This window comes from Lactuca virosa, chromosome 5, assembly GCF_052849685.1.
Source record: "Lactuca virosa cultivar CGN04683 chromosome 5, Lactuca_virosa_CGN04683_v6, whole genome shotgun sequence".
In the NCBI taxonomy this organism is placed as follows: Eukaryota; Viridiplantae; Streptophyta; class Magnoliopsida; order Asterales; family Asteraceae; genus Lactuca; species Lactuca virosa.
Genome location: NC_136430.1, coordinates 25,747,022 through 25,819,110, shown reverse-complemented (window position 1 = coordinate 25,819,110; position 72,089 = coordinate 25,747,022). Strand labels below are relative to the sequence as shown.

Below are 72,089 nucleotides of genomic sequence, written 5' to 3'. Positions count from 1 at the left end.
AGTTTTGAAAGAGTGTCAACAATTAAGTTGGTGAGTTCATAAGCTTTTGGATGTAGAGTTTGAAAACCTTTATTTGTAAATGTAATGTATACTTCAAGAAAAATCCAATGTTTTCCTTATGAAAAGTCGTGTAGTCTTAAATCCCAAGACCGAGTGTATGTGCGTATTTTGTACTTATAACGTATTTGTAATTGTAATGTGTACCCAAGAAAAATCCAATATTTTCCTTATAAAAAGTCGTGTAGTCTTAAATCCCAAGACCGAGTGTATGCATTTTTAGATAGATAAAATCCCTTTTTAAAGTAGAATTTTCCCGTAAACTTGAAATGTTGTTAACTCCCTATGTGAGTCGTTATAACCATACTATAACTAGAATGAACCTGCTACAACGTTTTTCAGACGTCAAGATCCTATGACTTTTGTCACCCGTAGACCTGCAGGTCCCGCTGTAGCTAGCAGCAAGGTGTGGGGTGTCAATCCCAATATAGATCTATATACAATTATCACGCTCTCCCTACAAGAGATTGTGGTTATAACTTACAGGAATTTTTAACCCGTACTCTAAGAGTACAATTGAAGAATTGTCTCACAACTTACGTTAACGAGTTTACGTATAGTTTGAATGTAAAATCTTTTCCGTGGTGGAAGTGAAATCTCCCTTTGTGTAATAAATTCGTGATGTGAAATCCATAAACTATTCCTATTATAGTTTATCATGTAGTATATGAGAAACCCGTTTGTATTGAGTGTAAAACCTTTTTCTGTATGTTTAGCAAAGCATAACTATAATTCTTATGTTTCACCTTGTATATTTGTAATGATAAAGGACTCTTACAATTCAGTGAGTAATTTCTGTTATTTAAATGTAACTTAACTGAAAACACATGTAAAATATGAAATCATCAAAGATAAACACTTTGCTCAACATGTTACAAAGTGTTATGAAAGTTGTAAGCTGTTAACAAGTTCTTAACCTTTCTGCACTGTTTTAGAAAAATCATACGAAGTCGAAAACTAAATCCGTAAACCCTGAGAGTTTAGTAAATGTGTCTAGTTTATTCATAATTTTTATTATGATTTCTAGAAGTCTCTAACTTGTGTGAAATTGTTCATATTCTCAGACTGATCCGAATTCATTTCCGAAATGATAGGGAGTTTTGTGAAAATCACCATAAATTGTAGAAAAATCGTATTGAAAGATATTCAGTCTAAGATGGTCAAAACAGTCCGTGAATAGGACTCAACTTTTTCTGATGAAAGTTGTTGTTTGAATTTAGTTAAGTTTTTGGTGTATTAACTTGTATTCCCCCCCCCCCCCCCTAAAACTTGAAGAAAACATGAAAATGTAGGGGTATGAACTCACCTTGAGTGGTTTTTCTGAGATGGATGATGAAGAAAAGAGGTTTCAAAGTCAAGAACACTTGGTACAAGCTTGGAGAGTTGAAAAATATAAGAACAAATATGACGACATTTGTTATGAGAGATTCATAATTTGAGTGAAGGAGTGAAGAATGTTAAATGTAGGATGAAAATACTTACTGAATGTGGGTGGAAAACTCAAAATCAGCCTTGGAGTCTCGAGTTCTTAGAGAGGAAAAGTGAGAGAGAAGTGTTTGTTTTTTGGTGAGAGAATGAGTAAAGTCGAAGGGGAGATAGGGGTTTCCAGCTTTTGATCAAGTTACCAGCTGGAGGAGGGGTGGGAGAGGACAAATAGTTTACTAGGTATGGTTGAATAGTGACTGAGGGTTGTCCTATGTGGGTATGGGGGTTAGCTTGTGTCACACTTTATGGAAAGTCAACACTCTAACACAATATCTTACCCAATAGATTTTATTCTTAGTTTAATATTTCCCCCAAAATGTGATTAAAATATGAAAATATAGGGTCTTATATGTCAAAATACGAGTTTGGGTGAAAATCCCATGTTAAAATCATGAAAAACGAGCTTAAAACGCGAAACTACTCGAAAACCGGGATGTGCGGAGCGAACCTGCGAGGGTTCGGTTCATGTTATTGAGGACCGAAAGTGGTTTCGGTCCAAGAAGCTTACAGACGAACTCATCAGAAGGGAACCGAAAGCGAAATGAACCGAGAGTAGAGTGAGCTTCGGTCCGAAGGGTCTGATACGAACCGAAGGGTGAGTTCGGTCCTTAAGGGCTGTTTCGGTTCTTGGCAGGTTCGGTTCCTAAGAGGTTTCGGTGCTTGAGAGGTTTCAGTTCCTAAGAGGGGTTTTGGTTCTTAAGAGGTTTCGGTTCCTAAGAGGGGTTTCGGTTCTTAAGAGGGTTCAGTTCTTAAGGGGTTTCGGTCCTTTAAGGCGGTTTTTCCAATAATCTTCCCGTTTCGAGTGGTTTTCGACTAAATTAACGGTCGGGATGCGCCGAGTGATTATAAAAAGTTGAAAGAGATTTTGAGAGAGATTTAGGAGAGATTTGGGAGATATTTGGGAGAGAGAGAGATATAGCGAGAGAGATTGAGAGAGACTTTGTTTGTGACCTTTGCGAGTGTTTAACTTCGAAACGCAAGGTTTGTAAACCCCATTTTGCCTTGTTATGAGTGTTATACGCTCCCGTAAGGTATGTATTAATGTTTTATCGAGTAGTTACATCATTTTACTCTGATTAGGGTCTAGATTTTCCAAACACGTGATATCCCTAAATGATAATTTTCATTAAAATAGTGAGTTGCACAATAGTAAATTAGTAAGCATGATGTAGACCCTAATATACGAATGTTAATTGAGTTGACCGGTTTGACTTGTTGACTTTATTTGACTTTGACTTGACCAGAAATTGACGGTTGTCACATAAAAGATCGTACAAATTTGAGAACGACTGAAAGCCTCTAGAGATAGACAAAAGATCTACGCATACAAGAGACAAAAACCTTTGGAATTCCAGGTTGGTGACCGCGTTCTGTTGAAGGTCTCACCCTGGAAGGGCATGATACGCTTCAGAAAGCGTGGGAAGCTAAATCCAAGGTACATTGGGCCTTTCGAGATCCTCGCTAGAATCGGCCCCGTGGCTTACAAACTCCATCTACCACGAGAACTTAACAACGTACATTCTGTCTTCCACGTGTCAAACTTAAAGAAGTGTCTATCCGACGAGACTCTTGTGATTCCACTCGATTAAATCGAGATAAACGAGAGCCTTAACTTCGTGGAAGAACCGGTAGAAATCATGGATAGGGAGGTCAAACGAACGAAAAAAAGTCGCATACCAATAGTGAAGGTTCGTTGGAATGCCAAGCGAGGACCTGAAATCACTTGGGAACGAGAGGATCAAATGAAACTAAAATATCCACATCTTTTTCCCTAGTCCATAGTCTACTCTCTATAGAAAGAATTTCGGGACGAAATTCCCTCTAACGGGGGGATAATGTAACAACCTGTTACTTTCCGAGTCAACAAAAGTCAAATCCGATAAATAAAATTCGAGTCTTTATTTATTTTGTTAAGCTCGTAAAGATTAGAAAATAATTTAAATTATATAAATAAAGTTTATATAAGTTTATATAAGTTTTCAGAATAAAAAACACTCGAAAAACCAAGATTTTTCCCTCGAAACCGCAAACCTCGTGATAGCAAACTGTTTCCGGCCGAAAACCTTCGGACCGAAAACAGATTTCGGCCGAAAACCCTCTTTCCGGCCGAAAAGCCAACCGGATATATATATGTTTCATCCGAAAACTTAGTCATTTTCTCACTTTTTCGCTCGAAAACACTCCCAATTCTGTCTCAAGTATCATCCAAGAACATTCATATCTTCAAGAACAATCCTTTGAATCTTCATATTTTTCACCAAGAACACCGAGAACACCAAGAACAACCTTCATATCTTCAAGTGACCGAAAACAGCTCAGGAGCGCAATCCGTTTTCGGCCGAGAACCCCCTTGAACCGAAAACTCCTTGGAACCGAAAACCCTTCAACACTTGTGCAATTTTCGGTAATTACTCTCAACACAAAACAAGTTTTTTCTAACACTTTAATTAATGGTTTCACTAATTTAAATACAATTTTGTGTTTAACTATTATTAGGATACCGTTAATTCCGCGTACGTCAACTCGAGGGTCATCTTTCCAGTCTCGCTGTCCAGCACATACACATAAACAACTGTGAGTTCATACCCCCCTACATTTTCATTGTTTTCAATGTTTTTAGGGGAAGGGGGGGGGGGGGAATACAAGTAAAACACAAGGATTTCTGTTTTTTATACAAACGATTTCAAAACCTTTGCAACTGCTTCAAACAGAGATTTCACTACATTTTACAAATATATTTATATATTTTAACCCTTTTGTACCATGTCGAGCATAAAGGTGTTTTCCTTCATACAACTAAATCGCAAAGCTTTCAGTACAATTCAGATCATACATTAAACTATAATTGATATAGTTTGGGAACACTACACTACTTTTACCAAGTACAATACTCGAAACAAGAACATACATACAAACTATAATAGGTATAGTTTGGGATACATTACATGGTTTTACTAATTCAAGAGCTTTATACAGAAACAAAAATATAAACTATGATAGATATAGTTTTTGGTATACAATACTATTTTCCGAATACAATAGTACAATACTAAATAATTATTTAAGTATAATTATTTTTACTCTACAAGTTATACATACAGTTTCAAGTACAAGAGAACACTACAACATTACACGTAAACTAGTTAATACATGGTTGTGAGGCACTACTTCAATTGTACCCATCAGGGTATGGAACTAAATCCTATACAATATAACCAGAGTCTCCTGGAGGGAGAGCGTGAGATTTGTGTATAGATCTATACGGGACTGACAATCCCACACCTGAACTGCTAGCTACACTTAGGCCGGCAGGCCTGGGGTGACAAATGTCATAACGTTTCCGACGCCTGAAGAACGTCATAGAGGTCACTAGGTCATATCAAATATGGTTATACGAAACTCGCAACAGTATAAACTAAAACATTTGTTTACGGGATTTCATTTCTTCGAACGATTTTATTTTAAATAATAAAGCTACATTACATTACAACCGGAGGATTCCAGGGATTTCAAACAAACGGTTTTATTTTAATTAATGAAACTACAGTACACTATTATACATTACAACTGGTAGTAACCAGGCATACATAAAAAGATTTTCATACAAGGGTTTCATGACCAACACTACTATGTTATACTATTACAGATTGCAGAACAAACGTATATTTTGGTCTTAAGGCCTAAGACTACTTTTTACTACTAAAGAAAATATTGGATTTTCTTGAGGAACACATACGAACATTTTCAAAGATCAAAGACAAGTTTCCATTACAAAAACATACTTATGAACTCACCAACTTAAGTGTTAATACACTTTCAAAACCACTTGTATTCTTAGGGAACCGGTAGACAGGTGCACCTGCAGGTTTTGAGAAGACAGAGTTTTTAGAGTCGCGTCTTTTATACTTTTGTTACACATTTTTTATGCCATACAAACTATGTATTGAACAGATGTAAATAATATATTCAATCAATGTAATGGTTGTGTTTATTTTGATTACTATTATACAATTGTTGTAATACTGTACATGACGTCCTCCGTCCCTGAATGTTTCCGCCGTTCCGGTTTGGGGGTGTGACAGTACCATACTTAACAAATGTTGTACCGGTCTACCGTCCAAAAACCGGAAAACGGGTACTGGCACCGGCACCGGTATGTCTGAATAGGTCCAGTCCACGGTCCACATAATCCTCTCAACCCGGTTCGGTTATGAAACTGATTCCAATACGGTCCACATAACCAATACGACCGGATTGGTTTTAGTGGTTTGTTTCAGTTTCTGGTTAACATCCTAATTTGTTGTTGCACTATTAATTTATTATCGTTTGAAGTTGAATTTTAGTCGCTTCCCTCCATAAATGACTCAACTCCACATCAATGTGGTATTTATTTCTAGAAGTATATTATCTCGGAATATTTTGTTTGGATTTAATAATCCCCAAAAACTACAAAAAGACGAAAAATATCAAACCGACTGTGAAACTACGTGGAATGACTAGGCACATCGTATGGGTATCATGTGTGGCAGTTAGGCGAGACGGGCCTACAACTTTCGGTTTTCGTTTGCTTTTCTCCTTATGACATCTCTCTAATTAACATTTTAAAATAGTTATGGCCTCATACTAAAAGTATAATAGTCAATTAATTTATATAAACATATGTTTAATAAAATAATATAACAAACGCACCACTCCATATGAGATCTATTGAGAATGACAATTTCCTAATAAGAATGCTCTAATAAATAGTTAAGATAATTCATTGTATAAATTGATAGGATGATGAAAATACATTATCTTTTCTACAGTTAGCTTTATTAAATGATGAAAATATATTATATGTTTAGGCTTAGTGTGTGGCCGACTGACCATATGATTAATCCTGAAAATACAGCCTACTTCGCTACAGGTCTTAATTTGGCCATCATATTCAAAAATCATCAATAAAATGTTTGAAAGCTGTAAAAAGTTATATTCATGATAATATGGCTAAACTTGATTGTCATTATTCATAAAATTTCGGTTATGATCAAATACAAAATAACAAAAATAACATTCAACGAGACCATAATTAACTCAAATAAAACATAAATAACATCTTAAATTTTTTTAGTGGTTTTCAAAACTTTGATAAACATAAAAGTTATATAAAAATTTATAAATATCAGCCATTGAAACATGTATTTCCTCCAACAATAGACACCTCTTAATTCTAAAAAAGAAAAGGGATTTTTTTTTTTGGTTTTTGGTCACATAAAAAGTAGAAGATTGCATAAATGGAAGAATGATCTCTTAGAAATAAAAATTTGAAATATGGGTATGAACTGTAAATTCGCATTTCAAGAAGGTATCTTTTTTACTTTTAGCATCTTTTTTCGCATCAAAAAACTTTTAAATTTTGAAAAGCCATTGAATAAGTTTTCTTTGAAAAACTTCTAAGTTTATAAACTCTTACCATTATTTTAGTTACGATTGTGGTGGGTCTTATTTATTTTCAACCAATTATAAATAGAGAATCTATACAAAGCATAGTAATGTTTATATTAATTGTCCCCTTATCTTTTATAATTGGGTCCATATATGAAATGTTGGATCTATATATTATAGTTTTATCCAATGCAGACCCCTCAGAACTTAAAATTAGATTAACCTTAATCCATTGACATGCAAAATATGTCTCATTACAATTTTTCACCAACCTTAAATGAAAAGTATACGTCAAAATAAGGTAATTAGCTACAGCAAGTTAATTCAAGTTAGAAAGAATAAACAATTAGTAAATTTACATTCCTCTTAAAAGTAAATTCTCTTACAACTCTATCTACTTTAGAAAATTATATTATTTTAGCATTATCAAGTCAAGTTTGTACCAAAGTTTTAACTTGATGTAAGTAATATTGGGAGCGCTTTGAATTTGCTCAATCTTACATCAAATTGTAGAGTTACCATTTATGCATAGGGGGTAGTTTTGACATGAAATACAAAGTTGAAGGTTTTTCTGAAATAAACCCATGATGTAGGGGAAGTAGTTGTAAATCTGAGTCCTAATATTACGCGTTGAATAACAACCAAACCCTATCAATCAAATTGAAGTGCATGCACAGACACCCCAAAAAGTGATGGATTCTGGTCACATAAATTCATCATCGTCGACGTCGTCAAGGCGGACATGCCTCTGTTCTCCGACGAACCATCCGGGCTCATTCCGGTGCGCACGCCACCGCAGCTCGTCTCCTAAAGTAGGGAGAAAATTGATCGCGGAGCAATTAAATCGATTGGATATTAAGAAGACGAATCTGGTGAAAGAGTTTCTGTTGAAGATAATCAAACCGTCGAGTCATGATATCCAAAGGAGGAAGAATTTTGAGCCGAAGCCTTCCAGGTTCTCTGTTTTGGATCATTGCACCCACGGCGGCAAGGAATTGGTTGTTTCTTAACTCATCCCAAATTTCATCAATCGTTCGTTCTTCATCTCGATCTCATCTCTAATCCTGTAAATTAACTGATGCATGTTTGATGTAAACTTCTATCGTCTTTTTTTCTTTTATGTGAATTAACTGATGCATCTGGAATGATCCATCGACTATTAATCGTGCTGGTATCATTTCCTGGATTTTTTTTTCTCCTAATAGAAATATTCAATACCTCCTAGAATATTGAAGATATTTATTTCCTTTGGAAATCAGAGGTAGTTTGATATATATGAATTATCTTGAATGATTTCACTTATAAAAAGCTGCATCAACCTATTAAAATTTCAATTAATCGTTAGAGATGATTGTAGATTTTCCGTCTGTGTTCTAATTACGCATCAATTATGATTTAATGTGGGTTCATAAACTATTATGAATTATATCCTGTGATTACATTCATCTCGTGAATCGATGGATGTTAGTATCTTGATATAAATGGGTATATAATATCAGAGATGAGATGATCAGATGATTGTAGATTCCGTCTGTTTTTTCGTTTCTTACACAGTTACAGACTTACAGTAGTAGTGAAGGCATGATTACGTGTCATGATTAGTGATGATTCATCACCTTCAACCCCCACCACATGCCTCCTTGTAAGGTGTAGCGTGCTACAGTGTGGTGCGTTCTACTCTATCTTCTCTTCTGTATTATCCCCTAAATTGAAAATATACCCAACTTTTGTAATATACAAAAGTTTGTTATTAGAAATTTCATGCTTTTCGTATTTTATCACTTTATAATTATATTGATAATTTTAGTTTATTTATTTATTTATTATTATTAGTAGTAGTAGTAGTATCATCTACAATAAATATAAATTATTCTACAATAAAAACCAAATGTAACAATTGTGTGACATAAAACGTGGAGGTGTATAATTAAAGTGATACGGGTTCAAAATGTTTGTTCTTCTTTTTGTTTTTGATTTGTTTATTCTGTTGCAACTGGGTCGGTCGTGTGGAAATCGAACTGTTCCTTACTTTTCTTTTAAAATTAAAAGTGATTTGGTTGCTTTCCAACTTATATTCACGCGTAATTCATCATATGGAGTTGCTAAATTTAGAATGTTTGATTGGGAATGCTATAAAAAAGAAGGAATAAGAAAAGACTAATCGTAATTATATAGACCTTTGTACCTTTTTACTTTTTGGTTTAATCTAATCTATTCGAGCACTGAAGAAAAGAGAGTAAGAACTGTCTAATAAAACTTATATTATTTGTTAAACATTTTAAAATATTTAGGTTAATAATTCTCTATTTTTCTTTATCATCTTGACAAACCACGTTTGACAGATCTTATCAAAGAAAAACATCAACTGATATATGAAGAAATAAGTCGTTCTGTTCTTAGACAAAATCTATAAAATTTGGAATTCTACAAGAGTCGATATTCAAATGAGATTACTAAATTTACAAAGTAAGTTAGCATGTATAGGTGACATTTCGTCCAATCGTCCGCTCCATACAGCTTACAACCACATTCATATATATTATTGAAAGAAGATTACTTAGATCTGGTGGGACACTAGAACACCTTGTAGCACTTAGAGGTATCTGATGATATGATATGATTACTCTCACATTGAGTTTTTTTTCCTTCTTTTTTTTTTTTTTTTTTTTACTAACACATGAATTATTTACGACAAATTTATCAACACCCATACTAGAAAACATGCATTAATTACGAAAAATTTATCAGCACCCATACTGGTACTAGAAATTTTGACAATGACAACAATAAAGATGAAGACGTCGAAGTGGAATACGACACTTTATGAGAATCTAAGATGAATATGATAAAAGAAAACCAAAGGGTTTGTAGTCTTGTGGTACCAAGTGTATTAAAGAGGTGTGTTGCAGGGTCAAGTCCTGTATTAGACAAAAGATAAAGATTTAAAAATAAGATTAATAGTTATGTGAGTTATCCGTTCTAAAAAATAGGGTGAACGCAGTGTGGTTCGGTGCAGTTATTGACCAAAATCTCACCACTAACCGCAAATGCGGTTAATTAATTTTCAAAACCGCTTGATGCGGTTATTTTTGCGGTGCGGTTTTGTTTTTTTGTGTTTCGGTTATCAACCGCATGAATTTGGTGCGGTTATTTTGTGTTGTTTTAACCGCACTTTACAATTCAAACAATTTTAAGAGTTTAAATATTACTTGTAATAATAAAAAACCATAAGGTATAAGACAATTAACTTAAATTACAAACAACTAATATCTTAAAAACATTAAATCACCAGTAATTAACGATATCTTAAAATTGTCAAATTTCACCATTTTTTAAAGTTAAACATAAAAAAACCAACACTTTTGTCTTCTAGAATTTTATTTTCTTTCATCTATGAAATTTGTCTTATTTTTAATATTTAATATATTAATAATTAATAAAAAAATTGTATATAATATATGCGGTGCGGTGCGGTTTTTAAAAACTAATAACTGCACCACACCGCAAATTTGCGGTTTTTGAAAAACAGAAAACCTCACCATCGGTTTTTATTACGGTTGCGGTTAATCTGTTGCGGTTTATGTAGTTTTTGCGGTTAATTTTAGTTGCGGTACGGTTTTTGCTCACCCCAATAAAAACAATATATACGATGAAGAAGAAATGATGGCCACGACACCAGGCCAACACACGAAGAATATTGCATTTTATGGGAAAAATAATTTAAACGGCGTACTTCTTTCTTTAATATATATTCTAATAAAATAAAACAAAAATTCTATTTAATCTGGATAAAAAGTTGTTAAAAGTTATAACTTTTACATTTTTTTTGGTAAAAGATTTAAAAAGTTTTTTAGGATGATGCTTATTTTGTAAGAGACAAAATGTTTGTAATTTTGTTTTTCATGTCTAAAAAAATATGGACTATAAGCTTGCAATCTGCATAAAAAAAAGTCTGTTTTTTTACCGTCACCATCGCTCCGTCACCAACATTACTTAATTGAACACCATCATGTTCCAAAAATCAACAAGAACAATGTTCAAATTCAAAACAAAATCAATCAAGAACAAAAAATAATCCAAAATGAACCATGGTGCCGAGTTTTGTGGATCGACATAATAACATTGGATCGCTGTCTAACTAGTGGTAGGCTCGTTGAATTGGGCTGGCGAGGAAGCTGACAAGCTCCTTTTAGGCTTTACATGGCGGTAAGATTGATCGACCTTGGGCCCAGAACTAGGCCGCATGGCATGCCACCGTTCTACATAAATGAGTTTGATTAATTCAGGGCTCCAGTCCTCTTGTCTGAAGACTTGGTTTGTGGGCCTATACATAAGCCCATGTCAAAAAAAAAAAAAAAAAAAAAAAAAAAAACAAAAAGGAAACATAACAAGTAACAAGTTTATAACCACAAAAAACAAGTAAGGTGACCAAAATAGAATATTTTTCTAAGAATCGTATACAAATTTATAACTACAAAATTTGTTGTTCAGGTAGTACACATGTCAAACATATTTTCAGAAATTGATGTTTCATGATCAAACCTATTATATATTAATCAATTATGATCACATATCTGTGGTGTGGGGTAACATGGTTATGCCGTATGTGTTTCGGTGAATGGTTCCAATAATATCGTAGTCAGATTAAATATTTTCTAATCCATATGAATTAAATATAGAGATAATGTATCAAATCTTTTGTCTATATCCCAGGTCTTTGTATCTATCATATTTGATAAATTATATACATTTTTGGTAAATTCTACTTTTTCTATAGTCATTTTGGCGAAATTAAACTTCTCTACAAGATAGGGTAAACTTTTTCTATACCCTTTTGTCGCAAACACAATATATTTGACATTTTTTTGCTTAATTTAACAAATTATATATTGAAGATTTCTTGCCCCATTTGTATTTCCAACAGTTTGTCAAACAATAATATTTGACAACTGGTATTTATTTTAACTTTTTATAGTATATTAAATATAGAAATAGTCATAAAAAATGGACAACAAAAAACGTTTGAGTAATATATTAGAAAATGTGGGTAACATGTATGGATTCAATATAAAACGTTTGAACAAAAGATTTGACAACTGTTGGACAAGTATTCAAAATTTTGAAGTAGACATCGGGACAAAAGATTTGAACGAATTGTCGATCAAATAAGTGAAGTTAAATGATTATAATATTAATGTTTGCAAGTTGTTTGTGGGTCACATGATAAAAAAAGTGAATTTAGACGGTTAAAATATAGAAAGGTTAAAGTTATATTAGTATATGAATTTTTTTTTAGTGTTTTTGGATTATATGATATTGGTAAGGTTCTAAAAAGGCCTTATGCACCATGACTCTAAAGATTGTATTTGACGTCATGCTTTAACAAAATTTCGTTTTAAGTTACGCCTTACAAACGACGTGACTCATCATTACTCGTAAAAGGTTGAGACTTGACATTGCCGTAAAGGCACGCCTACGTTATTTAGAACCTTAGATATTGGTGTCAAATCTTTTCATCTTTTCTACGGTTTTTCTATTTTGTTAGGGAAAATCTTAAATTTATAAAACATATTAAATTTTAATCGTATAGATATACCCTACAAAAATTACAATAGTGATCTAAAAACATGAAATGATATTTAAAACTATTATAACTTTGCTAAGGAGATATCTATATATACGAGAATGAATATTTTCAAATGAAAAAGAACGATAAAGTTATACAAATAAAAAGGGAATCTGACATATTTGTCTGACTTACAAGCTTGACAGAAAAATATTAGTGTTGTTTGATTTATCGCTGAATGTGTCCAGTCAGTCGTTCTCGATCAATGATGTTTGATTCGCGTAACGGGCACATATGACTCGGATATTTTCCTCTGATTTAGCCAAATTCCAAATGTGCCCTAATCCCTTCGACAATCGTGTTCCTTCACATATTAATCAGTCACACATCCCCTTATTCCAGTCGATACCAATGTCACTTCCAACTTCTACCACCAACGACACTACGTACCACCATGTCTTCAACAACACCCAACGCCAACTACAACACATGCGCCTCCAACCCTTCGTCATTTTCCCATAGCTGTTGCATCCCACGTTCGCCAACAACATTGAATCTATAACAACTTCCTTTCCCAACCAATACAACAATACACCAAGTCCAAGTGTACCCCTACAACCATCGAATTTTAACTATTTTATTCTTGATTTTGACAGTCAAGTACATCTCTTACTATAATACCTCGACTCCCAGGTACAAGTTTTAAAGAATTATATACGTATTTATGGACCTACTCGATGAGTTGGTTTCTCCCAACTCGTCGTGTAGAGGCGGGATAACCCGCATGGATTACTGGATCTACTCGACGAGTCGGAGGACCTGGACTCGACGAGTAGGAGCTGGGAAATGAAACCCTAATATTTAGGGTTTGCACCCTTTTTAAAGGACCTTAAGTCCTTTCCTCCAGTCCCTTATCACCCCCTTAACGGCTAGAAGAAACCCTAATCGCTATTAACCTTGTTCTTGAGTGTTGTGAGGCTTAAAGAGTGATTTGTGGTGTATTTTGTGAAGAACGTGTGAAGTATAAGGAGCGTGGAGCAGAGAGGAGCCCGTAGATCTGATTTTACTGCATCTTGACATCATTTTGAAGGTAACAAGTCGTTACCTTGGCTTATCTTTAGCTAGATCTCTTCATGTTTGGGTTTAGGGCCATATTTAGCACATTTGGAAGTCATTTCGGGTATTGGGGCAAGATCTGAAGTTGCAACTTCAGATCTGGACTTCCCTTGGTCCATTTAGCCATAAAGTTATGAGATTTGGCAAGCTTGGGTCCTTCCCTTTGACTTAACCTTTCCATTAGTCTAGTTTTAGCATTTAGGACCATGCATGCACATAAAGTTTGCAACTTTACGTGGAAAACATGCCCTAGGAGGTTGGATCTGCAATATGGAGCTTTGGGGTGGCTTAAAAACATTTGTATAAGAAATGGACTGCATGAACTCGACGAATCGCATAGACGACTCGGCGAGTCCGATGAAGATTTACTGTGGGTGGGTTCTGCATGGACTCGGCGAGTCAGTAAGGGGACTCGACGAGTCGGTAAGGTTTTTCCTCGACTTCCGGACATGCATGGACTCGACGAGTTGGTTGGAAACTCGGTGAGTCAGTGAGGGTTTTATGACTTTCTGAGTTCTTAAGGAACTCGACGAGTTGCTAGCTGCACTCGACGAGTTAGGTCAACATGGACTGTTGACTTTGACCGTTGACTTTGACTTTGACCAAGGGTTGACGAGTTTGACTTCTGGGGGTATTTTGGGAATTTGGGAATTTATGGAAGTGGGTCATCGGTGGATGTATGTGTTGGATTTGGAGCTGCATTTGGTGGAGTTTGACTTTATCACTTCGAGCTACTTGTGAGGTGAGTTCTCCTCACTATATCAAAATGGTCTAAGGCACCAATTGTTGGGTTTTGAGCACTATAACACTCCTATGGTGCACATGCATCCCTAAATGCTTTGGATCTATGTTTTCTCTATTATACATGCATATTTTCAATTTTTCCAAAGCATTGTCCTAACTAGCATACAAATTGCCAATTGAATAACATCTAGATAGATGACATACCTTTTGAAGGACTTGTAGTTCTTGACCCTTGAAAGCTTGAGGACCTCAAGTGTGATTCCTTTAATGGTTCATAAACACCAATATGCAAGAGGATGATTTAAGAGAATAAGCTATTTGTCTCAATGAGAAGGTGCAACTGATTTTGGTCTATGGAGGGTTCTATTTATAGTGTTGGACATGCTAGGGTTACACTTGGTAAACCTTAATAACCCATGACTTTCCACATTTTCATGCTCCATGGGCTTAACCTCCATGGGATATCCATGGATTAGTTTAGCCCATAATCATGGATCATTAGCCCACACTACAAGAATGATTGATTTACATAATCAATCCCCATATATTTAATTAGTCTCTTTTGATCACAAAATTAATAAATTAATCATTGATCAATACTAATTAAATAATTTCGTATTAATATATTATACTTATAATATATTAATAAACCATAAATAACCTTATTCTCAAAATTCATCCTATCAAATTGCACTGGTGAAGGCAACCCAAAAGGACCATGCTACAATCGGGTCAAGTACATACCAGTTATAGTTATGGGCTTAGACACCAAATCCAACACCAATGCCGGCTCTTTTTCGGATTTGTATCCGGGTTATTGCATGATATGCTTATTGATTTACATCCTGGTAGTTAGGATGATGATATGCTTAGTGACCTGGCTAGGTCGGTATCCTGGTATGTAGGATGATGCTATGTTAGTGACCGGTTAGGTCTGTATCCTGGTTACAGGATGTTGCTATGATTGATGATCTGTTAGATCGGTTTGACTGTTATATATGCTAGCGTATTATATTTATGTGCACATGTTTGTTTAATTGGGGGTTGGGTTGAGGCGGTCCTGCTCTGTGCTGAAGGCCAACATACCCAAGGCGGTTTGGATATGCTACAGGCCCAGGAGGGCATGCTAGTCAGACCGAAGGCCCGGTGAGCGGTCCGGATAGGCTGTAGGCCCTGTGAGGCGGTCCAGACGTGCCGAAGGCTCGGAGAGCGGTCCATATAGGTTGAAGTCCTGCGAGGTGATCTATTCAGGCTGAAGGCTCATTATGCATGATGTTTGCTTATATGTTATTGATATGTTTTATGGCATTGGTATTTTGGGGGTAACTCACTAAGCCTTCGAGCTTATATTTATCGATTATTGTTTCAGGTACTTCTGATGATCGCGGGAAGGCGAAGGCGTGATCGTACAGCTCCTCATATTTCATGATTTTATGATCTGATTCTGGGATACTCTAACATTATAATATTTTGAAAACACGTTTTGTAATAATCATTGGTTTTGAAATGTTTTAAAAAGTTTAAATTTAGCATGATTTTTATGGATGTTATAAGTTGGTATCAGAGCATTGGTTGGAGTGAAATGGAGGAAACACCCGCATGTCTCCAGTCTCAAACTGAGGACAAGATTTTAAAACGATTTTCTTAAAATGTTTTCAAAATAATAAAGGAGGATGCAAGTGTACGATCACCCGGAGCTCGTGGATAGACCCCAAAATACCTCACAGATTATTTGATATGTTAGAACAGCATGCTAGTACTAGGCTAGGGATCTTCAGGAATTTCATGATAGAATTGCCTGATTATATGATGCCTAATAGCCTAGGCTTTTCCTTATATGAAATTGACATGATTACTATAGTTGCTTAGTGTATGCATTACGGATGTACATAATTAAGATCTTATAGCCTGAGAATGTTTGGTTTGGCCTTATTTCATGTTCTTGTTTGATGAAGGGCTTAGGGTAGGATCAGGTATTCGAAAGTCTATAGGGTCCAGCGTTATGTATGGCTAGCATACACGAGTGCTGAAGGGTTGGTGAAAGTTTCATGGATGGGTTGTTTGGGATGAGTCCGCCAGTTATGAGATATTTAGCCTTCCTCTAGGAGTTAGGATTGAGCACATTCCATGCTTACGTATAGTTTTAGGGCGTTGTGATGATACTTGAGACAAATATGGGTAGGTGTGGAAGGTAGTATGGGCCCGTACTACTGAAAGCACAGGAGCCATACGCGTAGAAAGGAAGTCACAACCCCTAGGGTTTTGTTGGGAGTTGGTTCCCGGATTGTTATATGGAATATTTGATATCTTTATGGTATATTTTCAACATGGTGGTTACTCGACGATTTGTGACTGGATCTGGGTCAGGATCAGGAGAGGGCGGACAGGAGGCGCCGACAGCGCATGAGACTATCGGCCAGATAGGGCCAAACGAGATGGACGCCAGGATCCGGGAGATCCTGCATGATGAGGTTGCTGCTATGTTCCGGGCTCAGTTACCGGAGATGTTTGGGTCTATCAAGACCGTCATGGTGGAGTATTTTGATGATCGCTATGCAGCCCTTACTGAGGCGGCTGCCGCAGCAGCCACATCGGCTGTAACGACAGCATGGTTTGGAGTCAGTCGGGCTTTTCAATCGGGACTTCGATAACACGAAGCCCCCTACTTTTGATGGGACTCAGGACCCCATCAAGGCCATGAGGTGGCTATCTGACGTGGATGGGTGATGTTTCACGTGTTCATGTCCTACTGACCAGAAGGTCAGATGTGCCCTGAACCTGCTGAGGACTGGGGAAAAGGATTGGTGGAGGTTGGTGACTGGATCGTATTCTGATGATCAGAGAGCTGCTGTTACTTGGGAGCAGTTCAGAGATATGTTCCGCGCTCACTACATTCCACGAGTCGAGCAGGAACGGTTGGCTCAGGAGTTTCTGGATTTGAGACAGGATAGTGAGACGGTGACGGAGATCACCCGCATGTTCACGAAGAGGGCGATGTTCTACCCGGAGTTTGCTTCTGAGCAGGCTCAGATGACACGTTATCTGAGCATGCTCAATACTGATATTCGACAGTTTGTTGCTACCCAACGATGTGATACTTTGCTGGAGTTACAGGAGGCCGCTAGGCGGAGTGAGTTGGAGATTGAGCTGCAGTTAAAGGAGCAGTGGCAGGCCCCGACACAGTCACAGCCTGCGCCAAAGCGGTCTAAGACCGCTGATTCCAGGTCAGGGGGACAACAGGGTCGCACCTGTGGAAAGTGTGGGAAGGGTCACTCGCGAGTTTACAAGTTTAGCAGTGCATGCTGCAAGTGCGGCAATGAGGGGCATTAAGCGAAGGATTGTCACCAGACAGCCCCGGTTCAGGATATGAGGATCTGCTACCACTACCATCAGGTTGGTCACGTGAAGACCAACTGTCTACAGCTTGTTGCCAGGCCGACACAGGCTCCAGCGTCGGCCACATTGAGGATTACTGACGGGAGTCAGGGTCGAGCAGCGCCCCTGAGGGCTCAGGGACGCGCCTTCCAGCTTACAGGAGAGGAGGCCAGGGCATCACCAGACGTGGTTGCTAGTAGATTTCTATCCCTTATCTTACTAATTATATATGTTTTATGCTTATATGTTGTACATGTGATTAGGTATGTTTTTATTGAACTCCTTACATGCTTTGGTATTATTTGACTCGGGGGCGAGTCGGTCGTTTGTTTCTCAGTCTTTCTGTAGGGAGTTCGGGTTCTCAGTGGGAGAGCTAGAGTGTCCGTTGCGAGTCTCTATCGCCAACGAACACGGGATTTCCGCTTCTTCGGTCTATCGGGGTTGCATATTGGAGATCTTCGGGGTATCTTTCCCGATAGACCTGATCCCGATTCCCATGAGGGAGGTATGCGTGATTGTGGGTATGAACTGGCTTAGTCGCTTCGGTGCCATGATTGACTGCGAGGGTCAGCGGGTAGTAGTTCAAACCCCAAGTGGGGGAGAACTGATCATTTACGGTGAGGGCACCAGATTGGGATCAGGGTTTTGTTCGGCTTCCAGGGCTCGGCAGTACATTTAGCATGGGTGTGCGGGTTGTCTAGTGTATGTGGTGGATACGCGGGTCAGGGATCAGGTTTCAGTATTAGAGGTTCCCATGGTCAGGGAGTTTGCTGACATGTTTCCAGAGGAGTTACCAGGAGTGCCTCCAAAGAGGCAGTTCGAGTTCAGGATCGACCTTGTGCCAAGTTCGGCCCCTATCGCCAAGGCGTCGTACCGGTTGGCACCACCGGAGATGTAGGAGCTGTCATCACAGCTGCAGGAACTGCTGGGTAAGCAGTTCATTCATCCGAGCAGTTCTCCATGGGGAGCGCCGATACTCTTTGTCAGGAAGAAGGATGGTTCACATGGGACGTGCATTGATTACCGGGAGTTGAACAAGTTGACGATGAAAAACAGTTATCCACTCCCGAGGATAGATGATCTTTTCAATAAATTGCAGGGAGCATCTTGGTTCTCCAAGATAGAACTGAGGTACGGGTACCATCAGGTTAGGGTTAGGGAGGAGGACGTGGAGAAGACCGTGTTCCGAACTCGTTATGGACATTACGAGTTCGTGATGATGCTGTTTGGGCTCACCAATGCGCCATCAGTATTTATGGACCTGATGAATCGGGTCTGCAGACCGATGCTCGATCGCTCGGTCATAGTGTTCATAGATGATATCTTGGTGTACTCCAAGATCCGAGAGCAGCACGAGGAGCATCTACGGGAGCTATTGGGGGTTATGAGGCGAGAAACGGCTTTATGCCAAGTTCTCGAAGTGCGAGTTTTAGTTACGAGAGGTCCAGTTCCTGGGACATCTCGTTAACCAGGAGGGGATTTTGGTCGATCCAGCCAAAATCGAGGCGGTTATGCAGTGGGAGGTTTCGAAATCTCCCTCGGATATCAGGAGCTTCTTGGGATTGGCAGGGTACTACCGCAGATTCATACAAGATTTCTTCAAGATTGCAGTACCCCTCACTTGTTTGACGAGGAAGGGGGTGGATTTCTAATGGGGCCCTGAGCAGCAGAGGGCGTTTGAGACCCTCAGACAGCGACTATGAGAGGCTCCAGTCTTGACTCTTCCAGAGGGAGGTGAGGACTTTGTAGTTTTCTGTGATGCATCCATCACATGACTTGGAGCGGTCCTCGTGAAAAGAGGACGAGTGATAGCCTATGCATCGTGGTAATTGAAGCCGCATGAGACGAGATACCCTACTCATGATCTGGAGTAGGGAGCGGTGGTATTCTCTCTCAAGATTTGGAGACATTGTAACATCCTGTTTTAAGTAGAATAATTAAAGTAATAAACCCGGGACCCCGAGAAGTAATTTTATTATTATTTTATATTATTATAGCCCAAAATCGAATAATAATTAGTGGAGTGTTGGTTTCGGGGAGCCAAATGACAAGATTTGAATCTCCGGGGGTCAAAGTGTAATTTCAGGATGAATTGTGTAAAGATTTTTAGAAGTTAGGGGTGTTTGGTAAGTATTGGACTAGATTTGAAAGAAATTTCAAAAGGCGGGGGCTGAATCGTAAATTTTAGATTCATTTTGAAAAGATTAATAAGGGGAGGGGCCATTGTTGTTATTATGGGGAGAAGTTTATGAGTCGGGTATATAACCCATCGCTACCCTCGTTCAAACCCTAACCCTAAAGAGTTGAATGCAGCTGCCCCCTCCTTCACCTCTTAGCCTCAGCCGCCACCTCATCGTCTGCCATTTTGCCATCGAAACACCATCACCACTACGCCGTCGGACGTCGTGCATAGCCGGGGAGAGACCACCGAGAGCATTCGAAGGTAGTTGCACCGGTTAGAGAACGGAGAATCGTTGTTGTGATCGTCGGCGCCACTCCGAACGGTCGCCAACCGTTGCTGCCAATCGCCAGGTTAGTCGTTGCCGCCGTTTCTATTATTGCTGGAGACCAAGACCGGCGGTGGAACGTCGTTCAGTCGGATATGAAGGGAAGTAAGTCATAGCACCTATGCCACCTCCTCTTCGTCTGTGAAGCCGGAGAAACGAGACCAAGGTGAGCCACCGTTGTGCCGCTGTTGCTGCCTTCGTACGCCACCGTGAGGTGGTGGCTGCCACCATCTACCACCGCCGGCCACCACAAGGTGGTTGTGTGTGTGTGTGCTGTATTAGTGTGTGTGTGTTCTTTGGGGTTTAGCATTGTAAATTGTAACAAAAAATGGAATAATGAAAAGAAAAACTCAAACCACCACCAGCCGCCGTGTTGGGTGGCGGTGTGCCTCGTTTGCGTTTTGACTCGTTTGGGGATGCTGGAAACCCTAGTGGGCCCAATGAAACCCTAGTGGGCCCAATGAGGCCCTAACTGACCTAAAAGCCCAATCATGTGACTAATGGACTAGTATTGGTTTGGAAACCCTAATTAGGGTTTGGAAAACCCTAATTAGGGTTTGGAAAACCCTAATGGCATAAAACCCTAATGGCATAAAACCCTAATTTTGGGGAATTATCGGGACCCGCACTTGAATTAATTACGAAACTTAAAATATTAATTAATTATCAATTGCAAATTAACCTAAAGCAATATTGGACTTAATGGATTAAGTCCTTAATGGGTTAAGTAGGAACACTTAACCCTAATCGTCATTTCATGTGAAAACCCTAATTTCACTTGGGCCTTGAGTTGGGCCTTCCTATTGGGATTTGGCGATTGGACTATGGATGGGCTATCCAAGAACAAGTTAATTGACCAAAATAATTAGATGGCTTTAGGATTAGGCCCATGTGAGGACTTGGGCCCAATTTAAAAAATTGGTCCATAGATGGGCCATAACTAGGCCCTTATGATTATGAGAGATTGGGCCACTAGAATGCCAAGTGTTGGACCAGGATAGATGGTTGGGCCTAAAGCTAAGGCCCATGTGAAGGGTTGGGCCTAATTTGGAAAATTGGGCCATGTGTTGGGCTTTGGCCCATTACTTGACTATTAGGCTTTTGTAGTGTGAGTTGGACCTTGGGCTTGGAACCCAATTATTAATTGGGTATTGTTTGATGTGGACAGTTCGGGAATCTGTCAACCAGCAGCTGGAGTTTTATCCGCGGGACTTCAGCAGGGCCAGGTGAGTTACCTCACTATACTAAGGGGTCTAAGGCACCAAGGCCGACCCATTGGATATTATATCCTAGCAGTGGTAGTATGTTGAGTATGAGTTAGTGTTGCATGTTAGTTGCTATGCCAGTTAGGTAGATCTGTAGGACTACTTGTGTTATCATGTGATTATCTGTATGCGCATTAGTTGTGTTATATGTTGACATATTATGTGGGATGGGTTGAGGTGATACTGCTCCGTGCGGTAACCAACAAACCCGGGAGCATTCCAGATACGAGCTGAGGGCCAGGTGGGGCATGCCAGACTCGTATTGTGGGCTCGAGAGCATTCCAGATACGATATGAGGGAGACTCGTACTGTGGGCTCGGTGGCAATCCCGATGTGAGCTATGGGCTCGGGAGCATTCCAGATACGAGCTGAGGGACACTCATTATGTGGGCTCGGTGGCAATCCGGATGTGAGCTGTGGGCCCGGAAGGCAATCCAGACTCACACTGTGGGCCCAGGGGTAATCCAGTCTGTAAAGTTGTGGACCCAGTACATGCTATTATTGGTATATGTGTTATGTGTAGTGTATCGGTATTTTGGGGGAACTCACTAAGCCTCGGGCTTACAGTTTCAGTTTATTGTTTCAGGTACATCAGATGATCGCAGGAAGGCAAAGGCGTGATCGTACAGCTCCTCACATTTTATGACTATGTTTCTGGGATACTCTGATATAGAACTGTTTTGAAAACAAATTGTTAATAACTGTTGGTTTCTAAATGTGTTAAAAAGTTTAAATTTGGTCTGATTTTTTTATGGGTGTTACAAGTTGGTATCAGAGCCTTGGTTTGAGTGAATTGGAGGAATACTTGTGTGAATCCAGTCTCAAACTAAGGAAAGATTTTCAAAAATAATTTTCAAAAAGATTTTCAAAATAAGTAACGAAGGATGCAGAGGGTACGATCAGCCGGAGCCAGTAAGTAGACCCCAAAATACCATACAGTTATTTGATATTGCGATATGTTAGAACAGCATGCTAGTACTAGGCTAGGGATCTTCAGGAATTGCATGATAGAATTGCATGATTATATGATGCCTGCTAGCCTAGGGTTTGCTTATATGAGATTGACATAATTACTGTAGTTGCTTAGTGTATGCATCACAGTTGTACATAATTAAGATCTTATAGCTTGAGAATGCTTGGTTTGGCCTTATGTTCTGTTCTTGTCTGATTGGGGGCTTAGGGTAGGATCAGACATTCGAAAGTCTATAGGGTCCACCGTTATGTATGATTAGCATACACTAGTGCTGCAGGGTTGGTAGAAGTTTCATGGGTGGGTTGTGAGAGGCCGGGAGGCCAGTTATGAGATATTTAGTATTCCTATAGGAGTGATGTAACTCCGTAAATTTCCAAACAAATTTTTCATTTTAAAATCATATAATTCTCATAATGCATTTCATAAAATCTCATTTATTTAGTTTACAAAACACATCTCCATAATTGTTTGATTAATAATCCAGGATCCTCAAAGCATAATTCTTTCTCTGGTGTGTATAATCAAGCTGGTGCATTCCTGCGATCCTGAGAAAAGCTTGAAGCACATAACACATAACACGGTTGTAACGTCCCAAAAATCATGTCCAAAAATTTCATTTTTAAACTATAATAAAAACCATAGTTATCAAACCATTCATTCAAAACATATTTAATCAGAGTATCATGTCTAAACATATCATATCAGAGTAAATTATCCCAGGCTAAAACATCATGGTGTGTGCGATGCAGTCATCCCGAGCTCTTCCCTCCGCTACTGGAAGTACCTAAAACCAAACTGAAAACCGTAAGCACGAAGCTTAGTGAGTTCCCCATACTACCACATACTACACATATAACCACATACTGGGCCCCTGCCCGCTGCATCGGGACTTGCCCGGCATCGGACTCGCTCCGGCATCGGGCCCCGCCTATCCAGATCTGTCTCTCTTAGGCCCTGCCTGTCTCTGGGCCTCGCCCGCTGTACACATACAATCATATAAACATGCTAACACATAAGCAAACATACTCTACTGTATTCCTATCCTAAGGCCTCGCCTGATTTGGGCCTCGCCCATGTCCTGCTACTGATGAGTCATGGAACCCCGTCCACACTCCTACTGATAGTGAGATACGGGCCCCCGCCCACACTCACTTCTCTCCTATCTCGGGTCCTGCCCCTGCTCTGCTACTAATGAGATACGGAACCCCGTCCATGCTCAGCTAGTGATGAGATGCGGGACCTCGCCCACACTCACCTCCCTACCAGGCACATACAAGTATCACACAGACAACAAGTATAACTAACATACTAACATTCCTTGGGCTTGCCCGACATCGGACCTTGCTCCGGAATAACATACATATAAACTTTCCTCGGGCCTCGCCCGACATCGGACTGTGGTCCGGAAACATACTATCATACAATGCCTAGGGCTAACCCCCGGGTCTTCATACCATACATAAACTAAATGGGCCGGCATTGTAGCCGTAGACCCATGCACATAGTGAGGAGACTCACCTCGCACTGCTGAAACCCTGCTGATACTCCTCCGTCTGCTATTTGGCAATTCCCCGAACTGCTACTCCTTCGGCTCTCCGAGCTATCAATACAAAAATATCACTTAGTCCAAAATAATAATCCTCCTTAGGGTAAATGACCATTTTACCCCCTAGTCGAACTTGGTCCACATTATCTGACTTCTGACGGCCCACTAAGGCCCAAAGAACCAAAATCCCTTGCATGGCCCAAACTGAGGCCCAAAACAAGCCAAACCCAAATATGATGAGTACGCTGGGCGTACTCCTATGTACGCTAAGCGTACTAGCCAAATGGTGTGTACGCTGGGCGTACCTGCATGTACGCTCAGCGTACTCCCCCTGTTAAGTCACTTTCCCATTAAGTGCTTAATACTCTACTCCAAAAGCTACAAACACAGATCCAAGTCCTTTTCAACGTATTAATACATAAAGTCACTGACTTGGTGACTTTGCATGCCCCAATCAAGAGTAAACTCCAAAAATGATATTCCATTCACATAGAAATGCTCTTAACTCATGCATGAACCCAATAAGACATTCAAGATGGCAACTTTCTGCCTTAGGGACTCATATAGAATAGAGAGTAGCAACTCCAAGTCCTAGAAATCGGATTGAACCACAAAGCTTCAACCTTTGGACCAAAATGGTCCAAAAAATCAATCTAAGAAGATAATCACCAAGTTTAGATCTTTATACCTTGAAATGGCTAGAAATGAAGCAACAATCCCAGATCTGCAACCTCTCCTTTGAACCACCACCTTTCCTTGTTCCTTTCTTGTTTGGAAAATGGATCGACAACACCAAGATGCTTCTCTAGTGACCTTCTAAGCTCCAAGAACACTCAAATATGGATTAGGGTTTTGTAGTAGCTCCTTTAGGGTGGAAATGGAGGATGGCCTTCGAGACATAAGGTTCTTTATATATGGATCAACCCTAAAATTAGGGTTTGGGAACTCTAAGCGTACGCTGAGCGTACTTCTAGTACGCTGGGCGTACGCCCCTCCGCACCAGCGATCATTTTCCTTTATACGTTGGGCGTACCCCAGCCTACGTTGGGCATACTCTTGCGCTGGCCTCCTTGAATGCATGGTCCTTTCTTTCCATCTTTCTCCATTAATGACCAATATTGCCAATAACTTCAAAGTGCTATAAATCCTTCGTTCTAAGCTCGTTTCCCACGAACTTTATACCCACGAAAAGGTGGCGAGAAGCCCTACACTCCTGACTACATACCCAAGCCTTAAAACCTTTGGAATAAAACCCAAGACCCATAAAAGATCGAATCGCTTATACCCTAGGCCTCCGAACCCGCAATCGAAGTACTTTTCAAAATGGGGTGTTACAACGGTAAGCACGAAGCTTAGTGAGTTCCCCGAAAAACCACATACACAGATAATAAGCCTATCATGGCTATAGCTCATTGGACCCTCCGGTCCGGTCTCAGTGTGGACCCTCCGGTCTCACGACTCGTTGGACCCTCCAGTCCGGTCTCAGTGTGGACCCTCCGGTCTCACGGCTCGTTGGACCCTCCGGTCCGGTCTCAGTGTGGACCCTCCGGTCTCACGGCTCGTTGGACCCTTCGGTCCGGTCTCAGTAACATAAAATGTAGCATACATATATCACACAGACAAGATGCATAACTCAAGTAAACACATAAGACCCTCCGGTCACTCATAGATACCACTCATGGTAAGTATAGTGAGAAGACTTACCTCGGATGATGAACAACCCCTATAAACGCTGCTGCTACGCACCGACCACTAACTCTGTGCCAAACCCACAATTATCCCAATTAGGAACTAAGTCCAAACTCTCACTCATTAGGTCTAAAGGTAGTCCACTAACCGGCCCATCAATGACCTAAAACCCATTGGGTCCACCAAGGCCCAATAATAAATGGGCTCTTCCGAGGCCCAACTCTCAAATCTAAATGGCAAGCCCAACTCAAGGGCCCAAAGCACACACACACACACACACACATATATATATATATATATATATATATATATATATATATATATATATATATATATATATATATATATATATATATAATCCTCTAGTCCAAAACTCTATTGCAACAAGCCCAAACTCCAGGCCCAACACTCAAGGCCCAAAATGAGATTTAGCCCAAAAGTCCCCAGTGAGGTTACACGGGGTGTACCTCTCTTGGTACGCTCAGCGTACTCACGAATCCATATTGGCCATCGGGGACACTGGGGCAGTACGCGGGGTGTACCTCTCTTGGTACGCTCAGTGTACTCCCCAGATTCACTCTTTCTACTCATTTGGTCTTAATCAGTTAAGACATTACCTCAAATCCTAGATCTGGACTCCGTAATGGCACTTACTCCATAAAGTCAGTGACTTTAAGCCTTTGCATGGCTGGAAAGGTCACAAACACCCAAAACACTCACTTCCTTATCTCAAAAAGCTCACATCTCATGCATGGCTTGATCCCAACGTCCAAGATTGGATTTTTATGACATAACACCACTAAATACACTCAAAGGGGTTGATCATAGTCTCTGGAGTTCAATATCTCATAAAGTCTCCACCTTTAGGGACAAAAACCCTAAAATACTCTAATATGATGCTCAAAACAAAAGAGTGAGAAAGCTTGAAGCTTTATACCTCTATATGAAGCTTCCAACTCAGATATGCTTAGATCCAAGGCCTGGACTTCTCACTCCTTCTTCTCCAAAGCTCCTTCTTTACTCCAAGAACACACCAATATGATTTAAGGCTCTCAAATGCACTTACAAATTCCATGAACGAAGGATTAGGGTTTTAGAGGGTTTATTGACTGAGGATGGTGGCCAGGAATGAGGCCATCTCATTCTTTATATAGGGACACATCCAAAGTTAGGGTTTCCACTCTGTGCCTAGTACGCCCAGCGCACCCTTTGGTATGCCCAACGTACTAGGTGGCTCCACTTAAAAATCACGCACATGACTATGCTAAGCGTACACACACGTACGCCCCGCATACTCCGCTGCCACCTTTTTCAATTAAAGGACTTATCCTTCCATAACTTCAAACTTCCATTGCTTCCTCGATATAACTCCGTTTCCAATGAATCTCATATCCTCGGAAAGGTGACGAGATTCCCTATGCTCCTAGAAACTCTTCGCAACCCCGAGACTTTCTCATGCCTGGGTTGTAGTCCACGAACCCTAATCACTGACGATCCGAAATAGGATGTTACAACTCTCCCCCACTTGATTTAGATTTCGCCCTCGAAATCGCTCCTTTTCAACACATAGATCGGACCCAAACCCGAGAAGAACCACCAAAAAGACCCCATATCCTACAACATTCTCATCCAAAAGCACCTGAACCTGACAGGGCTCCCGACCCCGAAGAAGGACAGACCCAACTGTCGCTGCGTTACTCGATATGACTCTCCAGAACTTGAAAACTCTAGTGGTCTATCTCCCTGCCAGACCACCCTCGTAAATCATCATTCTGCTAATCGCCCATCGACCAACATACTCTAGGAACACTCTTCCAACTCTGATTCTCTAATCGATCCCGATCGCAACTCAAAAGGAACGGAAAGGTCATAATTTCCCCCCCCCCCCATAAGGACCCACTGCCTGAACAACTATCAGAACTCATCGGAAAGAATGAACCCAAAAACTCTGACATCAAACACAAGAAAAAGATCATGCTCGCCTGGAAGTATCCTCTGACCTCTATAGACATAAGCCCCAGCTCCCTCTGAAATATCCCCTTCAACACTGAGCACCAGGTCAGCTCCCGACCCAATAGATGAACCTCCAAAGGTTACTCATTGCATATCAAGAACGTCTTACCGACTTCCTTATCACAATAACTATCTCAGCTCATCGTGACACACAAGTTGAGTCTAGGAGAAATTGTACTATGTACTTGTTTGAACACACTCAGGTGTGAAAAGTTGTTTTGTGAAAACGTTTGAATGGTGACTTGGGAACTGCGAGACAATACTTGGGACGAGTATGAGTAGGTGTGAATAGTAGTAGAGGCCTATACTACTTGGGACAATAACAACCTTTATTAAGGGATTAAGTAACTATTAGCTAGAAATGCTACTAGTTATGAAGATATTATATCATATTAGAACATGAAGGAAAGTTTCTTCTATGATAGTGTTCGACTAATAGAAATAAGAGTATGGTTCGTTGTGTGTCTTTTGCGTTATGAAATCAAAGGTCATTAGACTATGACCATTCGAATTGTTGTTGTAGCAAAGTAAAGGCCTTATCTTGGGTTGAGTTTATAACCCAAATTCAAGAAGGAGTAAGAGTCTGCAATGAGAATTGATTTTTTTTTCTCAGAGATTAGAACTGAAGGCCCAATAGAGAATGAAGAGCGAGTGTAGATTTGAGCACCGCCATCAATTAATAAGTTTGAACATTTTGACAATCGTTTAGTTAAAGGCCGTACATTTCAGATTACCATAGAGGAGGCACACGAGGACCCGAATGTTGTGACTGATTTGTTTCTCGTCAACTCTAGACCTACTCATATTTTATTTGATTCTGATGCCACAGATTCTTTTGTGTCTCATAAAGTTGCACATCCTTTTCAAATTGCTTAATTTGTACTCATCCAACCATTTCATATAGATACCGCGGGAAGTATATCATTACTTGCTGATAAAGTCTATAGAGACTGTGTGTCATAGAAATTGAAGGTTATAATTTTCTTGCTAACCTGATTCCTATCTCCTTGCCCAACTTTGAAATTATTCTCGGCATGAATTCGTTGTCAAAGAACCGCACAGAACTCTTGTATTACGAAAAGATGATATGCATCCCTATCGAAAGGGGGAATCCTATTTATGTCTACAGTAAACAAAGACTTAAAATCTTAAAAATAATCTCTTTTCTAGAAACCCGTAAACTTATATCGAAGGAGTATTCTACTTATCTATACAGTTGATATCTCAAAAGAGGGGAAGAAAACTGTAAATAATATTCCCGAATATCCTGACACTTATCTTGATGATTTGCCTAGACTATCCCGGATAGATCCAATGGAGAAATACGCACAAGTATACTTGGATGAAACTGTTGCGAGACATGCTGTACCGCTAAAGATTACTTCCGATCGTGCTAGTAGCTTCACTTCTCATTTAGGGACAAGTATGCAAGGTGAATTGAGATCTCGTGTTACTCTCAACACAGCTTATCATCCCCAGACAGATGGTCAGAAGAAGAGAACAATCCAAACAGTAGAAAATATACTGAAGGTATATAAAGCATTATATGGGCGTAAATGTCATACTCCATTATGTTGGCGTGATGTAAGACAGAAAGTCCTTAGTGGCCCTGAAACGATTCAAGACACCACCGACAAGATTCAAATTGTACGATTAAGAATGAAAGCTGCCTAGGATCGACAGAGGTCCTATGCAGAAAAGAGGAGACGACCCGTAGAATTCCGGGTTGGTGATTTTGTAATACTAAAGGTATCCCCATCGAAAGGTATTATGCGATTTGGGAAGAAAGAACGATTGGTAAGCAAGCATACCACTTAGAATTGCCTGAAGATTTGACAGATATTCATGATGTGTTTCATGTAAATTATCTGCGTAAAGGTTTAAGCATATATGATGAAACGCTCCTGTTATCCGAAGTGAAACTGGATAATAAAAAAAGAATGATATAAGAGCAAAATATCCTCATTTGTCTAAATCATTGTGATTTCGGGGACGAAATCCTCAAAAGGAGGAGGTATTTGTAACATACACGTTCAGTTATCGTGTTATGTAATTTTAAAAGTGAATAATATAATGAAATACTATATGAATTTGAGCGTTGAGTTCTAACATATAGTTTTTTACTAGAAATGAAGTAAAACTATGTTTAGAATCACTCGGAAAATATTGGAAGTCTTATGAGATTCCAATCAAAAGTCAAATATTGAAATTTAACGAAAATATAAAATTTAAAAATAAGTAAAATTATATTAATGAAAGTTGTAAAGAATCTCGTTAGAAACATTTAGGCGAAATCCTCATCGAAATCCGAGTTATAACGAATAAGTTATGACTATTTGAAGATCCGCGACAAAACCGGCACGGCGCCGAATGACTTAAAAAGTGAGTTTTTGATAAACTACTTTTTAGTCTTAGTAATCTAAATGAAAGTCGTAGTATTCGTTAAACCGAGAACTTTCATAAAAAGAACGTCTAAATCTGACTTCGTATGAGGAAGTTATGATTTTTCTAAGTTTCGGTATAGCAGTAGACAGCTAAAAACTCGAAATAAAGATCAAATGATTTTTAGCCGACACAACCTAAACGAGAATCGAAGGTCTCGTTAATAGTAGTACAACGGTAAAAAGACAGACGAAAACGGACGTCAGATGAAGAAGTTATGAAATTTTAACGGACTTTTCCTGTCTCAGCCCGTTAAAAATATAATATTAAAAATAAAGTCAAAATTAGCCAACGGAGTCTAAATGAAAGATGTAGAGCATAATCTCACCTACGCGTGGATATAAAGAACGTAAAAAACGGAGCTCGTATGCGAAAGATATGGATTTTTGAAGTTCGGAGCACAAACTTCGAGAATTTGACTGTATTCACGACGTGAACACAGTGTTCAGGACGTGAACTCAGTGAACGACGCGTTTCGAGCCTAGAAGACACACAACAAGCCTAGGGGATGACCTAGATCAAACCTCACGACGTGAACAAGCATGGTTCACGTCGTGAATCTCAAAATTTCACCCTATAAATAGAAAACGAAGCCTTTGGGATTTGTTTGCTAATTCTGATATCTCTCACTCTCTAAACCTTCTTTAGCCCACTTTTAACCCCCCGAATCCCCGGTATCATCCTCGACACCCGAAGCAAGTCCCAACACCCCGAAGTTCCCGAGAAAATTATATTTTCAAGTCGAAACTCTGCCCGTGTAAGGCCGGTTTTCAACTAAAATCCCCAGTTTCATCGCAGAAAGTCATATTTAGAGTCGAAGTGCTGCCCAAATTAATCTCCAGTTATTTCACGGTGAGTTCAATATATAGGAATAATTGTATGTTATGTGTTATATGTTCAATGTGCTTTCCCGTGTTATTATGATAATGAGTTATACCTTAGACCACGAAGTGTATGACATAAGCATCACTTGGGTACAGGTATGTAGCCTCTGGCCGTGTAGAGCATGTCTCGTAAGAGAATGACTTCTACCATTATGGCATTGGCAGAAGGCTAGGCAGGGCTGAAAGCCTATAATTTGCTAGCCAAAATGTTTATTCAGAAATTGGTTATTTTTCCATGCCATATGGGCAAAAGTCTTATTGATTGTATATCTTTGAATCAGATTATTCGTTGATATGGAAAGCATGTCATATGATACTCATCTGCCTTTGTTGTTCTTTGTACCTCTTTGCTTCTGTCATATTGATATGTATATGGCATAGCGTTATATTGTATCTATTATTGAACTCACTAAGCGTCACCGCTTACCCGTCTCAGTGTTTAACAATTGCAGATAATGAGAATCCATTATAGTCATATACTGTTGGAAGATTTAGAATAGTTTATACTATTACTTTTGTATTTGGGTTTATGTTTGTATAAAAAAAATTATAATATCCTGGGTAGTTATGTAATATACTAAAACTTAGTCGGTTTGTATGCAGTCTTTTGTCATCACACTATCAATGTATGATATTATTTATGAATATGCATGTAGCATGTTTTGGAGTGACAATGTCTTTAGTACGAAAGTTGGGGTCTTTCAGTTATCTGAGATCTTTCTGGTGTATTATTAGAATGATGGTTACGAGACGTCTTGAGACCGGATTCGGGTTAGGATCGGGAGCTGGCAGCCAGGATAGGCCAGCATTGACAGAGGATCGTGTCAGTGAGATCATCCGGGAGGAGGCGATCGAGATTGTCCGGGGTCAGATTCCGGAGATGTTTGGGTCTAACAAGACCGCCATGGTTGAGTATTTCGATGAGCGCGATGCATCCTTGCTGATATGGTTGCCGCAGCAGCTACAACAGTTGTAACGACGGCAGGGGGAGGAGTTGGTTGAGCTTTCCAGTACCGAGACTTGTTACCGGGACATATTCTGATGAGCAAAGGGTTGTAGTTATTTGTGATCAGGGAGATATTCTGTACTCGTTGCATTCCGCGGGTTGAGCGGGAGAGGCTAGCACATGAGTTTCTAGATTGAGGCTTCGAGGGTTTTGCTCGAGGCCGGAATGTGAGTCGCGGGGACTCCAGAAAGGAGTGATGATTATGTTCAGCTGGGGTTTTGCAGTTGGAAGTAGAATGGTTAATTGATGGATTGGAATGTCGTTTTATAGGGCAAGGATTGTGCCCTTTCATTTTTCGAGCTTGAAGAAGTGAGCAGACATGGGACCCCAGGATCAGGTTGTAATCCAGCTCGGGGTCAGTTGGTCGTCGGGATTGGCGACAATAGTTCAGCGCTGGTGAGCGCGGGTGGGTCGATGTGGCATGAGTATCTTATGAGGCGTACACAATTACCGTTCCGATCCGTAGGAGCTAAGATCCGATTCGTCTTGGATCTCTTGTATCGGGCGGTAAGGATGGGTTGTGCGATCTATTGCACTTTCGGGATTGGAGACTATGTCTTGAGAGTAGTTGTAGCCCGGTTTAGGGCAGAGGTTGCTTCAGCTACTGCAGTTCAGATGAGTACGATTGAGCTAGTGAGTGAGTTAGGGTGCGAGACCCTGAATGATATGATTTCTGGAGCCCGAGAGCAAGAGATTTGTTTGGAGCACTTTGGGAAGTAGGGTATTATGTGGGAGGCCTGCGGACAAGGCCCCACAAGATAGGTATTCAGCATTGTTAGGATTCAACGGTTGTAGTGATCGTTATTGATTGGCGGATGAAAGCGCCAAGGGAAATAGCTTGTTGCTGAAGTATTAATTGGAGCATCTATCTTTTGGTCTTCAAGATTGGAGTGTGGGATCATTCAAGCATCAGGGACTATTGGTTAAGTTATGTATGGGCATCACACTAGTGGGTGGTGGTTAGTGTTCTAAGTGGGGGAGAATTGGGAATTCTCAGGTTGAGCGTCAGCCATTGAAGGTTTTGTTTGTTGTTGTTCAGGTTGCGGTTTCCAGAATGGTCGGACAGGCATTAATCAGTGAACCTCTCAGGAAGCGGGAATTCTCCGAAGGAACTCAAGAGGCGACAGTTGAGAAGTTAGGAATGTGTCACCAATTCCCTTATGTAGTGTGTTTATGTTTCCTAAGTCTTTAGGGTATGTTACCCCTCGATGATGGAATATAATTTTCATTTGTATCGGATTCGGATTTCGGTAACCTTCGGGATAATCGTGGAAGTCTTGTCGGACTAGTTATGTGATGGTAGAATCGGACCAGTCTCGAGCAAGTATGGGTTTTGTGGCGAGTAAATATGGAGTTAAGGATTCCTAAATATGTGCATGGTAGTGATTCTTCGCGTGTATCTGTGGGTATTCAAGGTGGCAATAGGGTTGGTTCGACTTACGTGCTTGATTAGGTCTGGTTTATAGTCTGCAAATTGGATCTAGAGTTCGACTATGATTCTATTCTGGGGTCATATGCGACCAAAGTTTGTAGGATTTTGCTTGGATAGCAACTTATTCTATAAGTGAATCGTGCATGGTGGGGTTTCAGCATCGTGACGCTGGTTAGTGTTGTGAAGGACGTTGGTTAGGCCTTTTCTTTTCGACAATGTTGATAGTTTATTAGAAGCATTCCAGTCATGAGCTAAGGGCCAGGTAGGGCATACCAGAATCGTGTTGTAGGATCAGAGGCAATCCATACCTATGCTGAGGACCTTGTGGGGGTATTCCAGTCATAGGCTGTGGGCCTAGTGATCTTAGTAGTTCATTTCTTCTGTTGGCGCACTTTTGGAATGGACACATTGTTGAGGTTCGGGCGAGCCGTAATCGGCTGCGAGGAATCAGAAGATTTTATGCGAAATAGAAGGGCAGGTCCTTGAACCTCAAGTTATGAGTTTAGACCCGAGTTTCGTATATAGTGGTATTTTGATCTAGGGCATTCCATCCCGAGGATGACCGGACCCTATGATTAATTGGACCTGACGTGTTTGGTATTCCAACCCAGGGGTTGATTGGGCCAAACATGTGCGGGATGCGAGGGTATTCCATCCCGAGGATGACTGGACCCGTCGTAGGCATGCCTGGTATTCCAGCCCGAGGCTGATTGGGCCAGGTATGAATGTTCGAGCTTATGAGCCGGTTGATATATGTATGTTGGTCCTGGGGATAAAGGAAACATTGTCTCGTCAGTCCCAAAAGGGTTCGTCTCCCAGTTTACATCCTGTTGTTCATTATATCCCTGGGAATTGGTTGTCAAAACAGGTTTCTCTTGAAGGATACCTAATCTCTTGTCAAGAAAAGAGTTATAGGTAGCAGTGTGTGATTTGTGGTTATGTTTTCTGGTGAGAACCTCAGGTTATCAGAAGTTGAGTAGCTAATTGGGAGTTAAGTGCAATGAAATCGGCAATGATCCAGTGTGGGCGGTATGTCAGGGAGCCAGACCACCTCGAGACTTTAGATTTCGGATTGAGTAAATGTGATCATATTGCAAGTAATTCGTTTATCTTCAGGTTTTAGAACCCTGCGAGGGTTGGTTACGGTTGCCTTGGAAAGGTTGGGGTTATGATCGTAGTTGTGACCGTGTTGCTCAAGTTGTCTGGCGTGTAAGGAATGATAAGAAACGATTTCGAGGACGAAATCAAATTTAAGTGGGGGAGAGTTGTAACATCCTGTTTTAAGTAGAATAATTAAAATAATAAACCCGGAACCCTGAGAAGTAATTTTATTATTATTTTATATTATTATAGCCCAAAATCGAATAATAATTAGTGGAGTGTTGGTTTCGGGGAGCCAAATGACAAGATTTGAATCTCCGGGGGTCAAAGTGTAATTTCAGGATGAATTGTGTAAAGATTTTTAGAAGTTAGGGGTGTTTGGTAAGTATTCGACGAGTTGGATGAACAACTCGGCGAGTCCGATGAAGATTACCATAAGACTCGACGAGTTGATGAACAACTCGGCGAGTCGGATGAGTTTTCCCTAGGATGTGTATGCGTGTGTATCCGTCGAGTTGCAAGGAGGGAACTCGACGGGTGGCCTTAAAGTTTGATCGAGAATCGAAGGAACTCGACGAGTCACCCCGATGACTCGGCGAGTTGGAATGTGCTTCAAGGAACTCGGCGAGTAGCCGAGGGTACTCGGCGAGTTGGGGTCAACATGGACTGTTGACCTTGACTGAGGACTTTGACTTTGACCAGGGGTTGACTGGTGGGTTATGGAGTACCTTATAAGGTTAAGGACTTATGAGTATATTGTACTATGATCATAGGTGGTGGAGCCTGTGTCAAGTGATACGAGAGTTGGAGTTTATCTTCCGAGTCGGCATCTGCAAGGTGAGTTGTCCTCACTATATCGATAGGGTCTACGACACCAAGGCCGACCCTTTTAGTTGTTATTGTTATGATATGCTACATGTGGATATGATCTGTTAGATCAGAGTCAGGATAGACAGTATGTTATGCTCTTATGATCCGTATGGATTGATATGTTAGTGACCTGCTAGGTCAGTGCTCTAGTTATGAGAGATTGCTATGTTTGGTGCTCAGTGATTTGTCAGTATATGTTAGTTATGTGCACATGGTTATCTGCTTGTTGCTTGGGGTTGAGGCGGTCCTGCTTTGTGCTGAAGGCCAACACACTCTATGAGTGGTCCGGGAAGACTGTAGGCCCACATGGCGGTCCAGTCAGGCCGAACGCTCAGTATAGATTCAGTTGGACTGTAGGCCCGGTAGGGCGGTCCAGTCAGGCCGATGGCCCAGTATGCATGTTGATGGATGGATTGATTGATTGATTATTACGGATATGGTATTTCAGTGTGGTATTGGTATTTTGGGGGTAGCTCACTAAGCCCTTGGGCTTACAATTTTCAGTTGTTTCTTTCAGGTACTTCAGGAGATCGTGGCAAGGCAAAGGCGTGACCGTATCGCTCCTCATCCTTATGATCTGTTTTGGGACACTCTGATGAATAATGTTTTGAAAACAATTTGTAAACAAATACTTTTGGGGTTTTAATTCTGATTGGAAAAGTTTAAATTTGGCATGAAATTTATGGATGTTACAAGTTGGTATCAGAGCCTTGGTTTGAGCGAATTGGAGGAACACTCGTGTGAATCCAGTCTCAAATCAAGGAGATTTTTGGAAAGTAAAATTTTTAAAATGGTTTTCAAAGTAAAGGATGGAGGATGTAGAGAGTACGATCAGCCGTAGCCTGTAAGTAAACCCCAAAATACCATACAGTTATTTGATATTTTGTTATGTTAGAACAGCATGCTAGTGCTAGGCTAGGGATCTTCAGGAATCGCATGATAGACTTTCCTGATTATATGATGCCCATTAGCCTAGGGTCTCTTGTAGATGGAATTGACATCATAACTATAGATATTTAGTGTATGCATCACGGCTGTGTATAGTCAAGATCTTATAGCCTGAGAATGTCTGATTCGACCTTAGGGTAGGATTGGATATTCGAAAGTCTATCGGGTCCAGCGTTATATGCGGCTAGCATACACTAGCGCTGCAGGGGCTGATGGAAGTTCCATGGTGGTGTGAGTTGTGTAGAGCTGTGGGATCAGTTGTGAGGTAGGCGATGTCCCCTAGTAGTGAGGGTTGAGCGCACATTATGTTGAGTATAGTATTAGGGCGTTGTGGTGACACTTGAGACAAATATGGGTAGGTGTGGAAGGTAGTATGGGCCCGTACTACTGGAAGCACAGGACCCATACGCGTAGCAAGGAAGTCACAACCCCTAGGATTTGTAGGTTTTGGTCTCCCGATATTGTGTTGTTTATCTGATGTCTTTAGTGTACCTTTCATTATGGTGGTGACGAGACGTTTTGCTGCTGGGACCAGATCAGGATCGGGATCCGGATCAGGGTCAGGGTCGGGAGACGGAGGGTCAGAGGTGCCGGTAGCACCTAAGCCCGTGGTTCAGATAGGGACTGAGGAGCTGGATGCCAGGATCCGGGAGATTCTGCACGATGAGGTCGATGCGGCTTTCCGAGCGCAGCTACCAAAGATGTTTGGGTCGATCAAGATCGCGATGGTTGAGTATTTTGATGAGCGATATGCAGCTCTGGCAGAGACAGCAGCCGCTGCAGCCACTTCGGCTGTAACTGCGGCAGGGGTTTGAGGAGGAGTCGGCAGGGCTTTCCAGTACCGGGACTTCGATAATACGAAGCCCCGACATTTGATGGTACACAGGATGCGATTACAGCTATGCGGTGGTTGTCTGACGTGGAGGGCTGTTTCTTCACGTGCTCATGTCCTGCTGAACAGAAGCTCAGGTGTGCTCTGAACCTGCTTAGGCTCGGGGCAAAGGACTGGTGGAGATTGACGACAGGTTCATATTCTGATGATCAGCGGGCTGCTATTACTTGGGAGCAGTTCCGGGATATGTTTCGCACCCGCTACGTTCCGCGCGTGGAATGGGAGCGGCTTGCTCAGGAGTTTTTGACGTTGAGGCAGGATGGGGAGTCTGTGATGGAGATTACCCAGATGTTCACTGAGAGGGCTATGTTTTGCCCAGAGTTTGCGTCAGAGTAGTCTCAGATGACTCGTTATCTGAGTATGCTCAAGACGGATATACGGCAGTTTGTGGCTACACAGCGTTGTGATACCCTCCTGGATCTACAGGAAGCCGCGAGACGGTGTGAGTTGGAGATAGAGTTGCAGCTGAAGGAGCAGCGTCAGGCACCGGCATAGTCTCAGCCGGCGCCTAAGCGGTCTAAGACCGCTGATACACGGTCTGGAGGTCAGCAGAGCCGCACTTGTGGGAAGTGTGGCAGGGTTCATTCGGGAGTTTGTAGAGCAGGTGGTAGGTGCCACAAATGTGGCAAGGAGGGGCACTATGCCAGGGACTGCCGTCAGTCCGCCCCTCCTGCAGATATGAGGATTTGTTACCATTGTCATCAGGTTGGTCATGTGAAGACCAACTGTCCGCAGCTCACCGCCAAGTCGGCGCAGGGTTCCGCGCCAGCTACTGTGAGGATTGGAGATGGGAGGCCAGTCAAGGTGGAGCCTCCGAAGGCTCAGGGTCGCGCCTTCCAGCTCACGGCCGAGGAGGCCAAGGCAGGACCGGATGTGGTTGCTGGTACGTTTCTAGTAAATTCTTTGCCTGCTTTGGTTTTATTTGACTCGGGGGCGAGTCGGTCGTTCGTATCTCAGACTTTCAGTAGAGGGTTTAGTGTGCCAATAGATGATCTTGAGTGTCCGTTGCGAGTTTCGATCGCCAACGAGCACGGGGTTTCTGCTTCTTCGGTCTACCGGGGATGCGAGTTGGAGATTTTCGGGGTGTCCTTCCCGATAGATTTGATTCCTATCCCCATGGGGGATGTATGCGTGATTGTAGGATAGATTGGCTTAGCCGTTTTGGCGCCATGATCGACTGTGAGGGACAGCGGGTGGTGGTTCGAACCCCAAGTGGGGGAGAACTGGTAGTATATGGTGAGGGCACCAGGTCGGGATCAGGGTTTTGTTCAGCAGCCAGGGCTCAATAGTATATTTAGCACGGGTGTGCCGGTTATTTGGCGTATGTGGTAGATACGCGGGTTAGAGAGCAACTCTCAGTTTCAGAGGTCCCGGTGGTTAGAGAGTTTGCTGATGTGTTTCCGGAGGAGTTACCCGGAGTGCCTCCGGTGAGGCAGGTTGAGTTCAGGATTGATCTAGTGCCAGATGCGGCCCCTATTGCCAAGGCGTCGTACCGTTTGGCACCGCATGAGATGCAGGAGCTATCATCTCAGTTGCAGGAGCTGTTGGGTAAGCAGTTTATTCGTCCGAGTAGTTCACCATGGGGAGCACCGATCCTTTTCGTCAGGAAGAAGGATGGTTCGCACAGGATGTGCATTGACTAAAGGGAGCTGAACAAGTTAACGGTGAAGAACCGTTATCCGCTCCCGAGGATAGACGATCTTTTCGATCAGCTGCAGGGTGCATCTTGGTTTTCCAAGATTGATTTGAGATCAGGATACCACCAGGTCAGGGTGAGGGAGGAAGACGTGGAGAAGACCGCGTTTCGGACTCGTTATGGTCATTACGAGTTCGTGGTGATGCCGTTTGGACTCACCAACGCGCCAGCAGTGTTCATGGATCTGATGAACCGAGTCTGCAGACCGATGTTCGATCGCTCGGTCATTGTGTTCATAGATGATACCTTGGTATATTCCAAGACCCAAGAGCAGCACGATGAGCATCTCAGGGAGCTGTTGGAGGTTCAGCGGCGAGAATGGCTGTATGCCAAGTTCTCAAAGTGTGAGTTTTGGTTACGAGAGGTCCAGTTCCTCGGACATCTCGTTAACCAGGAGGGGATTTTGGTCGATCCGGCCAAGGTGGAGGCGGTTATGCAGTGGGAGACTCCGAAGTCTCCCTCAGACATCAGGAGTTTCTTGGGTTTAGCAGGGTACTACCGGAGATTTATTCGAGACTTCTCCAAGATTGTAGTACCCCTCACTCATCTTACGAGGAAGGGGGTGGATTTTCGGTGGGGCCTTGAGCAGCAGAGGGTGTTTGAGACCATCCGGCGATGTTTGTGTGAGGCGCCAGTGTTGACGCTCCCTGAGGGAGTCGAGGATTTTGTGGTATTTTCTGATGCATCCATCACAGGTCTGGGGGTGGTCCTCATGCAGAGGGGACGGGTGATAGCCTATGCATCACGGCAGCTGAAGCCGCATGAGACGAGATACCCTACGCACGATCTTGAGTTGGGAGCAGTGGTTTTCGCTCTCAAGATTTGGAGGCATTATCTGTACGGGGTCCGGTGTACTATATACACGGATCACAAGAGTTTGAGGCACATCATGGATCAGCCGAACCTGAACATAAGACAGCGCAGGTGGCTGGACGTAGTCAAGGACTATGATTGTGAGATCCTTTACCATCCTGGTAAAGCGAATGTGGTTGCAGACGTTTTAAGCTGCAAGTCAGCTGGGTCTTCAACCTCGGCAAGGTGTATGAGGATAGCGGTGGATTCCCCGCTTATGAGCTTGATTAGGGATGCTCAGGTCGAGGGCATGAGACCAGAGAGCTGGAAGATGGAGCGGATTAAGGGCGAGAGCGCCTGGTTTGTTCAGGATAGCCGCGGATTATTGACCCGGCACGGTCGGGTTTGGGTTCCGATGTCCGGAGGGATCCGGCAGACAGTGATGGAGGAGGCTCATAAGTCTCACTTTTCTATACACCAGGGGGCCACCAAGATGTACCGGGATCTGAGTTTGAGCTACTGGTGGCCGTGCATGAAGCGAGAAATCGCTGGGTATGTTGAGAGGTGCTTGACCTGTAGGATGGTCAAGGCCGAGCATCAGAGGCCGCATGGTAAGCTGCAGCCTCTGGAGATTCCCATGTGGAAATGGGAGCAGATCACGATGGACTTCATTACGAAGTTGCCGAGGACGGCGAAGGGGCTTGATGCTATATGGGTCATCGTGGATCGGTTGACCAAGAGTGCCCATTTCTTGGCCATACGGGAGAGTTCGTCGGCTGAGAAATTGGCCGACATGTATGTCAGCGAGATTGTCTCTCGCCATGGGGTTCCAGTTTCTATCGTTTCTGATCGGGATGTCAGGTTTACCTCCCGTTTTTGGCAGAAGTTCCATGAGGAACTGGGTACGCGACTACATTTTAGTACGGCGTTCCATCCGCAGACTAATGGGCAGAGTGAGCGGACCATTCAGACCCTCGAGGATATGTTGAGGGCGTGCATCATTGATTTCGGTGGGAGTTGGGATTCCTACCTACCGCTTGCAGAGTTCGCCTACAACAACAACTATCATTCCAGTATTGGTGCCCCGCCTTTCGAGCTGTTGTATGGGCGGAAGTGTAGGACCCCAGTCTGCTGGGGCGAGGTTGGGCACAGGGTGATGGGTCGGACAGAGGTAGTTCTGCAGACTACCGAGATGATACAGCAGGTTAGACAGCGACTGCAGACCGCTCAGAGTCGGCAGAAAAGTTATGCCGACCGACGCCGATCTGAGCTGGAATTTCAGGTGGGTGACATGGTTCTCCTGAAGGTCTCACCCTGGAAGGGAGTGATCCGCTTCAGGAAGAGGGGAAAATTGGGTCCCCGTTACATTGGGCCATTCAGGATTGTTGCCAGATTTGGCAGGGTGGCTTATAGGCTAGAGCTTCCGGAGGAGCTTAGCCGGATCCACAACACATTTCACGTTTCGCAATTGCGAAAATGCATTATGGACCAGGAGGCAGTGGTATCGCTGGATGACATTCAGGTCGATGAGCGCCTGAACTATGTGGAGAGGCCTGTGGCTATTTTGGAAAGGAAGAAGAAGATTCTGCGGAACAAGGAAATACCTTTAGTAAAGGTACAGTGGGAACATCGGAGGGGATCCGAGTGGACATGGGAGCCGGAGGCGGAGATGCGCGAGCATTACCCGGCATTGTTTATTCCAACGGACTTCGAGGGCGAAGTCTAGTTCAAGTGGGGGAGAATTGTAACGCCCCGATTCTCAGGTATTGTTTAAATAAGATTGATTGGGTGAATCTCTACTCGACGAGTTGGTTGACCTACTCGTCGAGTAGCAGCGGGGTGGGATCGCGTGTTAAGTGACCTACTCGACGAGTCCATATTGGGACTCGGCGAGTAGGAGCTGGCAGATGAAACCCTAAATCTCGGGGTTTGCACCTCTATTTAAAGGAGCCTCAGCCTCCTTTGGCCTCTTTGCAGTCTTTGAGAGCTCCTTAAAACCCTAATACGCGCGTGTGTGTGTGCCCATTGTGTGTTGGAAGCTTGAAAAAAGGATCTTTGGAGGGAGAAGGCTTGGAGGAGAAGGAGATTCGAGCAAGTAGAGTGTGGGAATCAACACTTATCTCAGTTATCATCTTCTGGAGGTAACCAAATCGCCTATCTCCTTATGAATCTCTTCTATTGGTTGAGTTTTAGGGTTTTTGGTGAGATGTTAAGTTGGAAAGATGAGCTATGGGCTAGATCTGAGGTTGTAACTTCAGATCTGGACCCTCCTTGGATTCTAGAAGCATAAAGTTACAGTGTTGGTCATGATTGAGGTCCCTCTTGAGCATGAAGCTCCATTAAGAACTTAAAATAGGCATTTAGAGCCGTTATAGCCATGCATGCACGTAAAGTTTGCAACTTTACGTGATAAGCATGCCCTAGAAGCTTGGATCTGTGATTTGGAGCCGCTGCATGACTCAAAACAAGTCTGTATGGAAAAAGGACTGAATGGAATCGGCGAGTCGCAGGGTTGACTCGGCGAGTCGCAGGGTTGACTCGGCGAGTCACATGAAGATGGCCGTGAACTCGACGAGTTGGATGAACAACTCGGCGAGTCCGATGAAGATTACCATAAGACTCGACGAGTTGATGAACAACTCGGCGAGTCGGATGAGTTTTCCCTAGGATATGTATGCGTGTGTATCTGTCGAGTTGCAAGGAGGGAACTCGACGGGTGGCCTTAAAGTTTGATCGAGAATCGAAGGAACTCGACGAGTCACCCCGATGACTCGGCGAGTTGGAATGTGCTTCAAGGAACTCGGCGAGTAGCCGAGGGTACTCGGCGAGTAGCCGAGGGTACTCGGCGAGTAGCCGAGGGTACTCGGCGAGTTGGGGTCAACATGGACTGTTGACCTTGACTGAGGACTTTGACTTTGACCAGGGGTTGACTGGTGGGTTATGGAGTACCTTATAAGGTTAAGGACTTATGAGTATATTGTACTATGATCATAGGTGGTGGAGCCTGTGTCAAGTGATACGAGAGTTGGAGTTTATCTTCCGAGTCGGCATCTGCAAGGTGAGTTGTCCTCACTATATCGATAGGGTCTATGGCACCAAGGCCGACCCTTTTAGTTGTTATTGTTATGATATGCTACATGTGGATATGATCTATTAGATCAGAGTCAGGATAGACAGTATGTTATGCTCTTATGATCTATATGGATTGATATGTTAGTGACCTGCTAGGTCAGTGCTCTAGTTATGAGAGATTGCTATGTTTGGTGCTCAGTGAGGTAGATATGTTTGATGTTGTATATGTCAGTATATGTTAGTTATGTGCACATGGTTATCTGCTTGTTGCTTGGGGTTGAGGCGGTCCTGCTTTGTGCTGAAGGCCAACCCACTCTATGAGCGGTCCGGGAAGACTGTAGGCCAACGTGGCGGTCCAGTCATGCCGAAGGCTCTGTATAGATTCAGTTGGACTGTAGGCCCGGTAGGGCGGTCCAGTCAGTCCGATGGCCCAGTATGCATGTTGATGGATGGATTGATTGATTGATTATTACGGATATGGTATTTCAGTTTGGTATTGGTATTTTGGGGGTAGCTCACTAAGCCCTTGGGCTTACAGTTTTCAGTTGTTTGTTTCAGGTACTTCAGGAGATCGTGGCAAGGAAAAGGCGTGACCGTACCGCTCCTCATCCTTATGATCTGTTTTGGGACACTCTGATGAATAATGTTTTGAAAACAATTTGTAAACAAATACTTTTGGGGTTTTAATTATGATTGGAAAAGTTTAAATTTGGCATGAAATTTATGGATGTTACACCGTTCTTACAGATCACTAAGCATAACATCATCCTATTATTATCAGGATACAGATCTAACATATCACTACAATACTCAATCATGCTATAACCATGATAACAATCCAAAAGGGCCAGTCTTGGTACCTTCGACCCAACAAGTACAGTGAGGAACACTCACCTCGAATGCAGAAGCTCCCCGAAAGAAATCCCTAGCTGCTGCCCTGCCGACTTCCCAAGCTATCAATACCAACAACACACCCAATTAGCAATTGGGTTCCATGTTATAATCCATAATCCTTACTTGGGGTAAAATGACCATTTTACCCCTGACCCAACATGCACTAAAACTGAGGCCCAAAACCAAAAGATCCACAAGGCCCACTAATGGTCAATTTTCCAAATTGGGCCCAACCCCATATGGGCCTTATCCTAAGCCCATAATTTTCCTTATTGCAATTCAGATTACTTCAAGCACCCCTTGGGGAAAACTTGGTCAAAGACATAAATTGAAAGTCAAAGTCAACGGTCCAAGTTGACCCAACTCGTCGAGTTGTCCTTCAACTCGTCGAGTTTCTCCATCAATCTGCACAGATCGGGAAAAACCAATTCAAATCGCCGAGTTCCTCTACCAGTCTGAAAATGTCGGGGAAAACCGAGCCAAAACGCCGAGTTTATCCAACAAACTCGTTGAGTTCACCAGAAACCCACCCCTTAACACATTAAGCACTTAATCCATAGGGACATGACTCCAAATCATAGATCTGACTCCCTTGAGCTGGAAAACCACGTGAAGTTGCCAACTTTACGTTCATGCATGTCTAAATGAAGCTCTTAACCTTGGAATGGGCTTAACAAATGACTTAATGCATGCATGACACCAAAATCCTCATAAAGTTTGCACCTTTAAGCTCAAAGGTACCAAAACCAACTCAGATCTGAAAGGACAACCCCTCAAATGACTTTACTCCATCATCACCCCCAAAAAGAGGCCAAAACACAACAAAACCCAAAATAAGGAGATCTAATCATCTACAAGTCAAGGTATGAACTTGATACCTTAGAATGACTGTAAGAAATGGAGTGATTCTGGATCCAAGACTTCCTTCCCCAAGCTAGAAACTTCAAGATCTTCTAATTCCTTCACAATGCTAAAAAAAGAACACCAAACTTCCTTCCAAGGCTCTAAAATCTTGACAATGGAGGCTACAATTCGTTTTAGGGTTTGGACAACCATGGAGGCTGATAAGGAGGCAAGAAAAGGACTTAAGGATCTTAAATAGGTTGCAAGACCCTAAAAATTAGGGTTTCCTTCCCAGCTGCCAACTCGTCGAGTTGAGGCTCCCCAACTCGTCGAGTTGGTTCATTAACCTTCGCGATCCGCCCATCTTCAACACGACGAGTTGGTCCCTCCAACTCGTCAAGTTGACCTAGAATTAGGGTTATTCTTAACAATTTCTCTTCAAGAATCTGGATGTTACACCTAAGGCTAAAAAGTATTTTATCAAAAATTTATTTTGTACATTACGTAGAGTCACGTCGGTTTAATCGCGAAACTTTCATGGGTCATAACTTATTCGTTATATGTCGGATTTCAGTGTTCCTTATATCTCCGGAATCCTTGTTACGGCTACTTCATCTTTCTTCAAGGACATTAGGTCTATTTATTATTGTATTTTAGATGTGTATTTTACCCCTATTTTATTATATCGTTATAAGCACGTATATTGCACATAGTTTACACATAAATCACATAATACTCAAATAATTCTTCTTTTATTACATCAAATAGGTTATAATTGTTGACCCTAACTATTACATCATCTTATTAATGCTTAGCGAGAAATGCGGGCGTTACATATGAATAATCAGATTTATCATTCAACACAATCAGTCAGATGAATAATCAGAGCGGTAATATGATCATTTGCATTATTCAGCACAACCATTTAGATGCATAATCAAACAACATTATTTCATTTAGAGCCAGAATCAGTCAGGTCTCTGACCCATTCATATCTGACTCAATCAACAACTATCAGACAACCTCTTAGACTTTTTATTTGAATAAACAATCATACGACTAGACACTAATTTCTAAAAAAATGTGAAACATCCCAAAAATATAGTTCAAAATTTTCGTTTAGTTTCAACCATAAATATCATTCATCATATAAAAATCATAAACCATGTTTCTCAAAAATAACATAATATCTGTCAATGTATCAAAATCATATGTCAAACATCAGAGTAAATCCTCCCAGGCTAAAAACTGTGGTCTGTGCCATGCAGTCATCCGGAGCTCTTCCCCTTACTAGCGGAAGTACCTGAAACCAAATCTGAAAACTGTAAACACGAAGCTTAGTGAGTCTCCCCAACTACCACATAACATACACATATCACATAAACATATATTGGGCCCCGCCCCTGCTACATCGGGCCCCGCCCGACATCGAACCCTATTCGGCATCGGGCTCCGCCCGGCATCGAACCCCGTCCGACATTGAGAACATCTCGGAATACTTGTGAGCATAATCAAATAATACACATAAACCTAAACATATAACATTAACATGTAAACATTCCTCGGGCCCCGCCCGTCATCAGACCGTAATCCGGAAGCATACTAACATTCGTCGGGAACCGCCTCTGCATCGGATCGAAATCCGGAAACATACAAGTACAAACACATGCAAGAATCAAAAAGACATCAAGAATACAAGCATTCCTCGGGACCGCTCCGGCATCGGATCAAAATCCGGAAAAACATATAAACTTACATCGGGCCCCTCCCGGCATCGGACCGTAGTCCGGAACTACTACTATCTAAATGGGTCGGCCTTGGTGCCTTAGACCCGTTTCTACTGGAGGAAAACTCACCTCTCAAACTAGCTGCTAAAATCTCGAGTGTGGAATATCTAATGGCTACTCCAACGACTCCCCGACTATCATTATCACAATAATCACTTAATCAAAAACTGATAATCCTTCTAAGGGTAGAATGACCATTTCTTATGTCAAGACCCCTTCACGGATCAAACTTGGTCAAGTCAATGTCCCAGACAAAGTTAACGCTCAGTCCAAGTCAAAGTCAACAAATTTGAGTTGACTCAACTTGTCGAGTCAATCCCCTGACTCGCCGAGTTCCCTTGCTACACTTAGTCATGAAAACACGAACTAACTCGTCGAGTCCCTTCACAGACTCGTCAAGTTCCATCTTGTACATGATCGGGAAAAACCAACTCAACTCGTCGAGTCCCTCCATGGATTCGCTGAGTTCCTCTGTCTGTTTGAGCCATCTCAATGGATTAAGCTCCTATCCTTCAGATCCAAATCCCATACTTCATCTACATACTGGGGATACACTTTTAAGGGTAAAGTTTCCAACTTTACCCGCTATTAGTCCTCCTCAAAGGGTTTAGCTCAAACCCTAGCTCTCTAGAACATAGATCTTGGTCCAAAAGCCATAATACTCCAAACTAAATCATCTTAACATAAATCTAGGCCTTAGACATCACTTGGACACGTAAAGCTCCTAACTTTCCTTCCATGCATGGCCTTTTGGGGCTAAAAAGGCCAAAGTAACACCCTAAAACTTGCATGGGGGTTCCAATGGCATAAAGTTTGCACCTTTATGACATAACAACCCTCAATGAGTCCAGATCTGGAGGGATCCTTGCTTGGGACGCCCATATCCCACGAACTAAGCTTCTTGGACCAAAGACCTCATAAAGTGAAGATAAGGAGATTTATCAAGCTATTAAGCAAGGTTGTAACTTTCTTACCAAAAAATGAAGAGAATGAGAAGTTGCTTCTGGATCTACAATATTCTCCTAGAACCCTCTAGCTTCTTGTTTTTCTACAAGCTTCAAATCACACAAAGTTCACTAAAAAATGGCTCACAACTCACTCAAAGCTTTAGGGTTTCGTGGATTAGGGTTTGGGACTTGGAGGTTGGAAATGAGGCCAGCAAGTGGGGATTAAGATGCATAAATAAGGTGCAAAACCCCGAAAATTAGGGTTTCATTCTGGCAGACCTACTCGCCGAGTCGAGGCTCTCAACTCATCGAGTAGGTGGCTTAAGATCCCGCGTCCAATCTCATTTCTACTCGACGAGTCTGGGGCTCCCAACTCGTTGAGTAGCTCTTCAAAAATCAATAAATTATAATTAAATGCGTACCAGGAATCAGGCGTTACAAAATGTGTTGAGGGGGGTGACTGAGACGTTGATGCAAAAAATATGATCCAAGGGATACTAGAGCTTAAGGAGTGATGAGATATAGATAGCTTGTGTTATCACATTTAAGGAGAGTTTGATGAGTCCGCCAATCTTTCGTTAAAAAACCAGATTTGTTCAAAATTCAGTAGTACATTTACTATCACGAGTAAATCGAAAGACACAAATAAGGCTTTTTTGAATAAACCGAGGCAATATGATAGCATGATTAAGGGAAATCATATGGTAGGGGTTAGGATACTAAATGCTGGTATGTCATGCTTTAGTTATAGGAATTTTAGATCCATCATCGACTAATATTGAAAACGAAATGTTGTTATTGCTAATAGAATTGAGAATATGTTTATTGGCATGAGGTTGGATGTGGCTTTGGAGTCCATATATCATCATGTATTGCCTAGGTCCATTAATGACGTAATATTCAACATTTAAGGGAGAGTTATCACTTGGTATTACAAGACAGATCTGAACCCTTAAAACATGTCCATGGGGAGACATACCAAGGGGTTGTTAAAAATGGCCTAAGATGATGGGTTGTTGCCTCACGATCTAGAAAATGAATGGGCCGGGGCGGCACACTGGATGTTGTTAGGTTGAACGACGTACTAGTGATACCAGTAAGGGGTTGTTGGCAGCGAGCCTGATAAAGTTGGGCTAGTCCAATGAGACATAAGGCATTCAAAAGGAGGCCTATATATCCATTTGTACCCTCACATGTATTCGACTGACGATAGTATCCGGGAAGAGAAGGAGGATAATTGGCATTTAATATGTTCCCAACCACAACCAACTCGATCATTTTGACCCCCATAATGACCTTTGTAGTTGGGCACCCCCATGATTAGAATTGCCATGGTTTGGACTGTTTGGTAGCGAGAACGGTAAGAGACAATGAGTATTCACTTTGAGATGCTTGGAATGAGCGATTTTGAACTTGGTTCATCCTTTGTCCATCTTGAAAAAAATGGGAAGAGGCGAAAAATGATGTATAAGACTAGCAACATAGTGAATTGACAGAGAGGCAATTGATGATGTGTGAAACCATTTTTTTTAAACGATGTCATCATTGTTGCCAAGGAGGTTGACAATCGATTTGATGCATGTGCAGTATTCTATGGTGGATTAATCACTAATCAAGATGTTATGTAGTTCATTGTCCAATTGAATGGCTTTGGCGTCTTTATTATCACATAATAGTGTCTCGAGATTCTTCCATGTTTGTGTAGTTGTTGCACTTTTCTCAAGATCATGTGCAACAGAGGCTGTGAAATTGTTCCATAGATCCACAATTTCATGATGGAATTAATGTGAGTACATTTAGTATTATCAGAGGTATGAGGGGATTTTTCATTTGGTTCTTCAAGATGACCACCAACTCCAAATTCGATACAATGAGTTTGGAAAAGTACCAGTGTTCTAAAAGGCGCGCCATGGCGCGTGCCAAGGCGTGAGGCATAGCTTCGCCGTTATGAAAAACTTCATAATGTTGTTGTTAGGGGTGACGCGTGGCAAGGCGTGATATGGCGTGTCATGGCGCGTTATGGTGTGTGTTTTTTCGTTTGAGACACGTTTTTTTGCTCTTTGTTAACTTTTTGTTATTAGTTATTGATATAACACTTCTAAAAAGTAGTTATATTTAATATAAATTTATATTTATGTGGTAATATAATTATAAATTAATACAAAATCGCCACCGTACATCACGTCTTGAAAAATATCATGACTCGTTAAGCTTGAGGTTTGGCATTGCCGCCACGCCACGCCTCACACCATTTAGAACCTTGAAAAGTACTCACCATGTATCATAATTAATTCAAGCAATCATAAATAATAATGAGATGAATATACGATTTGATAGGGATTTCAAGGTTGGGGGAGTTCGCCATGGTAAAGTCGATGATGAGAAGGCTTCAAAGAGGGTATTGCAAAGACGAAGGGCGCCGACAACAACTAGGGTTAAGGAGAGATGATTGAGATTTTAGAGAGAGAATAGAAGAAGGTAACTTTGCTCTGATACGGTGATACCACGATAATTATGAGTTTTCCATGAATAATCATCTCTCATTAATAATAATAAATCGAAGATTACATTGTAAAAAATGGCTATACAAACATGGGCTTAATATGGAACGAGCTATACTAACCATCAGTTTGGCTTTGGCTTAGAACTAGAAGTGTGACTGAGTCAAGCCAGCTCGTGAGATACTCACGACCGAGTCGAAAAATCCTCGAGATCAACTCGGTTTAATTCGAGCTCAAACTACTCGAGTATATTATCGAGTCGAACTCGAGTCTTGAAATACTCGGCTCGTGAAGCTCGTGAGCTTAATCGAGCTTAGCTATATTTATACTTTTACTCTTTATTTTATTCATATTTTACATAATCGAGTTGAGTCGAGTCGAATTCACGAGCTTAATCACATTTCCATTTCAGTTTAATGTAGTTATATATTTTTAATAAATATTCGAGTCGGGCTCGAGAGTGTCGATTACTTTTTCGAGCTCGATCTCGAGTTTAATATTTAGGCTCGTGTCGAGTTTCGAGCCTGAGTTTTTAGCCGAATCGAGTTTCGATCTTGACAGTAGTCGACTCAACTCGACTTGATTACACCCTACTCAGAACATATGGCCACAACTCGAGTACAAACGTCAAGAATTTTAAAAAGAATATAATTTCAATGACGTTTCTAAAACATATCGAATCAAAAATCAAGAAAACTTATTGTCTAAAGCCGATAGTTTGATTTTCTACTTTCATCGATTCACACTAAGGGGTCGTTTGATAGTTGCTGACTGAGAAAGTGCTGATTGAGAAAAGTCTGTCTGAGTAATAAATTCTGACTGACTAAGAAATCATGCTGTTTGATTATACATCTGACTGAATGTGCTGACTGATGCAAAATGACAATTTTACCCTGGTGCTCTTTATAATAATAATAATAATAATAATAATAATAATAATAATAATAATAGTAAAATTAATAATAATAATAATAATAATAATAATAATAATAATAATGTATACAAAACTTTCAGCATAAATGACATTAAATATACTATTTTAGAGATTAAAACACAAAAAACCCTTTAGCTTGCTGGTAAACGTCATTGTGTGTATAGGGGAGACCCGAGTTCAATTCCCGTAACCTCCCATTTCAAAGGCCCAAGGGTATTATTGGAAAGCCTTGCTTTCTTTCTCAGCCTTCTGCCAACTCCTTTCTGAGTCAGACATTTCTTACCGAGTCAGATGGCCAAAGTTGGATTACTAGGTCAGACATTTTTTACCGAGTCAGATGGCCAAAGTTGGATTATCAAACACATTTTGTTGACCGAGTCAGCCAAAAACGTCTGACTTGACTCGGTCAGACGCATATCAAACGGGGCCTAAAACTTTGGAGACCTAACAGAAAAAATGAGTAGACTCTAATCGTAATCGCAAGTGCCGTGTCAACAACATCAACCGTGGCTCGTGGTCCCTCAATTTACACCGCAAATATGACCCTAAAGTTCTTGAGGGGACGGTTTAGACACTCATAATAGACCCATCCTCAATTAACCCCTACATAACAAACTTAATTACACTTTTGCCACTCTCATTTTCCAACATGAGTTAACAGGCAAAACAAAAAGAATGTTATGAATAATCATGACTTAAAATGTTTGAACTTTCTAAACTCTTCAAGGTTTGACAATCTTAAAGTTTTTCTCCTTTTTTCTTATTTGCATTAGTTAATAATTATCTTAAGAGTATTGGAATTTTATAAACAGAAATATAGTATATTGAAAACACATCAAAAAGAAGTATGTACTTTATTACTTGATAATTGATAATTGTTCAAAACGAATAAATTGTTTGGCTTAGCTAATTTATAATTATTTAATCGACCGGTCGATTTGAAATCAAATCAAATTTAATAGCGTATATTGATCAATGTTTTAAAAATCGGTTTTTTAGTTAAGCTGATTTGATTATCAGTTTCCGGTTCCACTGCAGGTTTATCTTGGGTTCAATAATTTTTATGTATTTTCTATTTTCTTACATACATATATGTATATAAAATCAATAATTTTCCTACATATGATAATGATATGCGTCGGCCTTCAAGTTGTGTATACTCCGATTAATCTGATCGATTAAACTATCCAATTTGCTTTGGAAATGCACCGTTTTTTTAACGGGCTATATGAAATTCAGTTATTCATGTCTAATAAACTGGTTCGAACGGGTTTTTACTGGTTCTATCACACCGGTTCAACCTGTTTTTTTTTTTTTTTTTAAAACCGTCCGGTTCGATTTAGTCTAAAAATTAGTATAAACTGGTTGTTGTTGAACCGCTCTCGTCTCCGAGTCCAACTGGTTTTTAATGTTATTGATTGTATACCATCATTGATAAAGCCCATAACAAACGATGTAATTGAATATATTAAATTGGTAATAAACTATAAATAATATCTAGCGATTTCGAGATCTAACGACCAAATGAAAACTTAAAAGCGTGCCAAACTGTCACCTTCGTGTCCAAATGGACGAACGTTGGATTGGATCTTGAAATGATGCTGTCGCATCATTCATAACCACAATCTCTATTCGTACATAATTACATCACGATTCATCAAAGCTTTCATCATTCTTAATACCCACCTTTCTACCTTTTTTGATTCTTTGTACCAATTCACTATGAACGCTGTCAAGGCCGGAACCAGGCCGCCGTGGGTGGGCTTCGCAGCCGCGGTTTGGATCGGAATTTGCGCCGGCAACTCCTACTGTTTCCCTCTGTACTCTCATTCTCTCAAATCCGTGCTGGGTTTCTCTCAACAACAGCTTACGATACTTGGTGTTGCAAATGATTTTGGCGAGAACACAGGGATTCTTCCTGGCATCGCTTGTAATTATTTCCCTCCATGGGCTGTGCTTCTCGTCGGTGTTTTTTCTTCTTTCTTCGGTTATGGCGTCCTCTGGCTTGCTATCACTCGGACTATAGTCAATTTGCCTTACTGGATTGTAAGTATTTCTTCATAAAGATTCAATTTTTGTTAATTTTTTGCATACCCATGTCCATGATCGAATTTAGGACTGTTTCTTTCTGAAAAACAGTTCATGGGATTTGTTCACAAGTTAATCTTTCTCTTATTTTTAAGCTGATTCAAGTAGTGAAACCTCCACGATTTGAATTGCTAGAAACGATCCCCAAGAAGCATTTAGTTTTGAGGTTTGATTGCTATTATGCTACATGACCTTTTATATCTCGCCATTAGCTACAACTTATGGATCGAAGGTGACGCGATCGACATGATTTGCTCAAACATATCACCATTTTAGTGATCAATCAAACACATAAAGTCATGATCTTGAATAGTATAACAGTTTAGAGTTCATCAAGATCAAAAAGTTAAATCAAATACAACGACTCTGAAGTGATCTTCACCATTTAAAACCATACGGATTTCCTGTTTTCACAAGTTGCTTAAATTATAATAATCTGATTTGTTTGCAGTTATGGATAGCTCTCGTACTTGCTGCTAACAGCAGCGCATGGTTGGGAACAGCAGTGATCGTTACAAACTTGAGAAATTTCCCTCTGAGTCGGGGAACAGTCGCCGGACTTCTCAAAGGTTACATTGCTTTAAGCGCTGCGGTTTTCACAGAAGTCTGCACCATGTTGCTAAACGGATCAGCTTCAGCAATCGTTCTCGTTTTCACAATTGGGATTCCTGTTATATGTTTATCCTTGATGTATTATGTTCGACCTTGTACTCCTGCTTTTGAAGCAGACCCATCGGAAAATGGCCACTTTCTTTTCACCCAAGGCTCAAGTCTCTTACTCGCAATCTTTCTTTTAACCACAACGATGCTTAAAGGCACCTTGAACATAAGCAACACCATCTCCTACACTTTTATTGCGATTATGGTGGTTTTTTTACTCGCACCTCTTGCAATTCCGATCAAAATGACTCTGTTTCCCGCTCGCAAGAAGCTAATCCGGCCACCTGGATCTTCCGACAGTTTGGTATTAGGAGAGGGTGATTCGAAAACAGATCCATTGTTAACACTTTCATCTTCAGCAGCAAATCTTACGAGCTTCAATGATAGCGATGATGTTTCAGATGTGGATATGCTTCTTGCTGTTGGAGAAGGTGCAGTGAAGATGAAGAAAAGAAGACCCAGACGAGGGGAGGACTTCTCGTTTCGTGAAGCCATGGTGAAGGCTGATTTTTGGCTTCTATGGACTGCTTACTTTCTTGGCGTTGGCTCCGGAGTCACTGTTCTCAACAATTTGGCTCAAATTGGAGCTTCGCTTGGTGTTGATGATACAAATACACTCTTGAGTCTTTTCAGCTTTTGCAATTTCCTTGGTCGGCTTGGTGGAGGTGCTGTTTCGGAATACTTTGTAAGGTAATCTAATCTTTCTTCTTGATACTGTGTTTTGTAAATTATATTGTTACAAAATTTGGGTGTTTTGTGTAGGTTAAATGCGATCCCACGTACGTTTTGGACGATGGCAACACAAGTGATAATGGTGTTAACGTATCTTCTATATGCATCGGCTTTAAATGGAACATTATATGCTGCAACCGCGTTGCTTGGAACGTGCTATGGTGTTCAAATTGCTATAATGATCTCGACATCTTCTGAGCTTTTTGGATTGAAAAACTTTGGGTTAATATTCAACTTTATGCAGCTAGGGAACCCTCTTGGGGCACTTCTGTTTTCTGGTATGCTTGCTGGTTACATTTATGACACAGAAGAAGCTAAGCAAGGTGGGACTACGTGCATGGGCCCCGCATGTTTTCGGTTCACGTTTCTTGTTCTTGCTTGTGTTTGTGGTCTAGGGACCATCTTGAGTTTGATATTAACTATCAGGATTAGACCGGTTTACCAAATGCTCTATGCTGGTGGTTCGTTTCGTTTGCCTCAAAGTTCGAGCCATTAATGGTGATGATGATGATGATGATGATGATGGGGTTTCAACGACTTGATGATTTGTCAACAGTCAACCGAATGCTACTGTGAATTCTGTGTTTGTTGTATCTATGTTTAAGAGATTACACGAGTTGTTCTCTTCGAAAGATTGTGAACACTACATATGTTCAGTCGACGCCTATGATGTAAAAATCGGTCCTTTTTCCATGATTTTTTTGTATGAAAAACGTTCTTGAATCAATGCATATCATAGTGTTACGCAGTGTTTACTATGTTATGTGAGGTGCATTGAACTTTTGGTGACTTGGAGTTGGATGTATAAGCTATCACGCATGGCATTATGTTTACATTGTTGTCTTGTTGTCATTGAGCTTTATTGATGATTTTTAATAGCATGGTTGTTATTTAAATGATTCTTTCCTAAATAGTGAACTTCTACTTATCTTGTTGAGTTGGTGTGGAGTGATTTTTCAAGTTTTAAATCACTTAAACAAGTTTAACCTCAAATGATGCTTGTCATGTCTCCAAGCCCAACTAATGCATTTTCACATGTGTCCATATTAGGTGCCTTAATTGGTGAACTCTTCCCGGAAAAAGCATAAAGGCATGCAAAATACTTTCTATTGTGTTGTATAAGGAATGTAAGTGCATCTAGTGGTATGGAGCAAATAGCAATTTTAAACAATTTTAACAAAAAAAAGTTTATAAAGATAATACATTACTTTGATTTATATAACAATAAAATACAAAGTGACTTAAGAATACAATATGTTTTTCCAATAACAATTATAAAGATACAACAATATGCAAATACAGAATGTATAAAATTTAAGGTACAAAGATGAAAACAAAGTATACATAGTGGTTGGTATTCTCTTTGTATCCACTATCCACCAAATACACCACTCATGGTTAATCCACTAATATAACTTAAGACTTTTAGGTAATGTAATAAACATTGTTCAAGATTTGTCTATCTTGGACATTCAAACTTTTTGGAAAAGTAGAATGGATCAGTCTCACAATAATTAGGCTCGGTCCTTACATTCCGAATAAATTATGCGAAAATCAAAGTGAGGTCCATAACAAGTTTATTGTAAAATATTATTAAGTAAATTTGGTACTGTTAATTTCAAAACCTAAAATTGGTAATAAACATTTCGTAAATTCCCTACAGTAATTTTCTACAGTAATTTTCTAAAAAAAAGAGAGAAAGTCAACTTATTATAATTTTCTAAACATTGATTTTCTAGCATTTTAGAAGCAAATTTATCTATTATACTTTTGATAATCAATATGTTCAAAAAATTCGTTCTCAATCAAAATAAAAGTTAAAGCATTTGATCTCTCTTCAGGTATCGTCGAGAGCATATAAGACTTAAAAGCTTAAGTTGTCAAAAGCTTATTTTTGCTGATGCAATTGTAATAAGAACAATCATTAATAGTCTATATGTAGACAATAAATTGGATAAGTGCTACTATTTAAAAAAAAATAGTATTGTGTTTGTTGTGTTATGTTCAATCGGTAAATATTTTTGCAACAATTTCAATTCGTTGAATAAATCATCAACATCGATGTTTGTGATATAGCCATTTTGCAACCTATTTTCAGAATATTTTGCAACTTGCGTTTAACTCATAAATTTTCAGTGACTTCAACTTTTCTTTTGTGAATAAAAACCATAAGTATCTCATATTGGTTGTATTACTCAAATATTCGCTCCAATTAACCAATAGCTTGATGAAATATGGATACAAAAAATCATGTACACAAAATATTGAATCCTTACCATATTTGTATTGTCTTTGGATATAGATAACTTCAATAAATTATTGGTAGATTTTAGAATTTATGATTAAATTTTGATTTTTTTGATTTTCTTTAATTTTTTTTTCATAATTCAAATGATTTCAAGATTGCAACCAAATGCTACAGTGTGCATATAAGAAACTAACAGCCAATTTTATTTAATGATAACTCATAAACATTTATTTTACAAATATATCAACACCATAATTATATATTTGTCACAAAATTTGGAGGCCCCCTAAATCAGAGGCTCAGTGCGACTGCACCTCCCGCACACCCCTGGGTCGCCACCGATGGGTTGCCACAGACAGTATTAAGCTGGAGGGAGTGGTGCCACAAAAGTTGCACTCCTTCATTGCCACTTAGGCGCCACCTCACTCTTTACCACAAAAGTGGTTTCATACAACATCCAAGGAGTGGTGCCACACTTGGGTATTTTTTTTATTTTTGTTTTAATAAATAAAAAAGACCAATCAGATGGAGGTAAGAAAAAGTAACCAATCACATTGTTTGAAGGAGTGCTCCCTTGGAATGCAGCACTGCACCCCTACCGCACCTCTACCGCACCCAGGGGCGGTGTTCCTGCTGATGTGGCACTCAAGTGCGGCAAGGGCCACAACCCTCTCCCTCTAGTCTTAATCAAACACTTATACAATATGATAATTTTGAATATAGTCACATAAAACTAAGATATAGATCGAAGCAAGTAAGGATACTTAATAATTGAAAAGTCCAGTAAGATATCGATCTTGAAATACTTAAGGCTATCTCCATTAGCAATCCAACCCAATCTATTTATCCTATAAAAAAACTAATTTCTTTCTCTTTCATATATACAACTCAATCCAATCCAATTATTCACACTCATTAACAACCCAACCCAACCCAACTTTATTTTATACTAGAAATATATATAAAATCGATATTTGTTTTATTTTGTAGAGAAAAATAAATTATATATTTTGGGATACTTTGTTTGAGTTTTACCAAATATTAAATATAGTTATTAACTTAAATAGTTTTAAATATAAAAATAACTTTAAATGCACCTATCAAAAAAGAACACATGGCAATATGAAAAGGTGAAAAGGCTCGAGCCTTCTGAGCAGCCTAGGCCACCAAGTTTGTTTTATTTTTATTTTTATTTTTTTAATATTTTTTGGAGAGCCAATCACCAATGGGAAGAAGAACACTTAAGATTAAGAAATTACGTCTCAAAAATATAGCTTGTAATCCTTTTTTTTTATATAATAAAAATAAACTAAACAACCTCTATGTTTCCTTCACTCTCATTCATTCTTTTCACTTGTATAAAAAAATATGTTATCGACTCCTTTTCAAAATGAAAAGGGACAATAACCTGAAATACTTTTTTTTTTTGGTTTGGCGATGGAGTACAAAAGAGAGAGTTAGCATCAATCTATGTTTCTTTTACTTGATGTTATAACCAAAACCGTACAAAGTACAAACCTTTAAATGCTTTGGAAGAAAATTTGGAGTTAAAAACATGTGTTTGGTTCTTTTGCGCCAACCGCTCACCAAACAAAAAAAGTTTGCCTGGTGCTGTTTCAAGAAATTTTAACCAAACTGATAAATATAAAGCCGTTCAAAAAATATTAATATAAAATAAGTAATCAGGAAGTTGTATATCGATGGTAAAAAACTTATCATTTCAATATTAATATAAAATAAGTAATCACAAAGTTATAGTAGATTGGTGGTAAAACTATATTATAACTAAAAATTGTTGGCCTTACTTCATCGTGGTGTGAACTTTGACACAATATCCTGTGGACATTGTAATAGAGAAAACGAGTGTGCTGATCACATCTTGACTAGATGTAGTTTGGTGAATACCACACGAGAATGGATTTTTAAGTGGTGTAACATTGGAAATATGTCATTCAACAATGTTAGTGAATTGCTCAAATTCACCGCTACCTGGGGGAGATGTCTAAAGAAAAGGAAGTTGTTGAGTGTAATCTGCTATGGGATGTTATGGCTGACTTGAAAAACGAGGAATGATCGGATGTTTAAACAACGCACTACATCCCCTACTTTGGTTGATCGGATGTTTAAACAACGCACTACATCCCCTACTTTGGTGGCAAATAATATTATGTCTTTGGTATTTGTGTGGTTAAAACATAGATAGGGGGAGGGTAAAAAGGAATTAAATGGGTGGAGTGGAGCATCTTCCCTTTCTATGTCTGTAAATGTTCTTTTCTTAATTCTTGTACTGTTACTCTCGTGTTTCGTGCCGGCTAACTTCTTGCTAATCTTGGCATTTTTTATAAACATATTTGTCGTTTTAAAAAAAAAACTAAAAATTATTTTTATTTTATCGTTTCATTGCTTTTAACTTTTATGTGAATTAGTCTCCAATAGTTAACATCTTTACATAATTATTTATTTATTTTAACTGATTTATCTTTATTTATTTAAAATATTGGGAAAACTTCCTTATGTTTTGTTCTCATAATTGAATAAAACCTTAAATTTTTGTTCTTGCAATTAAGCCCAAAAAATTAGCAATTGTTTACAGTTAAATTCCCAAATCCGAGAATTGTTTACAATTAAGTCCAAAAAATTGACATTTGTTTACAATTTTGGGTTTTTATCCCGATAATCGGTTACCAACCGAGTACTAGTGTTTTTCCACAAATGTAATCAAAATTTAAGTTAGTACAAAAAAATATGTACTTAGGTACTCTAATATAAAATATTAAAAAATAGTTTGTCTAAACCCCTAAACATTGCTCATATATGTGAAAAAACATGAAATATTCGGTTGGTGACTGGTTTACCGAGATAAAACCTAAAAATTATTAGTTTACCGGAGTAAAAACCTCATGTTGTCGATTTTTGGGACTTAATTGTAAACCGTTGTCATTATTTTGGGCTTAATTGTAAGAAAACTATATAATAAATTAATCAGTTATGATGTCAAAATGAAGTTTTTCCTAAAATGTTCTATAAAATCCTCTCATTTATATGGAAAACAAACAACTCTTCAATGATATATATGGAATATTAGTGGTAAATAAGTAATTAGACTTTATCCTCTAATAAGGAGTTTAAATAAGTAAGAAGAAACCGACCTATTGAAAAATTCCTTATTTTACCTAAGAACAAATTACTGAAATCGTCCCTGTGGTTTAGTTAAAATTGCGTGTTTGGTCCTAACTTTTATTTTGTACTCGGACCGTCCTTACTGTTTGATTTTGTTGCATTGTTGGTCCCTCGTAAACATAAAAAGACTATAATACCCTTACCAGATTTTAATTATATTTTAAAAAGTATTAAAGATTATTTCATAAAGTATTTTATATATTATTAAAAAATTTGGGTCCCACACATAACACATAACACATCCCACCACCTCCACCTCCAAACCCCCAGTTGAGCCCTTCCCTTCTACAACTAGAAGCAGTCGATCGTATTCAATCCATACATTTCTTCTCCCTCTGAACTCAACCCTAGAGCATTGATCTTCACCTTAACTCCTCATCGATTACATTCTCCAAGTTTTCCCAAACCCTCTTTCGGGCGAGAGACCATCGTCGCTTTTCCGATGATCATCGTCACTTTTCCGGCACACAGTTTTCGCCTCTGTAACCATCTCTTCTCACCAGCCTCACCAGAACCTCAGTTCCTCCCTTCCCGTCACCACCGTTCACCTTTTATTCTCTTTTCTTCAAAATTATCTTCACATACCATTTCAAACCACAACAAACAAATCATCCATCATCCCTCTCCATCGTTCTCTATACTCAATGTGAAACAGAGTCGCTGCCACCTCCATCTTGCAACAGATTTCTTCATTTGAAATCCGTCTCTTTGGTTTAAATCAGTGTTTTCCAGAGATTGACGAAGTTTGTGAAACCATTGTGTTCCAGAAATTGTTTCATGAAATCGGTGCGTTCAAGTAATCGATTGTCGTTTGGGAACACCGCTTATGATTTTGGTTTTCACAAATTGATCGCAAGTGGAGAACCGTGTCCGCCAAAATCCTCCGGCCACCACATCTCTCCTTCACAAATTGGTCGTTTGGGAACCCCGCTTATGAATTTGGGGTTTCATCAGTTTTTTCTTTCATCATCGATTTCATGTTAGGTTTTGCGTTTTGGACTTTGATTTCCATCTCTGATTTTCATTTCACCTTACTGATTTGATCGATTTGATCTCATTATGGTTTTGATTTCTATTTTTAAGTTTGATTTTTGGGATTTGATCTTGGATTGTGACCTGATGAAATCGATTATGTAGTTGTAGTGGAGCTAGAATCAGTGTATGGTGGTGATTTTGGAATCGATGGGTAGCGGTTTGTGATGACCGGTAGTGGTTATCAGTGGCCGGTGGTGGTTGTTGGTGGCCGGTAGTGGTATTCAATGAACTATAGTGGTTATCGATGACATGTGGTGTTAGTAGTGCAAGTGAGAGAATGAGTGGGTCCCACATGCCTATAAATTGATTTTCTTTAATTAATAAATAATAAAGAAAATAATAAAAAAAAGAAAAAAATAATACAAAGGGTAATATAGTCTTTTCACCTCGCAGAGGGACGAAACGCGTAACAAAATCATACTATGAGGACGGTCCGAGTGCAAAACAAAAGTTGGGGACCAAACACGCAAATTTGACCAAACCACAGGGATGATTTCAGTAATTTGTTCTTTACCTAATAATAACTTATAATCTTTGTTTATCCAAACACTAAAATTTCTTATTTTACCTAATAATAACTTATAATCTTTGTTTATCCAAACACTAAAATATGTTTATGGTATAAACTAATAAGTAACTTAAATAAACAAATCTCAAACACGAGTGTAATTACATCAACGACAACACCAAAAACAAATAAATGAAAGAAACAAATGCCTAAGACATCCCTACTACAATTCCACCAATCTAAAGAAATAAATTGGGCGGGTCGGGAGTGGTCTTGAAATTCAAGGAAAGGAAAGTAGAAGAAATCTAAGTCGGGAGAAACGGACAAATTCGGGCCAGGCGAAAATAGAAGAATTCCACCCCTCTTAGACATCCTTACTACCAAGCGAAAGAAATGCAAGTGATGTCTAGCCTAGCCGGATTGATGCGATTTGATACCCACGTGGGTTTGAGGTCAGGAGTTCAAATCTTTGAACCTGTTAAATTTGCCTCTTGTAATTATGCTCTATGTGTGAGAAGTTTTCCCTGGAAATCTCCTTGGGGTTGATTTTGTCAGGAGCTCGAACTCGGGGTCACCATTGAAATATTATGGTGAATCGTTTGCCGTTTCCAAAAAAAACCAAGCGAAAGAAATAATAAAATATGATAGCAAGTTAAAATATCTTAAGTTGTACAAATGATATTGAGAATGAAATAATAATTTTGCACCAGGAGTACACAAAAGTACAAGCATGCACCAACAACATAAATCATATAAGGATGCACCAATAATAATATCCAGTAGCATGCAAGCAATTGTTAGACTGTATCAGTTGTTGGAAAAAAATTAACAAATAATCCAAAAAGAAATGTTAAAGGAAATTTATCTATTTTAATTAGGAGTGTAAAAGAATTGAACAAACACGAACAAGGGTTGTTCATGTTTGTTTGTTTAAGTTAGTCGGACAAACAAATGAACACGAACGAATAAACGAACAAGTTTTCTTGTTCATGTTCGTTCATTTAACAAATTAAATTGTTTATGTTCGTGAACATGCTAAACGAATATAAACGAACAAAGATAAATAAACACAACTGAATATATATGAACATAAATAAACATATTATATAGTAATATAATAAAAAACAATTGAACATATATAAACATAAATAAACTTAAACGAACGAACATAAACAAACGTTTACGAACAAAAATGAATAAACATGACAATTGTTCATGTTCATTCGTTTAACTAAACGAACGATAACTGGTGTTCATTTTCGTTTATTTATTTAATAAACGAACATAAACGAATTTCCCGTTTAACGGTTCGTCGAACATTCGGTTCCTTTACGGCCCTACGCTCAACTCGACTAAATCAAATATTGTAAATTGTCAAATAATTAAATAGAGCAAATACTAAAAAATCATATATTTTATACATTGGGTTGGAAAAAGCCACTTATTTATTTATTTTGTCACTCTAGCCATGATTTTGGCATTAAATATTGGCAATAGCCCTTTCAGCATATCCCGTTAGCAGGTCATCTTTTTCACATCTCCTCTTCTTCACCAAAAGTCAACAAAAACCCATCTACTCTTCTACTTTTCTTCCATGTAAAAATTGACGATTTGCTAAATCAGCACCACCATTGCAACAACACCAAGGGGTAAATGGTCACAGGACCTCTTTCAAGAACACTATCAATGGTTTAATGTTGTCACAAATATAATCACATAACAAAATAAATTACAGTAGATCTATATTTCTCAATTGTATAAAATATGAGTATATGACAAGAAAATAAGAATGCTTACTATTACGCCCTCGGGTTCACCTTCCATCAGTTGTGTGGGTTAACGATTCCTTCATGATTAATCAACCTGGAGACTACAAACAACTCCGTAAGCAGATTGGTCGGGAGTTGATCTCTGACCAACGCTCTGATGATAAAGTCAGTGATGACCTTAAGAGAATATGTCGTAAGATAAACGGAGCTCAATAAAATGTATATGTAAGAGTGCATACCTTGTAAAGTGATTCATATTACTTATTTATAGTCGATGTTAGGAGGTTGCGACCTCTTCATGTACCGAGCAGGTTTGTCATCTTGTCGTATTAATGGTCGTATACATGAAGGTACACTTTGGTGTACTTACTAGCCGTTTAACACCAGTTTCTCGTTGGTCAAAGAATCCATCAGTCACATATCGTTGTACCGACTGTTAAATTTGAGTTCCAATGTACTGTGATACTATTATGACGTTATCTTGTACCTTAGTCATTACTTTCTATGGTTCAGTACTCATGCCTTGTTTGATATGCATTTGGCTCGGTATATATCTGGTCCGGTATATACCTGGTCCGACATATACCTGGTCCAACATATACTATGTTCGGTATATGCGAAACATATTGAGGTTATGATCGTAGCTTCATGCTAGACTATACCCTATTACTTACGAGGATATTTTTGGTTTTATCTAATTCCCTTTGAATTTTCAACAACTTATCTGCCTCCCAAGGTTCCTAAAGAGATTAAAAATCAATTACCCAGTAACACCCAACCAATCAGGTAATTTCCTTTCTTATCTCAACGTATTAAAGTATTGCAAAAATGGTCCTTACATCATGTGTATCTAGGGCGCAACCGCGCAAGCCCTTTGTGACAACCCGTAATTTCAATCTTGTAAAAGTCAAACTTGATCAACTAAAGTCAAACTTGTGCTTTGATGTAATATTAAGGTTAGATTAATAACCTTTACATGTTAAACACTTAGTTAAAAGGGTTATGGAAATTTGAAATTTAAACACTCAAAACCGAGGAGCCTCGCAGGAACCGAAAACCCCTTCGCAACCGAGAACCTCGTTCTCGGCTGTGAACTCGCTTCTGACCGTAAACGGTTTTCGGCCGTAAACTACCCCCTATATATATATATATATATATATATATATATATATATATATATATATATATATATATATATATATATATATATATATATATATATATATATATATATATATATATTTGACTGAAATAATCCTCACTTCTACACTTCTAGCTGAAAAATCAAGCTTTTTCTCTCAAGATCTTTAACCGAAAACCCCTAGTTTTTTCTCAACTATTATCCGATGATCATTTGATTCACCTTCGGATCTTGATAAGAACATCTAGTGTTCTTCTTCTCATCGATCAATCACCCTTCATTCCGGGGTTTGCAGCCGTAAACCCTTGAATCTCATTAGTTTCACCAAGAACATACACTTGAGTTTACAGCCGAAAACACTTGAATCTTCAAGTGGATGTGGACCGTTTGCGGCCGTAAACACCGAAGCCCAGCCGTGAACTCCTAGCAGCCTTCCATTTTGCTTCTAACACTCTTATTTGTAAGTTAAACTTACAAATTAGTCCAATTCCTTATCATTCTTATGTTTATATACAGTAATTGTGTGTGTGTGTGTGTGTATATATATATATATATATATATATATATATATATATATATATATATATCATGTGAAAATGCATTTTAGGACTTGTTTTGTCTCGGGATCTAACTTGTGGAAACAATCATCCTATATCGAACATCCAAACGAATCACCCACTTAAGGTGAGTTCACACCCCTACAATTTACCTTTCTAAATGCTTTTTAGGGGGGAATACAAGTAGACCACAATTTAATTGTGTTAACATTTACATATGAAGACAAACAAACAAAGGATTTCTTATGCTTTTAAAGGTTGTTAAAATCATTTCAAAAACTCTTTTAAACTATTTTTAGATTTCTGTTTATATCAAAATCATATTCATCTATGTATTTATGTATAAGTATGCTTTAACGGACTTAGGACTATTGCTAAATACCTTAACTCATGTTCCTTGTTTGGTTGTGGACTTAGGGTAGGATCACTTGTCCGACTGCCGGCTAAATCATAATTATATATGCTAAATATATACATGAATATTAAATCTCATTTTCAAGAACATACTTAACTCACTTGTAGATGCTGAACCAAATGAGTCTTTTCTTCAAATCATTTACAGTTCAAACAAACATACTAGTAAACTATAATAGGTATAGTTTAGAGAATCAACTCATACTATTTTCTAGATCAGAGAAGCAATTTCATGTACTAATATATACACATTAATAGAATTACAAACAATTTACAAACATGTTAAGACACAACATTTTTCATAACAAAACAGGATCAGACTTACAATTTATAACGAATAATGTTAAGGGACAAACAAAACTATTTTTACAAGGTTAAGTTATAAACAAAAAGGATTTCTCAGTTATTACTCGTAATACGTTGAAACAATTTGTGAGTCAGTTTTATGTACTTATCTACATATGGGTAAAAAGTCCTGAACTTATAACCACAGTCTCTTGTAGGGAGAGCAATGACAATTGTGTATAGATCTATGTTGGGACTGACAATCCCACATCCCGAATGTTAGCTACAGTCAGGTCGGCAGGCCTGGGATGACAAATGTTGTTAATAGTTTTAAACGCCTGAAAGACGTCTTTATCAGACCGACATGGTTAGTATGGTTATAAGAACTCACAGGGAGAAAACAATGTCTTATTCACGAGTAATATATATTCAAATAACTTCATTTGATTGTAATCTTACAATCGGTTTACAAAACAAACTTACTTCGGTGGTGTTACTTTAAACAAAACAACTGCAAGTTATTATTTTCCATTATCTGCATACAGAAAGTTCATACATGAACAAACATACTATTTTTCTAGTAAAGATAGTCTACTTTTATGGAAAACATACATTTACACTGTTTCAGAGAAAAAAACATACATTTACAATGTTGCAGAGAACAAAACATACATTTACACTGTTACAGAGAACAAAACATACAAACATTTGGGTCTTAGGGTTGAAGACTACTTTTCATTCTTAGAAGAAAATATGGAATTTTCTGGAAAACATAAACTAACACTTTCATAGGTCAAATACAAACATTAAACACTAAATACTTATGAACTCACCAACTTAAATGTTGATACTCTCTTTCAAAATAATTTGTATTCTCATGGAATCAGTAGACAGGTATGCTAGTACAGGTTTCGAGAAGACAGAGCATGTTCAAGACTCGTCTTTTATTTTTCTATACTTTTTGTGCCATACAACTATACAATGAACAAACATGTATTAACTATATTATTAATGCAATGGATGTTGTTTCTTGTTTTACTATTGTACATTTGTTGTGATACTGAGCATGACGTCCTCCGCCCCCGAACGCTTCCGCCGTTCTGGTTTAGGGGTGTGACAGATTGGTATCAGAGCATTGTTTATAGTGAACTAAGTATATCAACCCATAAAAAATATACAACTATATATACAACGGGATTAAAAATACTATGACCAAGAATTATACTTTTAAAAATATAAATATTCTTATATTAGTATACATACATGTATATATACATACTAGAACTAGTATTACAAGAAGAACAAAACAGAAGTATTTAACGTTGGGCACTATGGTCAAACCTGGACAATTATGTGATCATATCTGGGATAAATATAGCCTGATCAACTATATTTGTTTGAGATATGACCAACATGTATTTGGGAGTGATAGTGGTGTTGCAGCAAGTCTAAAACTTACCAACTCCATATACAAAGAAATACTAGAATCAATCATAAAGTTTAAAATACTATAGGAGTATTTTATGATACTATACAATAACAACAAGTCTAGAAACCTACTAATTTCGTATACCAAGAAGTTGTAGAATCAAGTATGCAATTTTAATACTATAGGAATATCTTAGGTACTAAAAATAACTTATGTGAAAAGTAAAAGACCTTTACTAGTAAGGCTATAATTACCGAGTGTATACATTAAGGCTACATATAATTGAGATTTTATAGACCTAGAATTCCTGATTTTCACTCTACTTCCTGTTCCTTGTTTGGTTGTGGTCTTAGAGTAGGCTCACTTATTCGAAGGCCTATTTGATATTGGTTATATATAATCGGTATACACTACGTGTCATAGAAGGACCCGGTTAAGATCATCATAAAAAGCTCAATGGAGATACTTTTATTAATTTCATAGATTCTTTAGACACTCTCATTCTCGCACAACCGACACACCTAGACATCGCAAACAGCCAATAAAGGAGTGGAGGCAGAACTAAAAGAGGGTTCACGAGGAGGATTCCGAGAAAGGATCGGACAAACAGAAAGGCACTAGAGGGATCATTAGCAAACCTTATCCTATCAGAAACAAAGTAGAGAGCACCTTATACGTCATACTAAGAAAACCTAGTGATTTAGTGATCACACTACTCACACTATGTGTTAAATTTACCGTACATTTCATCACAACTAACAACGGTAAAATCAAGAGAGATACTCCCTTCCAAAACCCATGAAACCCGATCAACTTAAGATTTCAATATCTATACTCTATTTGGCTAAACTTGACTTTGATAAAATATCTATTCTTACTCTCCACCAGAAATACATCATAGGGAAGTAGGTCGAAACATTGGGAATGGCACAACAAAACGAGAAATTTATATGTATAGATAAATAGATAGAGTACAACTAGCAACGATCATAGTTATTAAAGAAATCGTTTCAAGTTATGTAACAGAATCATGTCTTCACATGGAAATAACCTGCCAACCGACGAAACCCCGATCCTACATATAGACTCCGCTACATTCCAAGCTTCCGTAACAGCTTTTGTGACAGCTGTCATGGCCATATTCAGTTCCAACAACCCAAACGAAAATAGAAACAATGTCGACACTTTAGACCGTAGTAAGAATTAAGGAAACCAACGAGCGCCTACCTATGAGAATACCCCAACCCACAAACCTAATAGCAAGAAACGAATGTTTTGGGATAAAAAGAAGTGTAAATCATCCCAAAGATTTTCCGAGAGACAGAAACCTATGGCAGCCTCTGCGGCCACAACATCTGTCGCCCCTGCTACCACAACATCTGCCACTCCAACACCAACACCAGTGCGACAATATGCTGGAAATCTACAAAAGTGCAACAAGTGCAACTTCCATCACCTGGGAGTCTGCCGAGTGTTGCATTGCATGAACTGCAACAAGAACCGGCATACTACCCGTTTCTGTAGAATTCCGATCCAGCACATTACTTCAACCACCGATGCTAGTACAAGTCAAGCGTGCTATTTATGTGGTGAAATACGACATTTCAAAAGAGATTGTCCAACAGAGAAAAACGACGGAGGAGAGGGAGGAGTCTAATGACAAAACATAAAGGAGCAACGAGGAACTCTTCAGAGATTTTTGGTACATTTCCAAACAACAATAGTTAAACATCAAACGTTCATGAAAAATTATTGAAATGTCAAAATCATAAATTAAAACATCATTCATATAAAGACTAAGAACCCTTGCAAGTGAGCTATGATGGTTTAGTGTATACACAAAGGTCATTTATAATTAAGATTTGTAGGCTTAGAGTGAGTGATTCCGCATTAATTCCTGTTCCTTGTTTGGTTGTGGATTTAGGGCATAGTCACTCAGTCAACTGTCTTTCCAATCTTAATTATACATGACTTATATACACCAAGCGATTTTAGCGGGACCTGGTAGGGATTACATTATGAAAGTTCATTATTTTCAATTATCAGAACACTCGTACTGCTAGTACTCGTTAAATGCGATTCAAAAATGTCCACAGCAGTAATAACAAGGATAAAACAGAAACCCTGAAAAACATATACATAGAATAGTTCATCGTTCTATCAATCATTCCTTTCCAAATCGACTTAACATCGTTACTATAAAGAGTTCTGACGTCATCATTCGACGTGGGATTGTCTTGGTCCTCACCATACCAATTTTCTGTGCCACGTAAAAATCCTTCGCCTTAAACGACCGTCTAACGAAATCCTTCACTACAAATAAAATTACATTTAGTGGCACAAAGTTTTAGTGGCATTTTGCTTTTGTGCCACTATAGACTACTTTTAGTGGCAATTTTTTTTATGCCTTTATTACTTTTAATAGATATAGTGTCACTTTATATCTCATGACACTAATTTCTATCTTTATTAATGTAACGACCCAAATTTTACAAAGAATTTTTTTTTTCATTTTTAAGTAGTCAACCATTTTTCATAAAACATAAAGATTCCATTAATTGTTTTCAAAACCACCAAGATTACAACATTATTATTTTCAAAACATCAGAGTGTCCCCCAAACCAGATCGGAAAAGAGAGATAAAGTGCACACCGCATCATCACGCCTTGCCTTTGCCCTTGGGCTCCGATGTACCTGAAACAAATCCACAGACGGTAAGCTGGAAGCTTAGTGAGTCCCCCAGAGCATACCCCACACAAACCACATATCACATTAGCTATAAAGCTACCTCTACCACATATCACATGTCGATTAGCCATGAAGCTATCTCTACCGTTAGCCACAAAGGCTATCTCTACCATCAGCCATAAAGGTTGTCTCTACCATTAGCCATAAGGCCAACTCTACCATTAGCCATAAGGCTATCTCTACCGTTAGCCACAAAGGCTATCTCTACCACATATCATGCACACATACATATCACACCTCTACATAACAAGTAAACCAACTATCACAAAACGGGCCGGCCTTGGTGCCTTAAACCCATTGGTATGGTGAGAAAACTCACCTCACAAAGCTGAATCGGCAACTAAATTCAGGTATGTCCTGTGCTGCTCTTCCCAAATTGTTTATAATCAATGAGTAAATAACTCAGCATAATCCCATAAATACCCCCAGGGTCAACCCTAGTCAAAGTCAAGGTCTATAGCCAAGGTCAACAGTCCATATTGACCTTGACTCGTCGAGTACAATCGTTCACACATCGGGTTCCCAGCTTAACTCATTGAATCGCCGAGTCAACCGAGGGACTCGTCGACTTCCTTGATGTTTACGGCTGTAGACCACCAACCGTACACTCTTGACCGTAAACCCTTGGCCGTGAACCCTCTCGACTCGTCGAGTCACCAGAGGGACTCGACGAGTTCTCACGTAATTGATTCATTCCAGTGGGATTTAAGGTTTCAAACTTCAGATCTATACTCTCCTAGTGAATATATCACGTAAAGTTGCAAACTTTATGTGCATGCATAGTCTCTCATGGTCATAACACCCAAAACTAACCTTCAACCAAGGTTCTTATGCATGGAGAGGGAATGAGCTCAATAAAAGATGCAACTTTATGATATTTGGGGCCTAAGAAGGTCCATATCTGGAACCATATCCTTGTGATAGGTCCAGATCTAAGCTTGCTTCCATTTCCTCAAAGTTGGTCACAATTCTCAAATAGAATTTATGCTTAAGGTAACAGATTCATACCTCAAATCAATGCCCCAGACTAAGTAGATGCTAGATCTAGTGTTTTCCCCTTGATACTTCTTCTTCAAGCTTGGAATCCTCCCCAAAATCACAAGGATAAGCTCCCAATTGATCTTGCTCTACTCACAAGAGGGTGTGCGGCCGTAAAAGTCCTTCTATGGTGCTAAGGGAGGCTACTGGGGCGGATAATGACGTTTATATAGGGAGCAAACTCCAAAATTAGGGTTTTCATTAAACAGCTCAGACTCGCTTAGTCGAGCCTTCCGACTCGCCGAGTCACATCGGATCCGCGTCCCAGATACACGACCCTACTTGACAAGTTGACCTCCCAACTCGTCGAGTCCATGCATAAATTCTGTCCAATTCAAACCAGGTGTTACAATTAATGTTATAATAAATTGAAATGCCACAAAAACTTTCTATTTTATGACATAGCAAAAAAAATTCATCAAAATATTTAAAAACCTCAAAATATAAAACTTAAAAACTTTTTAGGACCGCCTCTCTTTCCTTCTTAGCGGGAAAACGAAAAATGGGATCATAAGATCCCGCTTCAGAAATCCATCGATTTAGACTTTAGAACGGGGTTGTACACATGCTCCGCTTCTCCCTGCTCCGCGCTCGATCGCTCCGACCTAGATGCGTATAAAAAAATGGAAGTCTTTGATTGAGAGCTCTGAGTTTATTGTTGCTCACAACCTTCGGTGCCACACTCATCTGCAGCATCTGCTTGTATCGTATGAAGATACGAGAATCATCATGTGCTGAAGTTATATCGATGATGAGACTTTCCCCCAACAGATGTATATTCTGACTCTTCCTCTTCCTTTGACCGTCGAAGAAATTATTGTTGCAGACATAGTTGGTTGCTCACGGGGCTTGGTGTGCTTGTGTGGTCGTGCTCCTGATTGGGATGACGTTTGGAGTAGGACTGTTATGGCTCTACTTTGGAACCCTTCGATTAGAAAAATGGTTGTTGTTACTGCGCCTACCGGATCAAGTGGTTTAGGTTTTGGGGTTTGTCCTGTGACCAATGACCCTAAGATTGTGTCATTTAAATGCTCTTCTTGGAAAACCGGTTATCATTGTGAAGAAGTTTTGGTTTACAGCTTGAGCTACGGGAAATCGACAATTCTATCCACCAATCTCCCCACTCAACCAATTCGGGTCTCTTCCACCTGCTCTGCCCTCTTTGCCCTGCTCAACCCTAGATAGACTACACTCCTTCGTTTTAGTGTAAGTTTCTCTTCATCTCTATCATTTTTAATTATATTGATTTTTATTTGAATTAATCATATGAGGAAATTTATGTTTTGGGGTTTATATGTTTATTTACATCAAGAGTCGAGGGATTTATGGGGTTTTAGAGAAGATGGGCATTCTGCAATAGTCTGGAATTCCAAGATTGATACTTAAAAAGTCAAATACTGGAATGGAATCGATTAGATTGTGCTTTGGAATCCAAAATGCGCTTTTGCTAAGG

At 39.7% G+C, this 72,089-nt stretch overlaps 1 protein-coding gene across 1 annotated transcript; it reads left to right on the top strand.

The window, feature by feature from the left end:
• The first annotated feature begins 52,323 nt into the window (after nt 1-52,323).
• On the top strand, nt 52,324-55,180 carry LOC145115029 (Major facilitator superfamily protein). The gene is made up of 3 exons (XM_079051175.1): nt 52,324-52,850; nt 53,344-54,242; nt 54,315-55,180. Exons 1-3 carry the CDS (start codon nt 52,527-52,529, stop codon nt 54,778-54,780), a joined length of 1,689 nt encoding a protein of 562 aa, XP_078907301.1. The 5' UTR covers nt 52,324-52,526; the 3' UTR covers nt 54,781-55,180.
• Nucleotides 55,181-72,089: the final 16,909 nt, after the last annotated feature.

Bases quoted from the DNA above. Each gene is read 5' to 3' on its own strand.
- LOC145115029 (XM_079051175.1), top strand. From the start codon at position 52,527: ATGAACGCTGTCAAGGCCGGAACCAGGCCGCCGTGGGTGGGCTTCGCA. The intron at 52,851-53,343 runs GTAAGTATTTCT...ATTTGTTTGCAG, and splicing joins TCAATTTGCCTTACTGGATT to TTATGGATAGCTCTCGTACT. The intron at 54,243-54,314 runs GTAATCTAATCT...TGTTTTGTGTAG, and splicing joins GTTTCGGAATACTTTGTAAG to GTTAAATGCGATCCCACGTA.